Source organism: Neovison vison, chromosome 2 (assembly GCF_020171115.1).
Source record: "Neovison vison isolate M4711 chromosome 2, ASM_NN_V1, whole genome shotgun sequence".
NCBI lineage: Eukaryota > Metazoa > Chordata > Mammalia > Carnivora > Mustelidae > Neogale > Neogale vison.
The window spans coordinates 224,220,144-224,280,948 of NC_058092.1; the positions used below are offsets into that span (position 1 = coordinate 224,220,144).

At 38.7% G+C, this 60,805-nt stretch overlaps 1 protein-coding gene across 1 annotated transcript; it reads right to left on the reverse strand.

Annotated features, from left to right (window-relative positions):
* Positions 1–7,303: 7,303 nt before the first annotated feature.
* CCDC186 (coiled-coil domain containing 186) lies at positions 7,304–60,524 on the reverse strand. Its single transcript, XM_044240576.1, has 16 exons — positions 60,338–60,524; positions 48,283–48,969; positions 44,227–44,353; positions 39,868–39,996; positions 34,088–34,300; positions 32,928–33,047; positions 24,340–24,444; positions 23,782–23,880; positions 23,527–23,613; positions 22,321–22,463; positions 19,099–19,354; positions 18,023–18,212; positions 16,789–16,869; positions 14,914–15,124; positions 12,137–12,356; positions 7,304–11,532 (listed from the first exon to the last, which is right to left on the reverse strand). The coding sequence occupies exons 2-16, from the start codon at positions 48,933–48,935 to the stop codon at positions 11,449–11,451; spliced, it is 2,718 nt and encodes a 905-aa protein (XP_044096511.1). The 5' UTR covers positions 48,936–48,969; positions 60,338–60,524; the 3' UTR covers positions 7,304–11,448.
* Positions 60,525–60,805: the final 281 nt, after the last annotated feature.

Sequence of the window (60,805 nt, forward strand, 5' to 3'; positions counted from 1 at the left end):
TTAGTGTCGTCTTGTGCGTTATCTTATTCACATTCTAACCTCCTTTTTTCCACTCCCCACTCCAGTGCCACTGAGGCTGCGGAAAACACAGAGCAGGACAGCTCCCAGCTCCCTGGCACGCCATCTCCGTAGCTGAAAGCCACCCAAGCCGGCACTCTGCTTGACATCCGGGGACAACCGGTTTCCAACTAAGAAAAAAACAATTCCTCTCTTTGGGGTAAAAATATTTTGAAATAATTCCTCAACTTGTTTTGAAACTACCCTTAGCCTGAATGTATTGCTTCATGCTCGTGTTTTAATCTTCACTAAAAATGTCCACCGTTGGTGTGCCCGGTATCTAGAGCAGTGCCGGGTGCACTTGACAAATATTTGTTGACTGAATTGAAGTGCAGTGGGCACGATTACATAAGGTTGGAAATATGAGGTTGTTTGAAAAGAGATGAAAAATGACATCAAGGATCCCCTGATACGAAGAGGGTTCGCTAAACTCGAGCCACAGAGTTTACTCACTCATTCACTCACACGTGTATTCATTTAATAAACACATACGGTACTTACTTTAATCCTGCTCTTGCTGTGCTCTGCCAATAAATAAATAAAATCTTTTTTAAAAAAACTATGAGGGGCTCCTGGGTGGCTCAGTAGGTTAAGCCTCTGCCTTCGGCTCAGGTCATGATCTCAGAGTCCTAGGATCGAGTCCTGCATCGGGCTCTCTGCTCAGCAGGGAGCCTGCTTCCCCCTCCCCTCTGCCTGCCTCTGTGCCTACTTGTGATCTCTGTCAAATAAATAAATAAAATCTTTAAAAACAAACAGAAAAAAAAAAACCCCTATGAAATAATCAGTTACACATGTCTTCCCACATACCCATAGAGATCTATACAACTCTTGTTTTTCAAACTTCATTTCAATTCCTAAGATCTGATTATTCTGCCCTAAAGAGAGGAAGTATAGGCTACATTAGTTACTATGTATAAATCACCTATAAAAGTGCTTGGCAGGGGTGCCTGGGTGGCTCAGTGGGTTAAGCCTCTGCCTTCAGCTCGGGTCATGATCTCAGGTCCTAGAATCAAGCCCTGCCTTGGGCTTTCTGCTCAGCAGGAAGCCTGCTACCCCCCCACCCCCGCCTGCTTGTGATCTCTCTCTCTCTCTCTCAAATAAATAAATAAAATCTTAAAAAAAAAAAAAAAAAAAAGAATGGCTCCGTCGGTTGAGCATTCGACTCTTGACCCAAGCTCCAAAAAAAAAAAGGTGCTTGACAAATATTAAGCACAGTGAGCTATAAGCTTGATTGTGATCTTTCTTTTTTTTTTTTTTATATACGTGTATTGAAACATCAAGTTGTACACCTTAAATATATACAATTTTTATATGTTGACATCTCCAGTTGTTTAAAAAATAAAACTGATATATGAGCATAAAAATAAAAAGGATCTGGGTTTTGAAGACAGGCCAACCTGGGATTAAATCCCCCCAGGCGGGACGCCTGAGTGGCTCAGTTGGTTAAGCAGCTGCCTTCGGCTCAGGTCATGATCCCAGCGTCCTGGGATCGAGTCCCACATCGGGCTCCTTGCTCGGCAGGGAGCCTGCTTCTCCCTCTGCCTCTGCCTGCCTCTCTGTCTGCCTGTGCTCGCTCTCTCTCCCTCTCTCTCTGACAAATAAATAAATAAAATCTTAAAAAAAAAAAAATCCCCCCAGGCTTCACCCCCAGTGAGTCCTGGGTGGATCTCTGAATCTAGAGGGATTGCTGCTTTTTGTTGGAGCCCCAGAGACCAGTCTAACCCCTCTTTACCGGGCAATTCTTTAGCTCTCTGCCAGACACAGTGCTCTTATCTCCCTGGAATCCTCCCTTTTCCAAATTAGAAAGACCTTATTCTTCTTAATCATTTCTTAAGAACATGGTTTGCAGAGTCTTCCTCCGTTGGGTAGCCCACTCTGATTAGCCCACACATTTCAGCGTCCCCTTTAAAAAAATAATGTCTTTACTTGGGGTGCCTGGGTGGCTCAGACGGTTAAGCGTCTGCCTTCAGCTCAGGTCATGATTCCAGGGTCCTGGGATCCAGCCCCCTGTGTCAGGCTCCCTGCTCAGCATGGAGTCTCCCTTTCCCTCTGCCCCTCCCCCCAACTCGTACTCGCTCTGCCTCAAATAAATAAAATCTTTTTAAAAAACTAAGCCTGTGCAAAATAAATGTTTGCTAGAGTGTAGAGCAAGTGGGACTCTTATGCATAGCTAGTGGGTGTACAAATGGTACAACCACATTGGGAAAGTTGGATAGTTTCTACTAAAAATAGCCATGTGTGTATCTTGTGACTCAATTATTCTAGTGCCTGGCATATGTGCACTAAATATACATCCATTTGCTTTGCCACAGACATATACAAGCTTATCATTGCAGCTTTGTTCCTAGGAGCCCCAGACTGGAAACTTCCCCAAAGCTCATCAATATTAGACTGGATACATTGTGACGAACCCACACAATGAAATACTATACAGCAAAGGGAATAAATGACCTAGACCAACACCCAACAACTCTGATGATCCTTTAAACAGGATGTTGACTCAATACCTCCTACAGCAGTGCCTTTGTGTTAAGTCCCGGAAAGTGAGGTAAAGGAAATCGATGCTATTAGAAGTTAGGACTGCCATTCTTCCAGGATGGCTAATCACTGAGGTATGAGGAGGGGTTTGGGGTGAATCAGTCCTGATCCAATTAGGGCAAAGCAAACACTGGGTGTTGATTACACAGCTGTGTTTGGTTTCTAGCAATTTGTCAAGTTGTGTACTTAGGCTACAAGCACGTTTCTGAAAGTATCATTACTAAAGCACAAGAAAAGAGATTCCTGTTGTTGTTAATATGATGACTAGTCAATATATTAATATGGATGGGACCCCAACCGGTGGCCTTCCACCGAAGCAACTTTTTTGGCAAACTCAGTTCTCAGTTTATTGTGTGTGGCATTCAAGGCCATTCACAGACCTTCCTAAGGTCCCTTCCATTCCATTCTTACCATTGCTTGATAAATGCTTAGCATGATAAAGGTTGGCAATGCAAAATAGACTCCATCTTTCTGTGCCAAGCACATGGTCCAGATCGAGTTCTAGCGTAACAGAACCACGAGCTATTCCTTCTACACGTTTTCTGTTACCATCTCTGAGACACCTAGTACCCCCGAGCAGAAAGGCTTGGTGCCTTCTTCCATCCAGATCTCTAGCTTTCCTTCCAGATGCTGCGACCTATCCATGAAGGCCCTTCTCGAACGATGCCGTCCTTTCCAGCACGAAGCCGGTCCCCTTGCACCAGCCTCTGTGCGGTCTCAGATGCCGGTCTCTTGCCACCTCCTTCCAAGTATGGTATTTACACTCCCATGGGGCTTTGCCCATACAGACTGGTACTGGATGTATTGTTAGAGGACAGGAGAAGAAGTGCTATCTTTGCTCTGTTAAACATTAAGCTTCTGAGTATCAAAGGTCAACCTCTCGCCTTTGGGCTTTTTCAGGAGATTGTAAGTTGTACTTCGCTCTTACCTTCAGGCCGGGTCCAGTCAGGAGAGAGAAGCAGCACAGTAGTTTCAGCCAGAGTTTAAGACAAAGAATTATTACCCGTGATGAAAGCAATTAAAGAAAATTCTAGGCGGTACACTGGGACTGAGGGAGAGTAACTGAAGAAGCACAACCCTGGGAGGGATTGAGACCTTGCTGGGGAAGCTGTGTTCAGCCCACTGGCTAGCAGAGATGTTCAGTGGTTTGGCCCTCCAGGAGCTGGTCTGCAGTCCTGCGCCAGCCGTATTTACGGTAATCTCCGCAGCTCGGGCAGGGATGCCGCCAGCCAGCGGTCAGTGGTGGGCACAGGCACTGTCCACGCTGTGGGACTCTCTGGACAAGGGACTGTGTGCAGCCATGTGGGGTGGAGAAGGCCACGGAAAGGCTATCACCAAGTGCTGCAAGACTGCGGAGGGATGGCTGGGGCCATCTTCACTGGGCGTTTTCCCAAGTCTGAAACCCAGCCCCTGCCCGAAACTTCCAGAAGACTCTTTCTCCTGTAACGTGCCTCCATCGTCCTTTCCTGAGGAAGCTTGTCACCATGCTCAGTCAAAAGGACAAAAGGGTAAAGGGATTCTCTCAGGTCAGGTATTGAATGCATTGGGATCCGAGAGGCAATAAATAATAATAAAAAATAATCCACACACCTTCCACCTCAGACTTCCTGAATGCATTTGGTTCCAAGGATGTACTGGAGCAGGAGGGGTGTGTGGATTCAATTCCCTGGGGTTGAGGCACCATCAGGGCAGAGTGCCTGGAACAGCAAGGAAGAGGCTAACAGGTGACCTCGGGTAAATCACATTCCACCGTCGGGCCTTTTCCCTGATTTTTGTAGGAGGGGCCGCATGGGGTGGGTGGTTTGCCACCCAGGCTACAGCGCGCTGAGAAAAACAAAGTGTGTTTCAAAGAGCTATACTCATTTATTTTAAAAGTTTGAACTTTTCAACCACTTTTCTTTTTAACTGATAAAACGTCTTATCTTTTATGATATTATGCTGATAAGTGCTCATGATTTTTGATCCTCACTTAGCAAAATAAAAACCACCACGGTCAGAATTTTGTTTTGGAAATTTTACTAGTCCATGGAACCTGAGAGTCTGGTCAGTCTGGGACTGGATGTTCTGTCTTGAAACCCTCTTTTGTCTCTAGAACCTGTGCTTCGGAAAGGCCTGCCCGTTTTTCCTGCTCACTGCCTACATGTAAAGAAGGCAGAAGAAAGTGGAAAGGGGTTCCCTTTATCAGTAGCAAATCTGGGCCCATCCCAGATTATTAGCACAGTCCCTGCACAACAAGGACTGATGAATACACGAAGCATTTCCTATTTTACAGATATTTCGTAAACTGTAAGGCAACCGTGACAACATTTTTAAATGAGGCATAACTCAGAAGCCAACTGCAGAGATATAATTGCATCATACAAAACACGCAGTTAATCCAAAGACAGGCAGAACATCTAGGAAAGGATGAAAGGAAAAGACTTTGCCTGTGTCTTGCTGAGCGTCACGGCCTAGTCTTAGTGTCCCCAAACGGCCGGAGTTCTATCAAAACACAGGTCACTTGCTTTGGGAGTATTTGAGCTAGCTAGCCTGCTTTGAAAGCACCACAAAACCTCAACAAGAGTGACTTCTGGGGGCGCCTGGATGGCTCAGTCGGTTCAGCGTCTGCCTCCGGCTCGGGTCATGATCCCAGGGGACCTGGGATCCAGTTGAAGGTCAGACTCCATGGCCAGCGGGGGGGTCTGCTAAAGTTTTTCTCTCTCCCCCTGCTTCTCCCTCTCTCTTACAAAAATAAAATGATGATATAAAATCCATTTTTTGGCTTTTGCACTTGACATCTTGGGCTTTGGGCACACGAGGTCCCAGTATTGGCTGGGAGGTCGAACACTGTGAAACTGGATCTCCTGGTTTCTCAGGAGGCGCCGGGAGCTGCAGCACAGGCAATGTCCTCCCAGCACAGAGCCCGGCCGCGGGGCTTCTGCCTCAGCAGTGTTTGAAAGTTGGTGCCTTGGAGCTTAGAAGACACTGAACCTCATAAATGTAAAAGTAAAGAAAGAAGGTAAACATTTCTGGCAAGTACTCAAAGCCCCTTTTACCCATAAATTTTGAACAAAGTATTCCTTATTTAAAGTCGGGTATTTATTTATTTATATTTTGAGAGAGCAAGCCCGTGTGAGCCGGGAGGTACGTGCAGAGGGAGAGAGAATCCCAAGCAGGCTCCATGCCCAGTGCACAGCCCGCCATGGGGCTTGATCTCACAACCCTAAGATCATGACCCGAGCCAAAAATCAAGTCAGATGCTTTCCCAGCTGAGCCATCCAGGCGCCCCTAAAATAAGATTTCTAAGACAAAGTGAGTTCTGAATCCCAATCAGGATACTGGAAACAGGCTCTCTGGCCTGCTTGCCCCGCAGGGTCTCCCTCCAACCTGGTCCCAAACTCACTCAGTAACAATACACAAAATCCAGCAGCACCCTCCACTGGCACAGGCTCCTGGGGACCTGGTTTGGGGGGAGATGGCATCTGAGGGGGCTCTGGTGGAAGAACAGACACGGAGAGTGTTTCTCCCATGGCGAGGGTGGAACAGCTCAAACCTGCAGCAGGGGCAGCCGGTGTGATGGGCACTTGCAGGTGTCTCACCTAGTTAGAGCTTATAAAAAGAGCCCAAGAAATAACAGGTCGTGTGGCAAGTTTAACTGGTATTTCCTGGGACAAGCAAACTGAGAGGATGCTAAAAACATAGACACACACACTACTTCTGCCCTCGGGCCTTTATTAAAGACAAAGACCATACAGTGAAATGCTGTGGAAAACCACTCCTGTATTTAAGATCTTCCCTAAGTTAATGCAACTAGCAGTCAACTATCAGTAACTTAAGTTTTTTATTTCAGTGGATCCCAAATGGACAACTGAACTACTTCTGCAAATGTGTTAATGGCAGAGAGTTCTCGCTGGAGTATAGCATCCTATCCCTCTTCCGGAAGTGCAGCTAGGGGCTGATAGTCTATCTGGCAAACAGCATAGCCTTTGGGCAATCAAAAAAGAAAAGGCGGCTGAAAATTCCTCAGAAATAGCATACTTCTTAAATCCATGCTTAAAAACAAAAAACAAAAAACAAGAATCAAGTCTCTTACGTAGAGTGTAGGAATGAACGTAGAGCGTAGGAATGACCGTTGCATCTCTACAGAGGCAGGAACATCAAGCTTGGTCACATTTTTCTCAAAGAGAATCATTAAAAACCACATTGGCCCTCATCAGCCACAGGCATCCTCTTAAGCTCCTGGTCCTAACGAAGTATGTACTCCTTCTACATTCATTGGAGCAGAGTTTTTAAGAAAAAAAAAAAAAAAAAAAACAGACATGGATGTAAATTCAGTGGAATGGTCTTTCTAATCTCATGCCTGAGGGTCCTACTGACCAGTTAAGAACAACAAACCAAAACAAAAAAATTTAAAAAAAAAAAAATCACCACAGCCATTATCTCTTTCCCTCACTCACTCTCTTCCTGCATGTACTCCTTTCCTTGCAGACAAACCCGTAGGCTACCGGGAAGCAGACTCTTGAGGACCTCACAGAAGCTTCCCCTATTCTATTATTTCTACCCTTATTCCAAGGTTCCTATTTTAGGAGAGTCTTCCCAGTAGTGAAGTCATGAAGGTCCGTGGCATAATTTAAGTGTCCCCGAACTGTGAGAGAAACGGAAAACAACACAGCGTGATGTGAAATATCTACACACGTTAACTTCATGAAATTAATGCCATTCCGATACCTTTTTATTGAACATATTAGATCTTTATTATTATGGCTAGATAATTTGGGCAAGTGAGTACATAGGTTTGTGGAACACGTGAATATATAACTGGCTTATCAAGTTCAATGGGAAATTTTCACATGGGCATGTGAAAACAGGCATGTGAAGATCTGCCTTTTGTAAAAGGCCAAATTTTGTTACCAATAATTAAAAAACAAATTTGAAATAGAATGTGGCATTCAATTTAATCTGCTTACTATTGTTCAATGACTTCTAACAATAATTGGTATAATAAAGATAACTGTGGAAAGCAAAAATTCCTACTGTGGTTTAAAAAAGAAAATTCAAGCAATCTGAGGCAGCCTTGCCAACAGTCTGGAGAATCAGTCTATTTAGCAAGTGGTGTATGTAAATAAATAATCAAAGATGCTACTAAAATACAACTTGGTAAACAGGCATTACCTATTTAATAAGTACAATATATACATAGAATTCTCTTGAAAAGCTTCATTTTATACAGAAACATATTTACAAAATGAACAGTGTAATCAAATTAAAGATTATCTGTACAACACACATGCACACACGTGTGTGTGTCTGTGTGTATCTGTGTGTATCTGGACTTTTGGAAGATAAACAAGTTTCATCATTGTAGTCAAAATGGACAGCCATATGCATTTTAAAAAAGGATTCCATCCCAGAAAATACATCTTTATTATACAATTATATTTTTCATTTATCTTCCTGAAAATTCTTCATGTTTGGATACTTTTTCAATTATTTTCTCTTGTTCAGAGCCTTGAAAAATTTCAGGTTTCTAGTGCCACCAACTGGTGTTAAAAATTAACAATCTTAGTGTCAAAAAAAGATTGTTTTGTTTTAAAAAAAGGATATTGAAAAACAGCCTACTAGAGTCAACATTCATAAGGCAAATTTACCATACTGAGTAGCAACATGATAGATAAAAAACCTTTTCACCACAGTAGCATATACAACATTTACAATATTAATGGTTTTTAATGTTTTGGTTTCTTTCTACCAGTAAGTCTTGGTCTAACTCTGTATGAAAAAACTCTTTAGAAAATAATATACTGGTAAAACAAAGTTTAGAAATATACACCAAAACATGATTAATCTCTGTGAGCATCAAGTAGGCATTAACAGTTTACTAAAATGGCAAAAATCAAATACCTTTTGACAGTCTTTGGATTTTTTTTCTTTTTTCTTAAAGAATAATTAAACATCAAACTCTGACAGTTAGGGAATGTGTAGACCATCGTGAAAACAGTGATCTGCTCTCAGCATACCCCAGAGCAAGGATTCATTTCCCAGAATTCATGCCACAGTGAGATTTCTGGGCCATCACCTGCACAAGTGGATTGGCCTTCTTCCCCCAGCAGCCGGCTTTGAGCTACAGAGGCTCCAAGCGCTGCTTCTACTGCCTCCCCACCACTGTCACTAGACCACAGCGCCAGGAGGACAGCAACTGCTCTGATTTGCTCACCAAGAAAATCACAGTACCCGGATGCTGCCCTGCAATAGCAGGTTTTCAAAATACACGTGTTTCTGAAGTGAATAAATTACATGGTGGTAGCCTGAGAGAACTTAATTCAAGACAAATCACTTTAAATGGTGATGATGACAGAAAGTTAATAAGGAAAGCAAAACAGCGAAGTTCAAATCCATTTCTTTGCTCAAACCCACTATTTTCATTCCTTAACACTTAGCAGGCTAAAGTTTGAAGTGTATGGGGAAAAAGGGAGTCACAGTAAGAATTCACTTCAAAATTAAAACCTAGGAAAGCATATAGAGATGTAGACATACACAAAATAATTTCCTGCTCAAAGAAACCAAAATAACGCTAACCAAAACAACCTCTGATATGTACAACTAACAATGAACATATAAAATAAATTTTTCCCCAGATCTCAGGTTTATCCAGACCATTTTCCTCTTCCAGACACCCATTCTTCTCTCCATATATTCAATATATTAAGAGTACAAGATCTCTAAATCCTTACATTAGGAGCTTTTTGTGAACTGGTATAAAGATCTGATACATGCACTTCTTTGCACATTACTTTGTTCAATTCTAATCCATACACAAAAAGATATGGTAGAAACTGAAGAACAAAAGGAAAATAAAAGCATTTTCTTCAAAAATTTCCACAGCTTGAAAAATAACAGCAAGTCAGAGTATTTTTTGTAATAGCTTTCCTCTAAAGTAGTGCCGCCATTTGACTTCTCCAAATGAACGGTGGTGGCACAAATGTTAATATTGGAATGTTTCACTTTTGTATGTAATAAAATGGATTTCTTTTTAAAAAGTGTACAGACATAAGACACTATAGATCTGATCCCTATTTGGTCTCCATTCACACATTTTTGTTTCTTGGAGGAAAAAAACAAATATTGTAGTGTATGAACCTCTATGACAGAAGTTAGGAAATTTAGTTATGTTGGCTACTCTAAGTAGTCTTTATGAATATCAGTGGTAGGTCTAGAAAAATGGGAAGGTAATTCAAATTTTATTGCACTTACCCTCTTACTTTATTTTGATAAACTGTTGGTAAAAAGAACAAGACACCTTATGGTAAGACTAACACTTCTTACAGTTATTTTAAAAAGATGTTCTTGGACTTAGACCTTCATTCTGAAAAGATTTTGGTTTTGAATGGCAAGACATAACTCGATATACAGAAAAGATAAGATGCTGCATTGAATCCTTAGTAAAAATTTTGTAAATGATCATTTTAAACAATGATTTAAAAAAATGTTAAAACACATTAAAGGGATATTGCCACCATGAACCCAACTTTTAGAGCCATACAATTCCTTAAAGGTTTTTAAACCATCATCCTAAAGCTTACTTCTCTTGAGAGAAAAAAGGATGCAAAAACCTAAAACAAAAGTGACAATTGAGGCAACATCTGCATATTAGCCAAGGTATCCTATTACAGAAATGATCTGAATATAATGAAATGTGAAAAACCACACTCAGAAATGATGGTAAATGACAAATTACAAGAGGAAGGAACAAAATCCAATGATGTAGAAATACTGATACTATGACTGGCAACATTTAAGTGCACATCTTAAATAATTATTGTAAAAATCCACCAGGATACACAAATTTGGCTCTAAAATTCCTTTGGTTACAGGGCTATAATTATTTTATATTTTAAACAAAATAATTTAAACAAAATGTACTGAAACATATCACTTTGGGAACTGTAAGATCCCTCCACTGGAATATATAATTGTATCAATGGTAAAGAATGGTATTCAAATGAAATGATTAACAGAGCCATATGCTGGATTCTCTCAGGAACTGGGTCTTCATAAATATCTTAAACATTTATCTTTATACTTGATGTCACTAAAACTAAAGTATTTCAGTTTCAAAAGACTTCATCATTCATCTTTCTATTCTAATGACTAATCTCTTTCACATTTTAAAATACAACTGAAGTCCACAAATCTAAGTGAGCATGTTATTTAAAATCATATTTTGTGTAACTGAAAAATAAAAAAAAAAACCTCAACATTAACTCAAGCAGTTTGAATCGGAAAAAAAATGTACCTAGCACGGATAAAGAAACCTGACAGAGGCATACAATGTCTGATCACTGCTAGCTACCAAGAGCTGGCTCTCCTATTAGCTTCCATGAAAATTAAGAGATTTAAGGACTCCCTGGCATCCCTAAAATACAACCAAATGTTATCCTGGCATGTAAAACAAAATTTTAATCACTTCAAGTTTTCTTCATGTTGGAGAAACAGCATTATTGCTGAATAATTAACGTGTGTCCTTTCATGCATAATTTTAAAAAGCTGACATCATATATTTTCAAAGGAAGAAATATGGAGAAGGGGTTTTCAAAAGCCCTTGTAGTTCAGCACTTCGTAGGACTATCAGCGATTTCAGCTGTTCTGATTCAGGGACAGGCTGTCCCTATACAAACACAAATTCCATCAAAGCTTATTCTCTTACAGTATACACAGCAATGCATTCGTATTGTAAAAGGATACTTTTTTTATACAGATGAAGCAAAACAATTTTTTACTGGCTGACACACAAAGCAGGGAAAAGTTTCCAACAATACTGGGCAGTGGCACCTGTTCCTTATGTGGCTTGTCTGTTTAGTGACCAAGAGCTGTGTGTTAGGTTTTCTTCATCCTCTGTTCTAGTTCACGTTGGTGTTTAATAAGACGTTCTATTTCTGTTCCAAGTGTTTGCAGATTTTCCTTTACCAATTAAAAAAAGGGGGAAAGGAAAGAGAACTATTAAGTATCGTAAGTCTATGGATTCAGTTTGAACTGTTTTTGCTTAAATTTTGACACTGAAGGGGTGAGGATTAGTCTTCAACGTTCTGTGGCATAAACCGGGTGGACGGCAGTTTTCAGTAATAAGACCTGCCCATTCTGGAATCTCTTTACCGAAGCTACGGCAAATTTTAGTGCACAGATTTGTTACTAGATTTACAACTTTATTTCTAACCGTCAAGGCCCAAACATAGCACAAATAGAATAGTCGGGCTGGGTAAAAGCTGCAAGAAGTCAAGCTGGAAAATACATTAGAAAATGAATGTCTTAATATTAAAACAGAGTCTCAGCAATCGATTATATCAAAGGCCACCCACTGCAAAATAAATAACTGTCCAATAGCTAAGCTGCTTTTTTGCTTTTTCCTTTCCTTACTAGCTAAAGAAAAACACAAAAATCTTATCTCCAGGTAAAAAGGCTACCTCGCATTCAGAACCAGTCCATTTACGGGCTGGCTCACACTAGGAAAGGCACCATTATACCATGCTTACCTACTGGCTGGTAAGTGAATGAGAAACATACATACCTTCAGAGTAATATTTTTTAGTAACATATCCTCCAGAACAGCCTGTAATTTTCTGTTGATCTCCAAAGAGAGGTCCAGGGTTAATCCACTATCCGCTGGATGGGATGTATATAAGGATGCCATAATTCCACCCCGTCTACTTAAATGGACTTTGTTAAAATCAGATGCCTCTGAAGAAAGTGTGCCTGATTCTTCCCGTAAAATGTAGCTCTGAATTATTCTGCAAAATAAAATGACACTGTCAGTTATATACTTGCAGAATTAAAAACATTAAAATTTAAGAGTCAACTAATCATAAGCATGATGATGATTAGCATAAAACAATCACCTATTAGGTTAATAACAGTAATATGTTAGAAAATAATTTTTCTTATTCACATGGTATCTTTTTTTTTTTTTTAAGATTTTATTTGAGAGAGTGCATGCCCATAAGCAGAGGAGAGGGGCAGAGGAAAAGGAAGAAGCAGACTCGCTGGTGTGCAGGGAGCCCCACTCAGGGCTCTATCTCAGGACTCTGGGATCATGACCTGAGGTGAAGGCAGGCACTTAACTGATTGAGCCACCTAGGTGCTCCCAGATGATGTCTTAATTTCATTTTTGTTCAACATAGTATTTACATTAAAGATATACAAACACTGATTTTCTAGTTCTTACCTTATTACTTTAATCAAAATATTTTTTAGGGCGCCTGGGTGGCTCAGTGGGTTAAGCCTCTGCCTTCGGCTCAGGTCATGATCTCAGGGTCCTGGGATCGAGTCCCGCATCGGGCTCTCTGCTCAGCAGGGAGCCTGCTTCCCTCTCTCTCTCTGCCTGCCTCTCTGCCTACTTGTGATCTCTCTCTCTGTCAAATAAATAAATAAAATATATAAAAAAATATTTTTTAAAAAGGTTTTTAAAGATTTTATTTATTTGACAGAGCACAAGCCAGAGGGAGCTGCAGGCAGAGGGAGAGGGAGAAGCAGGCTCCCCACAGAGCATGGAGCCTGAAGCGGGGCAGATCCCAAGACCACCATCCCCCAGCCAAGAGCAGACACCCAACCGACTGAGTCACCCAGGCGCTCCTAATCAAAATATTTTTGAGTAATTTTTCTTTATTTATTATTTATTTATTCCATTTGTTAATATTTTCTACTTTCTTGTTACTAAACTTAGAACTTCATTCATTTTCCTAGAAGATTTATTTATTTTAGAGACAGAGCACATGCACACGCATGTGTGTGCGAGCAGATGTAGGAGAGGGTGAGGCGGCACAGGGCTCGATCTCAGGACACTGAGATCATGACCTGAGCTGAAATCACCAGTCAGACAAGTGACTGAGCCACCCAGGCATCCCCTCTTTTTGTTTTAAAAGTCATGGGCCAACTTTTCTTTAAGCCTAAAATTATTTCAAAATAAAAATTATGGGTAAAAAGTTGCAATATATAAAAAATACCTCTTAAAAGAATACGGTATTTGTAAAAGGAATTTTGCACAGCAATTTTGTTTTGCTTGTTTTTTTCTTTTTACCGGGTGAAGAAAGAAGTCCCAAGGCCCAGAGAGCCCAGCTCTCAGAAGGGAAGAACAAGCTATTGGAGGGATGAGGAAGAAAGGTTACAGGCCACAGGGTCAGGATGGAGAACCCGCAGGTGAGGTGAACAAAAAAACCATGTAAGAGGCCAGTTAGCAGGGGGACAAAACAGAAAACAAAACTGCATGAAAATGCATCTCATAAATATAACTGAGAAGAAGTAAGGTTTCATGCATGGCACCAGGACAAAGAAGAGTGGAGCAAATTAAACCTGCACGGGACACCCCACACAGCAGATTCCAGGCTGTGCTGACCAGGCATCCCGCCCACTCCACAGGAGGCCAGCACCATCCCCGCTCAGGGGCCAGGATGCCCCAGGTCCGGAAGGTCACCGTTCAAAAGGCCAGTTATTAGCTTGAGGCCACTGGTGCCCAACTACTGGGAGCTTGAGAATCCAGTTTTTGATTTTAGGTCACACTGACCTGGTCCCAGCTGGGTCCAAATCCCCAGCTCTTGGTCTGTCACCTACTGGATTAATGGCGACTCTGAACATTTAATGACTTGACCTGAACACCACCAGTTAATTTATTTGTCCCTGAGTTTTAAGAAATCAATGAAATTTTGTTAAGTCACAGGCACAGAATCTTGTACTTGCCAAGTGCCCAATAAATTACCCACTATGTCCTACCCAAAAGGAAAGATAATCCACAACCCCATATCTCTCTTAGAGCCACAGTCATGAAAATCAGAAGCTAAACCTGTGCTCTTATTAAAGCCAAAGTTATCTTAGTATCCTAAAAAAAAAAAAAATAAAAGATTGGAGCGCCTGGGTGGCTTAGTTGGTTAACCGTCTGGCTTCGGCTCAGGTCATGATCTCAGGGTTCTGGGATCGACTCCCACATCAGGCTCCCTGCATCAGGCTCCCTGCTCAGCAGGGAGCCTGCCTTTCCCTCTCCCATGTCCCCTGCTTATGTTCCTTCGCGCGTGCGCGCTCTCGCTCTGTCAAATAAATAAATCTTTAAAAAAAAAATAAAAACACAAAACTAAGATCTATTGAACTACAGATCACCTTAAAGGCCTGTGTTTTCTTTCATCTCTGTATTCCCAAAACCTAGAACATAGTAAGTGAACAATAATAGACTAGGAACTGAATGACTAAATTTAGAATTATTTTTTGAAAGACTGGCTCTTGATATGATTAATTTTGAAAATAGCAAATTTATATAAGTAATGGTATTTCAAACACAGATTGTGTTACAATAATACATACTTAGTTTTTTTCCTAATTTCTTCCACCAACTGTTTGATATGATCCTCCATAAATTCTATCTTTTCATTTTTCCGGGCATGTGCTTTTTGCAGCCTAACGATCCTCTCAATCAACATGGCCTTGTCCACTTCTGGGAAGTTATCCACAGCTACTGATGACCCAGTATTTTCTGGAGATCGATCTTCTGCACTGCTTCGAGCATTGAGGGACCCTGAAGAAAAAAAAAAATCAGTTTAGATATTGTACTCAGTCTAGAGCCATCTGCTAATGTCACATACTATTTCTTCTAGTATAACCTGCAAATACGCGATCTAACAGAGTCGGGCACAGAACACAAGTCATACCTGGCCTGAGTTCTTATTTCTGAATAAATGAATGACAGAAGTACCAAAAGGGCCTATTAGGTCTCTCAGGAACAGGATGAGGAAGCAGCAAAAGAAAGAAGAAACTCAAGCAAAAGTAAAAACAAGAAGTCTGAAGTGAAACTGAGAGCCAAAGACGGACAGAGAAGACAGAACACAGCCAGCGGGTTAAGTTCTGAAACTAGTCTCCCTAGGCTCGAACCCCACTCCTCTACTTTCTAGCTATCAGACAAGTTATTTAACTCTCTGTGCCTTGGTCACTTCATCTTAAAATGGGAATATTATTATTTACCTCCTAGGATCCTTATATGTGAAGTGCTTAGAACAGTGCATATAAGCACTCAGTAAATGTTTGCTACTATTACTTTCATCAACATCAGTTGAGAAGAATTTCTGATCCTCTTACAAACATTAAGTCTTTTTTAAACTCCATTTTGTAGATTTAAGACAGTGATATACCCTATCCAAAGTCACACACTAATAAATGACAGACTTGGGTTCTACATACTTAGGTGGAGCTTCAACCCATGTTCTTTCTACTATGCGATTTTCCCACTACTCTAACAGTTGATGTTTCTCCCCACTGTGCAACTCCTGGGAGAAAGTGTAGCGTCATGGCACGTGAGGACTCCAGAGTCTGAGAGCTCTGTCACTGTGGATTTGGGGCAAGTCATGGAACCACTCTGAACCTTTGTTTCCTCATCACTAAAATGCAAACTGTAACACTTCACAGGACTATTCTGTAGAGTAAATAATATGTTTAAAGTGCTTGGCATGATTCCTGGCATTCCAAAATGACAAATACACTAATATTTTGCTAATTACCATTTCCACAATGATATGAATCATAATTTTATGGACTCCATTCATTTTCACTTCAGAGCACAGATGTATCTACCATGGGAAAAGCCAAAAGATGTAAACATACATGTATATGTAAAAAATCTTGATCTAATTGATCATCTCATTAATTTTCAGGCGTTAAAAAGTAATACAAAAGGGGTGCTTGGGTGGCTCAGTCATTAAGCGTTGGCTCAGGTCACGATCCCAGGGTCCTGGGATGGAGACCCACATTGGGCTTCCTGCTCACTGGGGAGCCTGCTTCTCCCTCTCCCACTCCCTCTGCTTGTATTCCCTTCCTCACTGTGTCTCCATCAAATAAATAAAATCTTAAAAAAAAAATACAAAAGTAAAAAAAGAGAGAGACCATATTATAACAAATCTCTCTATATGGATGGATACACATTTAAATTTAAAAATGGAAAAGGAAATTGTCACAAAGAATTTTAAAGAAGCAGGGAGTAAGATAAGAGGAGGTAGGGACACAGATCATCTAGAACCCCTTGACAAATATGAAATCCCAGATAATGATGAGAACTTATTTAACTAGAAATAATACTTTTTAGAACTCAAAATGGAAAAAAAAAAGCGTATCAATACTTCCTAACACAAAAAATGCTGCTACTTTTTACAATCAGTCACTAGATAACAACTGAAACCAGAAGTTTTTTACCTGATGAACTAGAACGACTCCCCATACTGCTGACTTCTTTATCATAGCTTCCATTTTCCACCTGATCTAATTTCCTTCGTGCTACAGAAAAAAGAAACAAATTATTGTGATAATTATGACCATTTGCCCCACCATTTCTGATTTCAATTGCTAAAATCATTCAGGCAAAAATGGCTTAAACACAAGAGAAATTTGTGGAATACATACTTTAGACAGGAGGTTGTAGCTGTCACTAATATAAAATGATATTTAGAAATGTACAGGTCACATACAACATACACAGAAACACCAGGATGACATCACTTAGGCACAGCAATCTAACGTTCAGAGTCCTGATGGATTTAAATGATCTCTATGATACCAGCAATTTCCCTTCAATTATAGCTATAAAAACAAACTGAACCCTTATGGCAAACATCTGAATATATTCATATTAAGTAAATACTAAATCTCTTAATATTATATTTCACCCTATTTTAACACAAAGTAGTGAGAATAATAGAGATTAGGAAGTTAGAATACGTATCTTAGGTATCTTTGTATCAAGCACACAGCACAGTTTAAATTTTTAAATGAAAGAAATCTGGGTTCCAGTCCCAGCTGTTAATCCTTGTGTTCGGGTCATTCATAATCTGTCTGGGTCTCAGTTTCCTCTGAGATGAAGTAGGTTAGGGCTCAACGATCTCCAAGGTAGAGGTCGATAAGGTGGTGCAGGTACCCGAGGTGCTGCACAAAACAACTCGATGCATGTATGGGGAGAAAGTATTGAACTTCCACTTCCACTTGCATTTCATCTGATCTTTGAAAAGATTCTGTTTTTTAAAATTTTTATTTATTTTTATTACATTTATTTTAATCAGATTCTATTTTTCATGGTTTTTTAAGGTAGAGAGATACATTTAAGATTTATAAATAAATATATATAAATCTGAGAACAAATGCTTAAATACTTTTTACAGATTAAAGTATGGGATCAAAAAAGTTTAGACACTACTGCCCTCAAGTATATTCCCATTTTGGGATTTTGTGAATAAATGTCCTTTAAAGAAGATTATGTTATAAACTATTCATGGAACTCTAAGAGGTTTAACGATTTGGTTTATAAACATTAATACATTAAGAACATACAGCACTAATCAGTGTGGTAGAACCTGGTGTAAAATATATTTTTTCTATAAATCCTTAATGACTAAATGGTACAACATTATGGTCTAAGTATTCGAGAATATTATACCTTGCTGGAGTTGTTTGGTAAGATCTTTGACACTGGAGGCATGTTTACGTCTTTGGGTTACTAATTCATCTTTTAGTTCTTCGACCTGGGTACTCAATGCTTTAACCTCTGTTTGTCTACAGGTGAGTTCTGCTTGCAGAGTCTGGACCTCCTCTTTTCGCAGTTCTTCCTCTTTTGACAATCTACTTTCCTAAATATCAAATAAGATCAAACAAAAAACACCAAATTTTAAAACCTGTTTGTTTCCATTACCACTCCTAGTTCAGAACCTGAAAATAGGATGGTAGATTCTTTCAGAATTGCTCCTTACCAGGTTTTGTTTCCCACACTCCTCAAATTCCTTATATAGGAACGGAGGGGGCATATTAACACATCTGCCATTTTATACATGCAAAACAGTCTATGTCAGAGGTCTCTATTTTGGACTAACATCTCAAATTATTTTCATGAGTAACTTGAAGATACTCTGATAACTGAGAAATATTAAACTATAAAACTATAAACTATAGTTTATAAACTATAAAAATATAAAAATTTGAAATTTAAAAAATATATAGTAATTCCAGGGGTGCCTATGTGGCTCAATTAGTTGAATGTCCAACTCTTGATTTGGCTCAGGTCACGATCTCGGGGTCAGGAGATCGGGCTCTGTGTCAGGCTCTGTACTCAGTGGAGTCTGCTTGAGATTCTTTCCCTCTGCCCCTCCCCTCTCACATGCACACTCTCTAAAATAAATGAATAAATCTTTTTTTATACACACACACATATGTAGTAATTCCAGTTACTAAAGACAAAAACCATGGTTTTCTTATATTCAAAAGTGAAACACTTTTTCAAGCATTTTAAGGGGGTATTTTGTTATAAATTCTATAAATAGGAGGGAAAAAGGACACTCTAAACCAGTTGGAAGGAAAAACTGACACTTCTCATAGCATTTGAAATTACCAGAAAATCAGACCAATTAAAAAAAAAAAAAAAGAGTTCAACTTAACTACCAGTTTGTTAATGCTAACAGGAAAATTTAATTTGTGCTTCTTGTAGGTTGCTTTAGAAGTTAAATGTAAATGTATACTTACCAAATTAGTATTTGTCTGTTTCATTTGTTCACATTGACTTTGTAACTGACTTTCACTATAGGAAAGCTTATCGAATTGTGACTGCAAAGAATTGGATTCAGATTGGAGTTGTGCATTCTTACTAGTGAGCTTTTCTGTAAATAGTAGCAACTCAGATTCTCTTTTCCTACTGCCTTCGATGTCTTTTTGTAGGTCATTAATCAAAGAATTAAGACTTTCCACTTCTTCCTTCAAATTTTCAATTTCTTGTTTACCTCTAAAAAACAAAGTTTATACTTAAGAAAAAATAAACTACTAAAAGACATTACATTAATGGTTTGGGATTTCCATCTAGTAAAATACTTTATAAAGGTACTTTTATTCATCCAAATTATTTACTTGGCTCTGCAGGACTACCTCATAACACACGCTAGGAACTAAGAGCTGCGAGACAAGTAGGACTGACACGGGCCCTGCTTTCAAAGAGCTTCCAGGCCAGTAAGGAAATTACATAGGTGACCAAACGTTTTTGAAGATGAAAGCACAGAGTGGGTTGCCTAACCTGTTGCCAATAAGTGATGTTTAAACTAATAAAGTAGGGGCTAGCAAACTTCTCCTGTAAAAGGCCCAGACAGTAAACAATTTAAGTTTCTACAGCATATCGTCTTTGCGGCAAGCGTTCAAACCCTGCTGCTGCAGAGTGAAAGCAGCCACAGATAATTCATAAAGGAATGAGAGTAGCTGTGTTCCAAAAAGAAATTATTTACAAAAAAAGGCAGTGGGCTGGATTTGGCTCATGGGCCACAGTTTGCTACTTCCTGATCTGAAGGAAAAGTAGGAGTGAGTGGAACAACAAAATATGTTCCAGGTAGAAGAAACAGGATGTGCTAGATTTAGGAGAGAACGAGAATGACTTCCTTGTTGGCACTAACAAATACATGTACCACGCTGATGAAAATTAGGATGGCACTATATTCCCAGCACTTAACACAGCACATGCTCACAGAAGACAACCAATCCACATTTGGAAACAACTATTGCTAAAACCCAAGGGTGCAAAAAGAGAAGGCACAGAGGGAGAAGCAAGGTCACTGATGCTCTTTCAAAATCATGCTGTGGCATCTGAACTTACTGGACAGTCCTTGAGGCAATGGGAAAGCACTGAAAGGTTTTAAGATTTCTTTTTAAAAAGATTATGCCGGGGCGCCTGGGTGGCTCAGTGGATTAAAGCCTCTGTCTTCGGCTCAGGTCATGATCCCAGGGTCCTGGGATCAAGCCCCACATCAGGCTCTCTGCTCAGCAGGGAGCCTGCTCCCCCCCGCCCGCCTCTGCCTGCCTCTCTGCCTACTTGTGATCTCTGTCAAATAAATAAATAAAATCTTTAGAAAAAAGATTATGCTAACTGCAGTGTAGGAAATGGATTACAAGGGAAGCAAAAAACAAAACAAAACAAAATAAAACAAAAACCTCAACAAAACCTAGAAGCTGTGGTAGTTTTCCAGATGAAAGGATAATGGCAGCAGCGGTGGGGGTGTGAAAAATAAATGAACTTGAAAGATACTGAAGAGTTAGCACCAATACTACTCTGTGACTGGTTAGATGTATGAGGGGATGGAGAGGAGAACCAAGGAGGATGCGCAGGTTCCTGGGCTGGAAAACCATGTGGATGCTGCACTCATCACTCACCTTGGGAACCTCAGAGGAGTGTATTTACGGGTGGGACTGATGAATCAGTTTGGGACATGTTAAAGTCTGAAGTGCTTTTGACACTTGTATGTCTGGGGCTGAGCCAAAAGGGCTGAAGATAATGACTTGAAGATCCTGTAGCACACTACAGAAATAGTTAGGACCACTCAGGGTATGACAAAATAGTAACAAAATAGGTATACGACAAAGAGAAGGTTGCCAAGGAGACTGAGAAAAGGAGTGGCCAGAAAGTGGGGAGGAACACCAGGAAAGCATGATATGAAGCCAAAGGAACAGACAATATTAAGAAAGATAATGGGCTTAATGGTTTTAATACTGAATATTCAAGCAAGGCTTATTAGTCTGAGAAGCATCTGCTAGATTTAAGGAGGCATTAGCAGTTTTTAATGGGATCTTGGGTAGAAGCTAGGCTGAAGTGAAAGGGGAAAGAGAAACAAAGGAAGTGAAAGCATGGAGGAGGGGTATAGATTCTACAACAATGTTTGGCTCTGAAGGACAGAAAAAAGTGGGGGAACATCACAGCAGTTTTGACATTTCTAATAACAAAAGGTAGAAAAACAAAAAGTAGAGAGAAGTAAGAGATCAAGGATAAAGAAGAAATAATCCAGGAAGACCCCGAGAAGGCAAAAGAGCTTGGGGTCCACAGAAGTAGAGAGAGCAGTTCCGTTCACAGGGAACGGGAACATTTATTCCGTAACAACAGAAGAGAAAGAAGAACGGTTGCAGATGCAAGTTCATAAACAGACGGAAGGAGGTTGTATGAACAATTACCTGCAGCTCCCATTTCTCCTGTGAAATAAAAAAGAGGTAACCTCCTGCCAAGAGTAAATACTGAGGAGAGGGAGACCAGAAGTGTGAACAATGAAGGAATGTCTGGAATAGATGCTTCAAAGGTGGGGGAGAGGCTATGACTAGAAAATACGGTAGGATTAGAGGTCATTTAACATTTCCAGTTGAGGTTGCTAACCATGGATTTATCGCAGCACCAACCTGAATATGGTGAGGATTTTTAGGAATATTGAGCAGCAGCCTTTGGTACGATATGAAAAAGAAGGTATTTGGATTCAGGCTCAATCCAGGCTCTGCCAGGTGATGTCATGAGTAGAGTTTAGCTAAATGGCTCTACAAGAAGCCAAGGAATAATGTCAGCTCCTGACCTAGCACTACGATGCACACAAAGATACACATATACATATGTATCTACCTTTTAGAAATAAGTACTGTAAGTAGCATAATTTGAACATTAAAGAATGGATTAAGAAACTAAAATCCATTGTTTTATAAATCGCTACTTCCAATACTTAGTGAATATAAACTTTGATTTTTAGAAGCCATAATAGGAACTTCAAAGATAACCCAAAAAGTTCAAATGAAAACAGGAATTTTAAATTTTTTTTAAGGAATTTTAAATTTTTTAGCTAGTAAAATTATAAAATTATTCTTGTTTAATGTAATAATTACATTTAATAACAGAATCTTGAGATAGAATTAAAAAGCCTATTGATTTGCATAAAACACAAGTTGCTTGGTTTATACCTTTGATGCTGCTCCTGTATCTGATCCACAATTTTCACTTTGTCCAATAAGTTCTGAATTTCAGCTTTTTGGCGATTAATAATTTCCTTATATTTGGATAACTCATCTTCTGTTCTTAACCGTTCATCTTCTAGACATTTCACCTATCAATATCATAACCAAAGTAGACTATCAACAGTATTTTCTTGTTCCTTAATTACTTCATTAGTGACTATATATTAATAATCCAAGCTAGGGGCTCCCGGGTGGCTCAGTAAGTTAAGCATCAGACTCTTGATTTTGGCTCTGGTCCTGATCTCAGGATTGTGAAACTGAGCCTCACATCGGGATCCGTAGTGTGTGAGCAGCTTGCTTAAGATTCTTTCCTTTTCTTTCCCTCTACCCTCCCCCACCACTCACATGCTTGTGCACTCGTTCTTGCTCTTGCTTAACAAAACAAAACAAAACAAAACAAAAAACAACTAAGCTAAATTCTGGAACAGGATTAATTAATGTGAAGAAAATGTAATGGGACGTTAACAGACTTGATTAAGAGTTTCCGATTTCTTGTGATTTAGTCACAGGAGTTTCAGCATGTCACATTATTTTTGCTGAATCTCTATATCCTCACCTGAAAACAAGATATACCTTCCCCATCTACCTCAAAGAACTGGCACAGAGAACAAATGGAAAGGCACATGAAGGACACTCTGAAAATTATTAAATGATGGTAAATTCAAGGTGGAAACTTAAAAGCCTATTTCTAAAGAAATGCATGATATACAATGATATTTCACATTCATATTAAAAGGAATGCTATTTTTACAATGACCACTATACTAGATTGTTAGAAATTAAAACTGTACAAGACTATACAGGAGAAATATAAAGTCTATTATTTTCTGTCACATAACATTTCTAAAGTCCAACTACCTCACCAATTAATTTGCCGGAAGACTGCCTTGCAGTAGGGGCCCAGGATAAGTGACAGAAAACAGAAAATGTGCTATAAAACAGGAATGTCTGGCAAATACTTCAAAGGGACCAAAGTGGAGACATTTTCATTTCAACAAAGAGTCCATTTTACTGTTAGGAAATTGGTATTCTACTCCTCTGAGTTCTTTCTTTCAGAATGAAAGTGTTTCCCCAACACTTAAAAAATCAGAAGGAATCTAAAATTAAAGATAATTACCCTTCCTCTGAAATCAAGACTAGAGATTTCCTTACCTTTGTTCTCAGTGTTCGTAGTTCATCCATACCCTCCTTAAACGTCCTCTTCAGATCTTCCAGTTCTTTTATTTTGGCGTGATGCATCTTTTAAAAGGTTTAAAAGAAACCACAAGTCATTATGTACTAAACAAGACCTAAAATTTATTGCCTGTTCCTTCAAAAAGGCCTTCAAAGTGGGTGACATCACTCATTCTTTCTCTCCCTCTGTATTTATTGCCCAATTCAGGGTATATAAAGAACAAAGCCACTCACCTCTAGCTGGTCGGATTTTTCTTGCATTTGTTTTTCAAGTTCTCCTTTTGTGACTCTAAGCTTGGCATCAAGCTCATTGGATTTAATTTCTTCTGACTCCTAATGGTAAGGAAATGAAAATGTGGGGCTGGATTTTTAAAGTTTTACACTTTGGAAAGTGAAGGCGTTCGCAGTTAAGTTTACAAATTGTGAAATGTATACCTTAGGTATTTAAAAATTATTAGTACTAAAAAGATTTTAAATATGTCAATTCTTCATGAACAAGAATAGCACCTAAGATATATAACATAATACAGAATGGGTTTTAGGTTACACATTTCCTTGTATTCTTCATTCTGCTGATATATTCTAGTGTTTTTATTTGGTTAAAAAATTCTCTAATAAGATCTCCAGTTAAGCTGCAAGTACTTTACCACAGGAAATAACTTGCCATTTATTTAACTGCCCTACCAAATCCATTCCACACTTCAAACATTACAGATACAAAACATTAATGAAGCAAGAGTACTGACATTTGGTGCAATTTTGTTACTAACCTATTTGAAAAGTTAAGCATACCTGATATGTTTTTATCATATCCTGACAATTTTTTCTTATCTGATCAGCTTCTTCCTTTGCTTGAGTTAGCTTTGTTGTTGTTTCTTTGAGTTTATCTTTGGTTTCCTGCATTGATAAAAAGATAGTGTGAGATAAGAAAAGATACATTTTCATCTCTACCCCAGTCCCTTACACAAAGTTCCTAAACCCCTTGTCATTTCCTAAATTGTGAGAACACTAAGACCATCTCTTATTGCAGTACTGGTTTTTACCTCTGTTCCTGACACAGGGTTCTTGAAAACCTTGTGATTTCCTGGGTGACAAGAGTGTCTTTTGTTCTAATGAGGCACCTGTGGATAGGCTCCCACATGCAGGCTGGTCACCAGAAAGACCAACTCATGATTAGCAGTCTGGAATCCAGCTCCCAAAGGAGTTGATGATTGATCAATGATCATTCCTTTATAATAAACCCTCCATAAAATCCCAAAGTATGGGGTTCAGAGAGCTTCCAGGCTGTCAAGTACAATGTTGAGAGCGTGATGTACCCCAATTCCACAGGGACAGAAGCGCCTACACTTGGGACCCTCCCAGACCTTGCTCTATACATAGCTCTTCATTTGGTTGTTCATCTGTATCCTTTATAATACCCTTTAATAACGTGATAAATATAAATGCTTCCGAGTTCTTTAAGCAAGTCTTCAGACCCAAAGACGGGGGGTTGCTAGAATTTCTGTTCTCCAGCCGGCTACAGATGCCCGGCCTTGTGGCTGGCATCTGAAGTATGTGCGTGGCAGGGGCCTGGGGGGACCTTCTTGTACGAATGAGCCTTAATCTGTGGGATCCAATGCTATCTCCAGGTGGATGTGTCAGAGTCAAGTGAAACTGTAGGATAGCCAGGTGGTATTGCAGAGAATTCCTTGTGGTGGGGGAAAACCTCCACACGACTGGTGACCAGAAGTGTCAGAAGTGAAGTGTTCTGTGTAAAAGTAAACGAGATTCACAGGGAAGAAGCACACAGTAGGGAGAACTGGGTTCTTCCCTACACTGGAGAGGAAAAACAGTCTGTCCTTCATAGACAGTGACAAGGTTGGGCCCAGTAATGTGCTGATGGTAAGAACAACGACCAGAGTAGTCCTGGCACTGCCATTGAAGGGTTGGATAGTATTCTAGAAATAACAATGCTTCTGACAAAAAACTGAAGTGGATTGTGCAGTTAACAGCCATTAAGTTAAATTTGATAGTTTTCAGTAAATCACTAGAAGTAATTAAGCTGGTAAGACAAGAGGAACAAACTGTTAATAGCTCTTCCATAAAGCCATGTGTGAGTGGTAACGGCTCACACATAAAATATAATTCTTTGCTTTACGGCCATGGTATCTATTCGAAGATGTATTTTGGCGGGGGTTGATTAGAGAGGGAACACAAGCAGGGGGAGTGGGAGAGGCAGGCTTCTTGCTGACCATTCCGGGCTCAATCCCAGGATCCTGGGATCATGACCTGAGCCAAAGGTAGATGCTTAACAACGAAGCCACCCAGGCACCCTATTCAAAACTGTCTTCTAGATCCATGCTGCAATTTGGTTTCTGTTCCTCAACACTCCCCTAAAATATCAAATCTGAAGATTTTCTAGGGATTACTTTCTCATTAAGTTCAATTACTCTCTCTCATTTTCTATTCTTTTTTTTTTAAAGATTTTATTTATTTATTTGACAGAGAGAGATCACAAGTAGGCAGAGAGGCAGGCAGAGAGAGAGAGGAGGAAGCAGGCTCCCTGCTGAGCAGAGAGCCCGATGCGGGACTCGATCCCAGGACCCTGAGATCATGACCTGAGCCGAAGGCAGTGGCTTAACCCACTGAGCCACCCAGGCGCCCCTCTCATTTTCTATTCTTGACTTACTTCCTGCAGTTCTGACCACACCTGACTCTCTGGATATCCTTCCTCTGTTTCTATTACAAGACCACATACTACTGTTTTTCCCCTTTCCATTGTTGTCTTTTCTGCCTCAACTGGCTTTCTGATTCCTGTGGCAATTTTCCAAATAAAGCCCTGCTCTGCAGCTCTTTTTCCACAGTTCTTCAGATCACCCCCCAGTCCCAGGTCCTGGGCCCTCATGGGGATTTGAAATGAGGGTTTAGGTACCACCTCCTAGTAGCTGCCCTTCAGAAAAGGGTAGAAGCTGATATACTGCCTTCCACAGACAGAGTCCAGGGCAGTCCTGGATCAGAATAATTGATACTCTGTTCTGCAGCTTACATGTTTCCCCCACTGAGGACACAGCTTCTGGACAGCACCTAGCTTAGCACTTGCCACATATTCGTTGTTCATGTGGTATTTGCTGACTCTATGAAAGAATCACTAATATAAGCCTTTGGTCTAGGGAGGCTGGTCTTCCTAAATATCAATACTCATCTCCCATTTTTCCTTTTTTCTTAATGTTCCTCCACTTGGAATGTTTCTCTTCATATTTTGAACCAGCTAAATTGCATCCATATTCACACACTACTTCTTTTATGTCATTTTTTGGTTAAGTCTATCATACAATTAAGTACTTCCAGTTGCTGATCCTTTAATCAGAACTTGTGGTTTTTTTTTCTTAAGATTGTATTTATGTGTGAGAGAGAAAGTGCATGCAAACGAGCAGGGGGAGTGGGAGAGGGAGAAGCAGATGCCCTGCTGAGCAGGGATCCCAACGTGGGGCTCAATTGTAGGACCCTGAGATTATGACCTGAGCTGAAGGCAGCTGCTTAACGACTGAGCCACCCAGGTGCCCCAAATTTATATGGGTTTTTTCCCCCCACTTCTGTATCATCAATAATTAAAACAGCTTGACTCACAGTAGGTACTCACTTCATTCACTCAAAAAATAGCAACTGAGAGATTCCTATAATGCTGAAAAATTAATAAGTAAATGATTGAATAAAAGAAAAGTTTTGGTTAAGGAACTATGTTTCATTTATTTACTAAGCACCTGCCATATAAGGCACTGTTCTAAGCTTTGAGGAAGTATTTTAATATTTTAAATATTTTAATAAATACTGTAAGACAGATAAAATCTCTACTCTCATAAAGCTGGTATTCTAATGATCACAGATAATACATAAAACACGTAAGTAAAAATATGTTACATTAGATAATGACAAGTGCTAAGGAGTAAAAACAAAGTAAGGGCACAAGAGGGTTTGAGGGAAGGTACGCAAATTTAGAGAGCCAGGGAAAGTGTCACTGAGAGGTGAGAGATGTGTAAAGACCTGAAAGAAATGAGCAAGAAAGGGCACCTGGGTGGCTCAGTAGGTTAAGCCTCAGCCTTCGGCTCAGGTTATGATCTCAGGGTCCTGGGATTAAGCCCTGCATCAGGCTCTCTGCTCAGCACGGAGCCTGCTTCTCCATCTCTCTCTGCCTGCCTCTCTGCCTACTTGTGATCTGTCAAATAAATAAAAATTTTTAAAAATCTTAAAGAAAAAAAAAGAAATGAGCAAGAAGATTTGCTAAGGGACTAGATATGGTGACTGAGAACTGAAGGATAAACCTAAGGTTTCTGGCCCAGGCAACTAAAAGGATGAACTACCATTTACTGAGATGTGGGAGTGATGGAGGGCAGGCACATTACCCACTCTGTTTTACACATGCTCCGTTCAAGATGCCTGTGAGTCACCCAGACACCAGATGTCAAGTAGTCACCTGAATATAAGAATCTGGAATTCTGTGTAGAAGTTATAAATCTAGGAATCACTAGCTTAGTTTTCTATACTATGTTTTCCTATGTTTAAAGTTACATGTTTTTCAAGTTCACTAATCTTGTCTTCTGCAGCATCTAATCTTCAGTTAATTCTAATATACTTTTCATCTCAGTGTATCAATCGGGCCTTTTTAAAATCTTCAATGTTTCTCTGTAACAAAGTCATAACTTTATCTATCTTCTTGAATATCTGGAGTATATTTTTTATAATACCTGTTTTAACATCTTTATCGACTTCTTTCATCTATGTCATTTCTGGCTTTGTTTCTATCAGTTTATCTCTCTTTACTTCTCATTATAGGCTATATTTTCCTGTCTCGTTCCATGCTGGTAATTTTTTATTGGATATCAGACATTGTGAATTTTATGTTCGTAGGTCCTGGAGATTTCTACACGCACCTGAGTATTTGGGGCTTTCTTTGAGCTACTCTTTGGGCTATTCTGCAAATAACATCATTATTTGAAACAATTTGATTTGAGGCTTTCTTTCAAAGCTTTGTAAGATGGGTCCATAACAGACTGTAGTCTCAGGCTAATTAGTACTCATTGCTGAAACAACACCCTTCTGAGGGTCACTGGATGCCCCATATGTTAAGAGGGCTTTCTCTTGGCTGGGGAAACAAGAACAGTTCCTACCAGCCCTCTGTGACCCCCTACGGGACTGTTGTCCCTACTCCTTTCTGATCGTTTTTTCTCCACCTCTAACTTTCTCACACATATATACTGATCAGTAAGTAGTGAGCTAAATAAAGGACTGAAGGGAACATACTGCAGCTCTCCAAATCTTCCCCTTCTGTGGTACTCTTCTGCCTGACTTTCTATACTTCCGACTCTGTCTCCTCACTTCCTGGAGATTGCTGGGATCTGTCTGGGTTCCTCTTCTTTTGCTGCAACCTGGGAACTCTCCAGGCATTACATCTTGCTTGCTTTCCTTCATTCAGAGATCACTGCCTTGTCCTGCCTTTGTTGTCCCAAGCCTAAGAATCTTCATTTATTTTCTTCTTTTTTTTTTTTTTTAGGTTTTTTAAGGTGGGAGGGTAAACCTAGACCCTGTTATTCCATAATGCAAACACGATAGTCATGGGAGAGTTATAGAACTGAACATAGAATACAGTTTTACTAAGTGAAATAATAGCATAGTTAAAGGGAGCCCTAGCTTCTAATAAGTGGGATTTATGAGTTAACCATTTAAGAATGAGGCTATTGTTGACGTGATAACTTTCAGAGAACAGCATAAATAATAAGTAGAAGTGTCTTGTTGAGGGAATATATCATAAAACATACCAACCCCTAGTTACCCATTTGGTCTACAGCATATTACAGTCTCTTACATCCTACCGGTCTGGATACTGTCTTAATACCCCAGACTCTATTCCTCAAGCTTTCTCGGAAGCAAAAATGACTGGCAAGCACCCAGCACAGTCAAACCACGGTTTACTACCACATCTCTTTCTGGCCGTTATCTATGATCCAGTGAGATTATGTTATCCTGGGACCAAGTAGGTAAATAGGTAGCAACCACTAGGTGAGCAAGTAGATAAGGCACACTGGGGTAAGTTCTTTACCACACTCAAAATGAAAGTTGTTTTTTTTTTCAATATTTTATTTATTTATTTGACAGAGAGAGAGAGATCACAAGTAGGCAGATAGGCAGACAGAAAGAGAGAGGGGGAAGCAGGCTCCCCGCTGACCAGAGAGCCCAATGCGGGGCTCAATCCCAGGACCCTGGGACCATGACCTGAACTGAAGGCAGAGGCTTTAACCCACTGAGCCATCCAGGTGCCCTGAAAGGCTTTTGTTTTTATGGGCTAGGTGTTAAAAAACACATTTTAGTTTAACTTCCAAGGGAATTTAGGAAGGGGAATAAATGAAATTGTTTCTATTGTTTGACCCAACTGATGATTCTACTGATGACAGAGCTATCCAATCTACTTAGTCTAAGACTTAAATTCTGGTAATCAGACCTGAAGGCCTGATCAGAAGTTAATGATCACAATAAATCCAGTAGCCTCCAGAATCTCAGTATAAACACCTAGGACTGGGTGTGCAGGGACTAGAAACTAGAGGATACCTGGAGAAAAACTTAAGAAGAAGAGTCCTGGCTCTTGTCCACATTTTAACAGGTAGCCAACACTGCTTAGTCATTAAATCTTGTATTCTTTGATCCAGAGACTCCTTCTCACATCTATTAGGTAAATACATAAAACAGAGAGCCAGGATCTCATTCCAGATACTCTCTGAAAGCGATTACTCTGTCCTCTATGACCTTTAGAGTGTCCATACTACTTAATACAGTGCTGTTCACAGGAGAAAACCCAATAAAACACTTGCTGGTTAATAAATGCCTTTAAAAAGAACTGGTAAAGGCATGCCTGGGTGGTTCAGTTGGTTAAGCAGCTAACTCTTGATTTCAGCTCAGGTCATGGACTCAGGGTCCTGGGATCACGATCTAATTTGGGCTCCGCACTTGACAGGGAGTCTGCTTGAGGATTCTCTCTGCCCCTCCCCACTGAATGCACACTTTCTCTAAAATAAATCAATCTTTTTAAAAAATGTAAATGTGCAAACAAAAAAAGAACTGGTAAATTTCTAATTTTCACATACTAGGGCAATATGCTTGCTATTTTCATTTTCTAGCAATCTATACAATGTAACCTTAGTATGTCAGTCTTTTTTTTTTTTTTTTTTTTTTAGTATGTCAGTCTTAAGACATTTGTCTTAACCTACTTACAGAGTATCTGGTTTCATCTGACCTGAAAGTCCTATTAAATATCTATTATCACCCATTTATTAATACATATGGTCACAGAAGACCAAATTTTAGTCTTTCACTCTCCAATGCTAGCATTCTAATAAGTTTCAGGATCCTGTCTCTTAGGGCTATAGATGATGAGGAGAAAAGTGCCACAGATATTAGATATGACCCAGTATTATGTTCAGATCTTGAAGCAAATCAGGTAGTTTAGAAATTATTATCATACTGCAGAACTGGGAGTTTTAGTTCTTCATTCTGTAACTGAAAGTAAAGGAAAAAAAAATTTTTTTAAGATTTTATTTATTTATTTGACAGAGAGAAATCACAAGTAGACGGAGAGGCTGGCAGAGAGAGAGAGAGAGGGAAGCAGGCTCCCCGCTGAGCAGAGAGCCCGATGCGGGACTCGATCCCAGGACCCTGATATCATGACCTGAGCCAAAGGCAGCGGCTCAACCCACTGAGCCACCCAGGCGCCCCAGAAAGTAAAGGAAAATTTTAAATGATTTATAGTCCTATGTAAACTGCAAGGATTTTTGCCTTTACTCCCTTCTGACAATTCCTTCTCTACATGTGTGATTCCCCAATATTTGGTAGAGATCAGCAGTCAGTCCAGAACTTGAGGAGAGCTGCTATATCTGAATTCTTTGATTACTGTCAACACAGACATCTCTCCCTACAGTTTTCTGTGATAATATCTCTGATAATACTATATGCAAAAATGTCCAAATGTTATTAACAATTCTACTGACTTAGAAGTATTTAATGAAGGGCATCTGGGTGGCACAGTGAGTTGAGCCTCTGCCTTTGAGGGTTTTTTTTTTTTTTTAAAGATTTTATTTATTTATTTGACAGAGATCACAAGTAGGCAGAGAGGCAGGCAGAGAGAGAGAGAGGAGGAAGCAGGCTCCCTGCTGAGCAGAGAGCCCGATGTGGGACTCGATCCCAGGACCCTGAGATCATGACCTGAGCTGAAGGCAGTGGCTTAACCCACTGAGCCATCCAGGCGCCCGAGCCTCTGCCTTTGGCTCGGGTCATGATCTCAGGGTCCTGGGATCAAGACCCATATCGGGCTCCCTGCTCAGCGGAGAGCCTGCTTCTCCCCCTCTCTCTGCCTGCTGTTCTGCTTACTTGTGATCTCTCTCTCTCTGTCAAATAAATAAATAAAAATCTTTAAAAAAAAGAAAAAAAGATTAGGTTGGAGGAAACATTAAAAAAAAGTATTTACTGAGATAATCTATGATTACGATTTGAAACAATACCATTAGCCCTATTTTTGAAAACTTGGGAGATGTTATAACATTGCTCTTCTATTTAAATATTTCATAGTTGTTCTTTTCCTTCACATTCTATCATCTTCAGATTTTTATTAATTCTTATACAGGTTCAGTTAGTGCTTAAAATGGCATCAGGTACCAGCCTTTATGATCATTTTTCATTACATTCCTTTTTTTTTTTAAATGATATTCATTAGGCATAATACCAATAGAATTATATTTATAATAAACAGATATAGAAACACTCTTTTAGCATCACTGATATTTTTTAAATTTCCAGAGTTTGCTTTCTATTTCGACAACCTACAGACTCTCCTCTTTCCCCCAAATTTCTGACAATGTGTAATATAAAATATAGATACCAAGAATTGCTTAAAGAACAAAGTCAATTTTGGAACTGTAAATAATGAATGATAAAATTTAATTTTTTTTTTACAATTTATGACAAAATATAACATTCTAATTTAAGATGTAAATCACACAAGGAAATATCTTTCACAATCACCAAATATTTAAGCCCAATCTATCCCATAGAAGTCACTAAATTAAGCTTTATGCCTTATTAACTTTACTGCATTTGCTTTTTAAAAGATTTATTCATTTTAGAGAGAAAGTGCATGTCCACGCACGCAGGGGTCAGGCAGAGGAAGAGGGAGAGAGAGTCCCACGCAGACTTCGAGCTGAGCATGGAGCCTGATATGCGGTTCTACCTCCTGACCCTGAGGATCACAGCCTGAGCTGAAATCAAGAGTTGGTCACTTAACTGACTGAGCCACCCAGGTGCCCCTGCATTTGCTCTTAAAACTGGTTCTGATAATTTTTCCACTGCATTACAATACTTACCTTGTGTGAATCCATTTCTGCTTTTAATTTGTTTTGTGCCCATTTTACTTTAATGACATGAGAGTTGATATCTTCCTTTAATTTGTCAATTTCTCTGGTGAGTCTAGTAGTTTCACTTTCCTAAAACAATATCACTAGGTCATGTTTTTTCATTTAAACTATCAATCAATTACTTGTTTATCTTTTATACCTCCTCAAAATAATCAGTTTAATAACACTATATTTGAGGGGTTAGCATACTATGACCACCATAAACCTAATTCAAAGTTCAAATGATAAGAGAGTAGCAAAATCCTAAATCCAATCAATAGACATAAGATGATTAACATTTATTTCAAACAACCAGGTATGTTGCAAGAACAAGTACACCTTTATGATTCTTCTCACTGGCATTAAGGTGAAATACAAATTAAATTTTTCTAGAATTCCTGAGAACAATGACAACATTCCTGGACTAAAAGTTAATTAATAAAAAAAATAACATTATCAAGAAATGATATGATAATTGACTAAAAATAAGACCACGCCATGAGGCTGCTAGTTAAGAGCAAGGACTCTGGAATGCTCAGTAATTACATTTCTTTGGGAAGCATTTAAAGAGAACATGTTTTTCTTAAAAAAAAAAAAAAAAATTCTATTCTATGATAAATAAGTGTTACATTAAGATTCCAGTCAAATTATACGGTTCTCACTGAAAAACTATTCATATCTTGATCCTACTATGTATGTATTTTACCAAAATAAAATGTCCTTTTGGAGAAGAAACTCATTTCTTCAATAGATAGATATTAAAGGAAAGTTTTTAAAAAAATTTATTAAGAAAAAGTTATTTAATAAACAACATGTATCAATATCTCATTTTTCCCAGCAAAAACTTTTCGAAACATGTAACAAGATACTAAATTAGATGCTAAATAATATAAATTATAATATAAATATATATTAAAAATATAAAAATATATCAAATATATCAAACACAAGATATAAATATGTAACATAATATAATAAGATCCTAAAGCATTCATGTTCTCAGAAGGTAAGTTAACAAAAACAACTTTATGTGTAATAGTGACTTTAACCACATAGATATGATTATTTGATTAGATAAGGAAAAGCAAAAAGAATAAATTTCAACTCAAGTACACCACCACAATTTATACCTTTGTCTCATACAGCTGGTGCAACCGTCCTTTCTCCTGAGAAAGCTGCTTAATTTTGTTAGTGTTTTTCTCAGATTCTTTATTCGCATCTCTGAGTTTTCTTTCAAGTATCTCTTTTTCCTTTCGAAGATCTAAAGATTCCTTCTCCCCTCTTACGTACTTCATTACCATCGCTTCTTTTTCCTGGCGTGCCTCTTCACATTTTTTGTTGGCCTTTGAAAAATATCCACCATTAATAAAAATTTTTTAGAAATCAAAATAAATAACATTTTTTGTAATATTACTAATGTATTTTCTGTTTTTTGCACAACATTCCTAGGATGTGTGTCATGAAATTTTTTAATGAAAGGAAAAATTAAAAATCATAGGAAAATGATACAGTGAACAAATTAGTATCACTAATACTTGTTTTTACTTTTTTTTTTTTTTTACTTTGGCTGACATAGTTGATACTTTCTGTTTACTCCTCCAGATCCACTTTTCTACTCTTCCTATCCCACACTGTGCTTTGGGAAGATGGCTACCATGGACTGTATCAATAAGGTTCCTTGCCCCTGTAACTTCCAGCCAGCCAAAAAGAAGGCACCAGTACAGACCAAGAGTGAGATCTGGCTCCTCCATAATCACAACAGGTTGGCTGAAGGCCACTGATCAAGTCAGGTGCCTTCACCATACAATTAGCCACTAAGAGTAGCACTACCTGTTCCCTCTCCTTATTCCTTTAGCTCAAAGAGTAACAATGGCTTCTCAAGCACCACAGGACCCTGCATTTTTCCCTTTGGGCCCCTTATACCTTATCTATACCTTTTGTAAAGAGTCCTTTAATTAAATTTTCAAATCAGCAGTTTCTGTTTTGTCAGGACCCTGACTATATGGCTGACAATTCCAAAAATCTAAAAAATCTTAGCTCCTTTGCAAAAAATAAGTAACTGTATGCTAATTAACCATTTGATTTCATGTATATGAAAAACTTTCTAAAGTATTTCACTTAATGGGGTGCCTGGGAGGCTCACTGGTTAAGTGTAGGTTCATGATCTCAGGGTCCTGGGACTGAGCCCACATAGGCGGGCTCCCTGCTCAGCAGGGGGTCTGCTTCTTCCTCTCTGTCTCTTCTGCCCTCATGTGCTCTCGCTCAAATAAATAAAATCTCTACAAAAGAAAAAATAAAAAGTATTTCACTTAATAAAAAAAAAAACCTAATTGGACTGAATGTGACATCTATATACTCTTAAAATTCTGTTTTCTAAATGTGACATCTATACACTTAAAATTCTGTTTTAATATAAGCTGATACTCCATATTCTGAAGTTCTATGCAATGAAACTTTTACAGATAACCCTTCATTTAACTACATTTAAATTCACAATTTGCAAATATGATGGAGCACATATCTACATTATAAAAGATAAAACCTTAAACTTTAGGGATTTTCAATGGTATCTAGTAGTAAATGCCAACTGACGCTATAACTGAATTGAAGATGGTAAAATGTTAAGAGAATGTAGGAAAAGCTCCCATGCTCTGATGAAAATTGACAAAAATGTCTCATGAAGTTCCTATAAAGCTGATGAGCATATCCAGTCAACACAGAATACTATACATAGAAGTACCTTTTTAAATTGTACAATTGGGATTTTTCCCCCCACTGAAATAGCTTACTAATTTTCAAGAGAAATTAAGGGAAACACTGGAATAGGAACGTCAGAGATCCCTGAGGATTTCACAATGTAATTGTGAGCAAGGACTGAGAAAACTGTACTGGAACTGGTTAAAAGAATTAGCTATGTTTTTTTAGATAATTGAATAGCTATCTTTAGAAAAGGTAATTAATTGTAATGTCAAATTAAAAAGAAGTCTGGATTCATAGGCTGATGCTCGGAAACATACTGGCTTTTGGAATTAAGGTAAGTTGTGGTTTCTGTCCCAGAAGAGCTCACTCCCCAGTGTGAACAACATATAAACAAAACATCTACACATTACATGCACAACATATATACATAAAATGTACAAAGAAATGTGAAAATGCCTAAAGATATAAAATAGCATGACTTTCTAGAGGATACCAAGACATTCTGTAGGATTTAAATTTGGCCTGTTAGTTGGACTGGGGAGGAAGTAGTTTGAAATAGACTAGTACAGATTAAATCTTCAAAGGAAGAAGGGCTCCTCTTATTGTGCTAATGAGTTGAGATTTTATCCAATAGGCAACAGGAAGCCAAAAGATTTATAAAATGGAAACTTTTATTAAATGTATGTTTTAGTAAGATAACTGGGGGCAAGATGGAGGTATCACTGAAATTGAGAGGCAGAAAAACCAGAAAAGGGACAGATAAAGGAAAATATCACGAGGTTCTTGACTATAGCAGGGATGTCCTGTTACTCAGTCATCCATGGATCAGCTGCAAAGGAATAACCTGGAGTGCTAAAAAAGTTCATGTTTCTAGGTTTCAACCCAAACAATGGCAGCACCTGCCTCCCAGAACTGCTGGAGTATTGACGATACAGTAACTACTACTTAAGCTTCCACAGAAAGTCAGCCCATTTACCATACAGATAAAGGAAGAAGAGCCAGTAAATCTTTGGATTTGACCAGCTTAAGTCATATACCATTGACTTGGAACAACATAAAGAAAGCATGAATAAGATAAACAATAGGATTCAACAGCCGGTTAAAATTAAAATAATGAAATATGGCAGATAAACTATCCCCATCAAAACACCAAAAGTTTTAGATGAAATATAAGAAACATCCTTTTATTTTTTTTTAAAGATTCATTTATTTGAGAGACAGGGAGACAATGCACACACATGCGGGGGAGGGGCAGATTGAGAGGGAGAGAAGCAGACTCCCCACTGAGCCTGGAACCCACTGGAGGCTCCAACCCACAATCTCACATCCCTGAGACCACAACGTGTGATGAAACCAAGAGTAGGACACTCAACTGACTGAGCCACCCCAGGCGCCCCACAAACATCCTTTTAATAAACAGTTGAGCTCTCAAGAAAGTATGAGAAACTCCTCAGGGCCAAAGAAGCTATGAGGAAGCAGGAATCCAGAATGGAATGCTACGTGCCTGAACTCTTCATTGCCCTGCAGACATTTCTCAATACCAGGCCATGGGGAGATAAAGGGAACATGCCATAAATTCCCTGAGAATTTATAAATTTATACTCTTATAAGTCTGAGGTTCAAATTCATTCTACCTATCTAGTCTGAGAAATGGAAAAACGTCAAGCTGGAAAATTAAACTGGGGAATGTACTCTGTGTGTGTGTGTGTGTGTGTATAAATATGCACACTCATACTTGGAATCTATTTCTAAGTAAAATTTACAAGCTTTGGTGACTCTATGTGAAGGATAAACTAGTGTTCATTTTGCTATTCTTTTACCTTTTTATGGGCTTGAAAACTCAAAAAGTTGAGAGGAAAAGGTAGGGGTAAAAAGGAAGGAAGGAGATGTAGAAATATTTAAATGAAATCATCTCGAAAATCTACATAATAATACCCACCTCTTAGCATCATTGTGAAGATGAAATAAATTGCAAAGTGTTTTTTAAACAAGGCCTGACACATAGCTAAATCTCAAAATATTAGCCTCTATTAGTAACTTCACCTAAATTCTTCATCATTATAGAAGCAACAGTTACATAGTGGTGAATGCAACATGTTGCCATTTGTTAAAAAGGAGTGGGAATGAAGGAGTAAATCCGGGAATACATACATGCTTGTCTATGCAACAAACATTTGGGGAAGAACACACAGGAAAGTGGCAGCAATGGATAACTCTGGGAAGGGGGAAAATGGAAAAAAAGGTTTGGAAGAAGACTCGTTTTTTAACTCTTTGAGTTGCTACGGTGTATATCCATATCCAACTACTATTCTGTTTTTATTCTAAAACACACTTCAAAGAATATACTGTTTAAAAAGCTTACCAATTGGTTCTAGTTAGCGGCTATTTTTGAGTTTACTGACATCGTAAGGTCTCATCTTCAGTTAGTACAAAAAGTTTGAGAACTAATAGCATAGGTTTGAAATCATCATATTGAAAAGAATCGCTGAAATAAAGGTTGAGGTTCATCTGTTTCCTAAAGTCCTTCCAGAAAGCTACTTATGGGGCACCAGGGTGGCTCAGTTGGTTAAACATCTGCCTTCAGGTCAGGTCATAATCCCAGGGTCCTGGGATTGAGCCCCACATTAGGCTCCCTGCTCATGGGAGAGCCTGCTTCTCCTTCTCCCTCTGCTGCTCTGCCTTCTTGTGCTCTCTACCAAATAAATAAATAAAATCTTTAAAAAAAAAAAAAAAGGAAAGAAAGCTACCTGTGATAGTAGCTTCAGGGTAGAAAGGACAGGATCCATCTCACTAACAGTGTTAGCAGTCAGTTAATACTTTCTGATTCAATTCACCATAAAGACAAGGAGTTGTCAGGCATGGTGCTAGGAAATGAAGATGACTAAGATTACACACTTAAGGAGGTGTTCAGGGGAAGCTCTGTGGTTGAGCATCTGCCTTTGGCTCAAGGCATGACCTCAGGATCCTGAGATTGGGGCCGTGGCCTCTGGCTCTCTGCTCAGCTGGGAGTCTGCTTCTTCCCTCTGTACTGCCCCTGCCCCCTCCAGCTCCTGCTTCCACATGAGGCACTGTCTTAAAATCTTAGGGGGGAAAAAAAAGGAGGCTCTCAGGTAATAATAGTAACAGAAACAGCGTTTAAATGATCTCTTCTGATGCAGCCATCAAAAGAAATAAAATCTTGCCATTTGCGATGACGTGGATGCAACTAGAGGGTATCATGCTTAGTGAAATAAGTAAATCGGAGAAAGACAACGATCATATGATCTCCCTGATATGGGGACGCAGAGATGCAACATGGGGGGTTGGAAGAGAATAAATGCAACAAGATGGGATCGGGAGGGAGACAAACCATAAGAGACTCTTAATCTCACAAAACAAACTGAGGGAGAGGGTGGTGGGGTTATGGACATTGGGGACGGTATGTGCTATGGTGAGTGCTGTGAAGTGTGTAAACCTGGCAATTCACAGACCTGTACCTGGGGCCTAATAATACATTATATGTTAATTTAAAAAAATAATAATAATAAATGATCTCTTCTGAAATCCATATATACCAACTCAAAAAGATGATCAAGGTGTATTAAGTAGGGGAAAAAAAACCCGAAAAGATGCAAAGTAAGATTCCAAACAAGTAGGAGGAGAGTAAGTATATGAATACATACACAAAAGCTTGTGGGACTTATACATGTATATGTACTAAAATACATAAACAAAATACCAATAATTGGCCTCGGAACAAGGAATGGAATAGCAAGGATTTGGGTGTAGGAAGAGAGAAGTACAGAATGAAGGAGGATTTTCACTTTTTGTTCTGTATACTTCCTTATTTTTTTATCTTTTGAAGATTTTATTTTGACACAGAAAAAAGAGAGAGAGAGAGAGAGAGAGAGAATGTGCACAAGCAGGGGGAGCAGCAGAGAGGAGGAAGCAGGCTCTCTGCTGAACAGGGAGCCTGATGCGGGGCTGGATCCCAGGACCCTGGGATCATGATCTGAGCTGAAGGCAGATGCTTAACTGACTGAACCACCCAGGCACCCCTGAATGCTTCCTTAATTTATTAAAAATATTTCTGTAATTAGCACATATTTATGTATCGCTTTAGCATTTTTATATACTGATACCCAAAACAGTCTAACAGATTAGTTTATATTAAACAAGAAAAAAAATCACCAGAATATAAAGTTAATAATGATAATAATTTGAAAAATACCTGTTCCATCCGATGGGCCATCTCTTTATGCAACTGCTGAACTGCATTTTTAGCTGCGATGTCTTGAGCTACTAGTTTATCTTTGGAAATTTTAACTTCTTTACTAAGTTCTTCTATTCTTGATTCTAACTGTAAAGAAAATTATTTCCAGATTATTTTTATAGCTATACCAAACAGACCACCAATACTTCAAATAAATATAAACAAAGAAAGGGAACACAGAGAACATATACCTCAAACAGAAATCAAAAGTAAATGGTAGTAATGCTTCTGAATCTCATCAGAACTAAGGCAGTATAAAGCTGATGCAGATTCTGATAAGATGGACATGGTAAGCTCTAGAACAATCACTACGGATATAACTCAAAAAATATAGTGAAAATATGAAAGAAATTAAAATGTTACATATTTACTTAATACAAAAGAAAGCAGTAAGGGAGGGACAGAGAAGCAAAACAAATATGAGACATAGAAAAAAAGGCAAACATAAATGTACTGTCAGTAACAACATTAGACTGTATTAAATAACTGTATCAAAGGCAGAGATTGTCAGACTGGAGTAAAAAAACAAGATCCAACAATACACTATCTATTTGTAAGACATGCCTTAGCTTCAAAGATACAGATCAAAGAAAAAGGATGGAAAAAGATACAGCAAGCAAGTAACAACCATAGGAAAATAGGAGTAGCTATACTAATATACAAAATAAACCACAAAAAAATGTTACCAGACAGAAAGAGGAATATTTCTTAATGATTAAATGGTTAATTTGTAATAATTCTAAGTATATATGTACCTAATAATACAGCACTAAAATACATGAACCAAAAAGTAACAGAAATGAAGGAGGTGATTCATAGTTGGGAATCTTTCAATAATGGACAGAACTAGCAAGAAGATTGACAAGCAAATAGAGGAGACTTGAGGCAAAACTATGAAACAACTGATCTAACACGTGCAACATTCCACCCAACAAGTGGAGAATACACATACTCATCAAGTACACATGGAATATTCTCTAGGACCAAACATATGCTAGGTCATAAAATAAACCTCAATAAACTCAAAAGACTGAAATCTTATGGACTCTGGGGAGGGTATGTGCTATGGTGAGTGACGTGAACTGTGTAAGACTGATGATTAATAGACCTGTACCCCTGGGGCAAATAATACATTATATGTTAATTTAAAAAAAAGACAAACTTTATAAAGTATGTTCTTTAACCACAATGAAATGAAACTAGAATCAGAAGCAGCAAGAAATATGAGAAATTCACAAATATGTAAAAATCAAACAACACTTCAATAAATGGGAGAAATCATAAGGAAAATTAGAAAATATGAAGAAATTAGAAATAGAAAGATACAACATACCGAAACTTAGGGGATGTATCTAAAGCAGTGCTTAGAGGGAAATTTATAGCTATAAACACCTATATTAAAAAAGAAGAAAGCTCTCAAATCAGTAACTCAAACTTTCATCTTAAGGCACTGGAAAAAGAAAAGTAAACTAAACCTAAAGCCAGCAAGAGAAAAAAAAATAATAAATACTAGAATGAAAATTAAATAGAAAATAGAAAAATGGAAAATTCAACAAAATGGTTCTTTGAAAAGACTGACAAAATTGACAATAAAGGGGGTGGGGAAAGACTCAAATTTCTAGAATGAAAATAGAAGAGGGACATACTGACCTTACAGAAATAAAAACAGTATAACTGAATACTATGGCCAATTTAACCTGGATAAAATAAAAGGACAATTCCTAGAAGGACAAAACTACCGAAATGGCTCAAGAAGAGGCAGAATATCTGAGTAGACCTGTAAGTCTACTTACAGATAAGTAAAGAGATTTAATTAGTGGGGTGCCTGGATGGCTCAGTGGGTTGGGCCTCTGACTTCCGTGCAGGTCATGATCCCAGGGTCCTGGGATCAATCCCCACATCGGGCTCTCTGCTCAGCAGGGAGCCTGCTTCCTTTCCTCTCTCTGCTTACTTGTTATCTCTGTCTGTCAAATAAATAAATAAAATCTTAAAAAAAAAGAGAGAGATTTAATTAGTAAAAAACAACAACAACAAAAAAAAACCTACCAAGAAACAGTCAAGCCCAGGAGACGCCACAGATTAATTCTACCACACATTTAAAGAATACCAATTCTTTTTTTAAGACTTTATTTTTAAGTACTCTCTATACCTAACACAGGGCTCAAACTCATGACCCCAAGATCAACAGTCACACACTCCTCAGACTGAGGCAGCCAGGCGCCCTGAATTACTACCAAACTGATTTTTCACAAACTCTTCCCCAAGAAAGAAGAAACACTCCCCAACTCATTCTATAAGGTCAATATTACCCTGACACCAAAACCAAGAAATCACAAGAAAAAGAGCTATAAGACCCGTATCTCTTATGAATACAGACAAATTTTCAATCAATGGAAATTACAGTACCAGCAAAACAATCCTGTAATATGTAAACAATCCTGTAATATATAAACAATCCTGTAATATATAAAAAGAAATATACACCATGACCCAAAGCTATTTATCCTAGCAATGCAAGGCTGGCTTAACATCCAGAAATCATTTAATGTAATGTACCATATCAACAGAACAAAAACACATAATCATTACAATAAATTCAGAAAATGCATTTAATAAAATTCGACTCCTTCATGATAAAAACAGAGTAGGAATAAAAAGGTACTTCTTCACAACTGACAGCATCTGTGAAAAACCCACAACTAGCATTGTTACTTAATCATAACAGGCTGAATGCTTTCCCCCGAAGATTAAGAACGAGGGAAGGATATCCATTCTTGCCACTTTTACTCAACACCATACTGGAAGGTCAAGACCAGGCAATTAGGCAAGAAATGAAATAAAAGGCACTTGGATTGGAAAGGAATACGTAAAACTCCCTATTTGCAGATGTCATGATCTTGTATACGTAAAATCCTAAGGACTGATAACTAATGGATATGGGGTTTCTTTGCAGGGGCAGAAGTGATAAAATGGTCTAAGATGGTAGTAAAGGTTGTACAACTAAAAACCACTAAACAGTAAACTTTGAAATGGGTGAATTGCATGGTATTTAAATTACATCTCAATAAAGCAACTGGGGAAAAAAAAAACCTAAATGTTAGCTTACAGAATATGTATACTAATCTTCCTTGTGACAGAATTACCTAGAATGACACTGTCCAATAAGATAAAAGCTGTATGTGTAATTTATATTTTCTACTAGACACATTTTAAAAGAAGCAAAACATGGAATGAATACTAAACTTAATATATCCAAAATATTATTTTTGACCCATAATCAACTTGAAAAATTGATAATTTTACTTTTTTTATACTAAGTCTTCAAAATAAGCGCGTATTTCATACTTACAGTGTTTCTTAATTTGGACTAGCCACCTTTCAAGGGCTCAAAGGCTATCTAGTAGTTGCCATACTGAAAGGTAGAGATCTAGAGATAAAATTAAGAAAAAAAAATCCTGCTATACTGGCTAGCAGAAGAAAGAAGAATCCAATTTTCTCCTTTGAACAGGCACAACCACTAACAAGCTTAAGAAAAGAACAGCTCTGGTTCTCTCCCATATACTTGCTCTGAAGTTTCTGGTCATCAGCAGAGACCCGCCTACCAAAATGTGGTTTCCATCCATTATTAAGCTTCCCTCACATTTTAAAATTCTAAGTTTGGTTTATTGTGGTATAGCTCTAAAGCACATAAAAATCAGGATTAAGTAAAATTTACAAATACAATCACCTTCCAACCATGTAATGGTGTGTTAAGTATACCAAGACATAAGCAACTAAAACTTGATTTAATTTTTATTATCAATTGTATACTGGGTTTTTTTCTCATTACCTAGTTTTTGGTGAAGGATGAAACAAAAGCAAGACTTTTAAAGCTAAAATGCTTCTAATCCTGTCCACAGAAGGAAAAAAATGCAACTCAGAAAAATAAAGAGTTCACAATAATACTGAGAATGGAATCACCTTAAACTATAAACTTATAAATATTCTAATGCTAGATATAACCTTTAAGGTACATATTGCATCTTCTTCCTTTAAGGGGTAGGAAGTCTGACTGCCAAATTAAATCTTTTTTCTCAGACTTCTATTATATATAGGAGAATACACCACATGTATCCTATAAAAATACACATTTTCATAACAGAATAAAAATCAGGCTATGATTCCCATTTCATAAAAAAAGAATGCTTTACACACCAAACAATCCTCTGCAATTAAAATACAATTTAGGTTACAGAACTTCAATTTATACACAAATTTTCAAGAATGTATTTATTTTAGAAATTGAAGTGTAGTGTTTAAAGATTTTTGTCTTTTTACCTGTTTAATTGTGCTCATATGCTGCTTCTCTGTTTCTGTTCTTTTTTTTAGTTCTTCTCTTAAATTGTCTTTTTCTGAACAAATGTCTAAGATGAGTTCCTGATGCTTCTTATTTTCTTTAATTAACCTAAATATAAAAAGAGCAGTATAAGTAATACATAATTAAAAATGGAGATGTGAAATATGTTTGCAGATTATAGATACTTGTGATTAATATATTAACATTCCTAAGCAATCCTTTTGTAATCATCTATTATACTTTACAAAACATTATCTGGCAGTCAGGCTATTAACTTCCTCCTAGGAATCTGTGTATTTCAAATCAAGTGAATTGTAATCAGATAAAGAAAACCACACTCTCTTAAATTTACCACTTTGGGTATCTCAGCTATGCACTTCATCCCTTCAGGATCTGAACTCCTCCAGATCAGTAGTTCTCAGTCTGAGGCAAAGCCCTTCCAGGCATTTGCCTGGGAACATTTTTGGTTGCCACAACAGGGCTGGGAGGTTGCTACTGGATTCTTTTGGGTGGAGGTTGGGGATGTTAAACATTTTACAGTGCACAGTACAGACAGTCCCACCAGCACCAAAGAATGATCTGCCCCAATGCCAATAGTGCTAAAGGTGAAAAACCTTGCTTTAGATTTTTTTTTCCTTGCTTTAGACTTTAAGAATATTCCGTCTACGGCCAAACCACCCTGAACGCGCCCAATCTCGTCTGATCTCAGAAGCTAAGCAGGGTCAGGCCTGGTTAGTACTTGGATGGGAGATTTTAAGAATATTCCATTAACATTCTAATAATAAAGAAACCAAAATACATAATAAAACATAAAAAATATAAAAGTTTGAGCAGAAATTTCATTTTATGTCCCCTAGAAAAATATAAATAAGACACCTAAAGAGGTTAACAGCTAATACTTTGGAATTATTAATAGCAATAGCTATTAGTTAACACTTATTGCACAATTATATTTACTGTTTATCTTTTTCTTTAAGATTTTATTTATTTATTTGACAGACAGAGATCACAAGTAGGCAGCGAGGCAGGCAGAGAGAGAGGGGGAAGCAGGCTCCCTGCTGAGCAGAGAACCCCACGCGGGGCTTGATCCCAGGACCCTGGGATTATGACCTGGGCCAAAGGCAGAGGCATAACCCACTGAGCCACCCAGACGCCCCAACTAAGTTTATCTTTTTAAAAAAATATCTTATTTATTAATTGGTGATAGAGACACAGAGAGAGTGAGAGAGAGCATGAGAGGAGAGGTCAGAGGGAGAAGCAGACGCGACTCAATCTGGGAATCTGGGATCATCACCTGAGCCAAAGGCAGTTGCTTAACCAAAAGAGCAACCCAGGCACCCCTACTAAATTTAAGTGCATTATTTAATATTCAGGTTTATGAAATAAGTCTATGAAATTAACTGTTTTATGAATTTTAAAAAAAAAAAAAAGGCAAAACAAAAACCCTGAAGTCCGCCACTTGTTCCAGGTCACAGAGTAAGTGCTTCAACTGAGATTTGGACCTAAGTCTAGCTCCATAGCCTACATCTTTCTCCTACTTTGAGGATCATTCATTCACTGGACAAATGCTTACTGGGTACGTACTATGTTCCTATACTCTTCTGAGTGAAGTAAGTCAGCAAACCATCCCTCCCCCCATGGTGCTTACATTCAAAGGGAGAAAATGAAAACAAACACAGTAAAATATCAGACAGTGATCACATCCTATTAAAAAAAAAAAAAAACTAAAGGAGGGCAAGAGGACAGAGAGTGACTTGAGCAGTGATTTGATTTTATTTTTCAAGATCTTATTTATTTATTTGTCAGAGAGAGTGAGCACAGGCAGACAGAGTGGCAGGCAGAGGGAGAAGCAGGCTCCCTGCTGAGCAAGGAGCCCGATGTGGGACTCGATCCCAGGACGCTGGGATCATGACCTGAGCTGAAGGCAGCCGCTTAACCAACTGAGCCACCCAGGCGTCCCTGATTTTATTTTTTTAAAGATTTACTAAATTTATTTGAGACACAGAGCAATTGCAAACATGGTCTAGGGTGAAAGGGTGGGGGGAGTAGAGGGGTGGGTGCCACCCACCAGATTCTCTCCAGCCTCCAGCAGACTCCCCACTGGGCACAGAGTCTGGCAATGAGGTAGATCTCACCACCCTGAGATCACCAGTGGAGCAAAAGCCAAGAGTCAGATGCTCCCCCAAATGAGCCACGCAGGTGCCCTTTGGGCAGTGCATTTAGATAAGGTAGTCAGGGTGGGCCTGAGGAGCAAAGGACCACAGCGAGGAAGCAAATCACCAAAATGTTTGGGAAGGAGAAAAGTGTAACATGCAAGTTTATTCAAGCTCTTTGGCACAGTGGTTTAACTTAGATTATTTGATTTGGTGTACACTCAAGTTGTTGAAGAAAACTACCTGCAGCACAAGGATCCTGGCTGTAGTTCACAAGTAATCAAACTGTTACATCCAATGCACAACCAATCGCTCTTAATTAAGAATTCCGGTTAGGACCCTGGACAACACACTGATGTTAGAAAATAGAGCAATGGATGTGTACACAAAGACATTTGGAAATAGATGCATTCAGGAAAATTTAAGCCAATGGTATGGAGTTTCAGATTTGCAAGATGAAAAAGCTACACAGATTGGTTGCACAAAAATATGAATTAACCTAACATTACTGAACTGTACACTTAAAAATAGTTAAGATGGTAAAATTTATGTCACAATTTTGTCACAATCAAAAACAAAAACAAAAACTAGAAAAAAAGAGGGGTTCTGAATGCTTGAGAGCTTACAGTTCACTGAATAAACCAAAGATGGTTTGGGGAAGACTGATCAACTAAGTTAAGAAAGTCTAGAAGAGAAAACACTAGAAGCAAGGAGATGATTAAAAGCCAGTTACATGGGGTACTTAGGTGGCTCAGTTGGTTAAGCATCTGTCTTTGGCTCAAGTCATGATCCCAGGGTCCTGGGGTCAAGCCCTACAGGTTCCCTGTTCTTCAGGAAGCCTGCTTCTCCCTCTGCCTCTGCCAGCCACTTGCCCTGCTTGTGAACATGCTCTCCCTCTCTATCAAATAAATAAATAAAATATTCAAAAAAAAAAAAAAAAGCCAGTTACATATCTAGCAATAGCTGGATTGTGGTATATTTTTTTCTGTCACCCTCCTGTACTATATAGACTTCCTCCTCCACTTTCTCTGTATATGTACCTCCCATTCTAAATCTCTTAAGTATTATTCAAAAAAAAAGAGAGAATCAGTCCGTATTTTAATAAAGGGTAGCATGTTTTATTTTCCTTTCTTAAAGGTTATAAAAGACTACCTAGGGGCGTCTAGGGGGCTCAGTTAAACATCTGCCTTTGCCTCTGGTCATGATCCCGGAGTCTGAGATCTGCTCCACTCCCTGCTTAGTGGGAAACCTGTTTCTCCCTCCCCTCCCTGCTTATGCGCTCTCTATCAAATAAATAAATAAAATCTTTAAAAAAGAAAAAAAAAAAAACTAAACATTTGTTACACTTAGATATAAAAATACAAACGAAAATACAGGATGATATAATACTATCAAGAAAGGATAAAATAAAACTAAACTATCATTAAAACAGAAATTAACCCCAAAATCCAAGGGAAGTCTAAAAATATATTAATTACTGATAACCAACCAACTCTTCTCTAAATTTTCATTCTTAAAAAACCAATGAATTTACAATGGGAATTTTAAGAAATTCTGAATTGCATGACTTCTCATTTTCTTTTGAATTTCCCATAGTTTTGACATTATGCTCTATATTCTTTTGAAACTGAGAAACTGGAATTGTCTTTATAAATATTTCTAGATCTGTAACGAACTCACATTAGTATTTATTTCTTTAGGCACATATTGAGTAACTAGACAAACCTGATATTTGCTCAATTATTTAAATGCATTATTTGCTGATCAACTACAACATGCATGTCTGTCGTGGAATTTAAAATGGCCAAGATGATACCTTCCTTTAAAGAATTCAATCTTTAATCCCAGTAGGGGGAGAAAATCCCCCCAAAATTAAAAACTTACTTCTTTATGGTGTGCTCTTGTTGTAAATACTTCTCTTGCACACACTTTTCAAACATAACTAATGCGTGTTCTCCCTTATTCATTCCATTTGGTACTCGGTGTTCTTCTGCAAACTTCGTAGATAAGAGCTCAGATTCTATTTCTTCCAACAAATCCTCTGATGCTGAAACATTCTTTATTTTTGAAATAAGTTTTTTGGTGCAGTCTGTATCATAGAGACTTTCTGAATAAGTCTTTTGATTCGCTGCTTCTGTAAATGTAGGTGACCTTAATTCCGCCAGTATTTGTGTTACTGTCTGTTCTGTTTCATTTGTTTTTAAAATTTGCTTTGTAAAATCTCCACCAGGAAAATTACCTAATTGTTCAGAATTTTCTGGGCATATTTTAGCACAAGAATCCTCATCTCCACCATGATCCTGAGTACAATTTTCCTGCGCTTCAATTTGATTATGTTCATTAGGCTGACAAGAACTTTTATCAAAGTTTAATGATGACAGTTTAGACTCATTTTCTAAGCTGCTGCTTTCATCAACAGAAAACGAGTTGCAGGAGTCTTCCTTTAATTCATATGTTTTCCCAAGATTTTCATCAGAAGAAATGGAGGCTATGTGCTCTGTCTCTGACATGCTGATTGACACCACTTCTCTCTGCATTTCTTCAAATCTGCTCCTGATCTTCGTTTTACATCTAAAACAAAGTCAAAACATCAAAATTTTAAAAAATAAAGTTTTTTAAACCAAGACATTATATGTATTTGCACAAACTCCATGATGTAGAATAATTAAGGCCATGAATTTTACCACTAGTAACTCTTTTAAAAGACTTTCTTTTGTGGGGGGTGTGGGAGAGACCCAAAAACCGAAGAGGACAGCCAATCCAAGTGTGCCACAATCAGCAGGGTGCAAAAGTCCTACTCTTCCCTCCTTTAATTCATTCATACAACTTCACTTCAACTACAATTTGGCATTCCTTAATCACCCCCACAAGATGTTGGGTATGAAATATCTACAGTTTAAATTGTTAGCCTTCAACTGAATTGTTTAGAATAACTTCAGCTCCATGAGGGGAAAAAGACAATTTCAAGAATCTATAAGAAAATACTGGGGAAATAAGACGGCAGTGGAACCACTAGAAGAGTAAGATTATAAAACAATACACATTAATGATGATAAAAATTTACTAAGAAGGTAAACTAAGGGGCGCCTGGGTGGCTCAGTTGGTTGAGCGACTGCCTCCGGTTCAGGTCATGATCCTGGAGTCCCGGGATCAAGTCCCACATCAGGCTCCCTGCTCAGCGGGGAGTCTGCTTCTCCTGCTGACCTCTCTCTTCTCATGCTCTCTCTCTCTCTCTCAAATAAATAAATAAAATCTTTAAAAAAAAAAAATAAAAAAAGAAGGTAAACTAAATAACAAAACATAACTATCTATAGCCCAGGCACCTAAAGCTGAGCTAAAAGAAGTCTGGATCCCTGACAGGAATTTGTTTTCCATCCAGGCAAAAATCCAGGAAGTACCATGGTATCTCCAAACATTCTCATCAAGAATAAACAATGTTGGGGCGCCTGGTTGGCTCAGTGGGTTAAGCCTCTGCCTTCAGCTCGGGTCATGATCTCAGGGTCCTGGGATCGAGCCCCACATCGGGCTCTCTGCTCAGCGGGAAGCCTGCTTCCTCCTCTCTCTCTCTGCCTGCCTCTCTGCCTACTTGTGATCTCTGTCTGTCAAATAAATAAATAAATAAATCTTTTTAAAAAAAAAAAAGAATAAACAATGTTCAGTGCAACTCAAATGGAGCCAATTTGCACTGCCCGGGACATACCGGAAACATTGACAAACTAATTCAACAACCAGAACACATTTTTAGACTGTTTATGATGGCTACCTATAGTTGTGTGTATTTATATATATATATATATATACTATAATAGTATACATATATTATATACACTATACTTACTATATATATAGTATAGTAGTATATAGTATATACTATGTAGTAGTAAGCATGTTCTGAAAATTGGTCAACTTCAAAAATTATCCTAAGAAATAAAATATTACAGCAATCTTGATGAAAAATTGTCAACTTCTTTCATCATATCAACAAGCCACATATAAGGTCGATGAGTTACCAGTGTCTTATAAGGTTGGATTAAAAAAGGGGCAGATCAAGGGCACCTGGGTGGCTCAGCTGATTAAGCGGCTACCTTCAGCTCAGGTCATGATCCCAATGTCCTGGGATCGAGTCCCACATTGGGCTCCCCGCTCTGCGGAAAGCCTGCTTCTCCCTCTCCCTGCCATTCTGCCTACTTGTGCTATCTCTCTGTCAAATAAATAAATAAAATCTTTTTAAAAGGGGGGTGGCAGATCAGAGTTTTGACAAACTAGAAAAGAAAGAATTTCAGATGGAAGGTGTACTTCTGGAAAACAAAACAAATATAAAATTTTTTAATAACAGAAACATACATGTTTTCATTGGTATGTGATGAAGTCCTAGTCGAGGGGTGGTGAAAAAGGGTAAGAGAAGACTGTCAGGTCCTCAGAATGATATGTAAAAGTGAATTTTACGACAATAAATCATGACAGATTTGTATACTTTATTATACCATAGTTTCTAGCACATAGTAGATTCTCAAGTATTGAATTAAAGTACATAAGTGATAGGATAAAACTAGTATTTGGGGAACATTATTCTAGGAATGCAGAAAATGGGGAGGAGTTATTCTAAGAAAGGTAGTATATAGACTTCCTCCTCCTCTCTCTTCCTTTGGGGCATCAACTAGTATAGTCATTAGCCTTAATAATACAAATTACTTATCTGTATAACATATTTCTAAACAACAAAACAGAAATTACCATTATCTTGCCGCATATGTAATCCTATATACAAGACAAAGCCCACACTAGTATTAAAGGCTTGGCTTAGACAATACAAATTAATGCAGTAAGTTAATAATAGGCCTCATAAGCATGCTGTATTCCAAAATCTAGGACGAAGTAAAATAATTTTCAAATAGGGGTATTACCCTATATATAGTTCCTTGTAAAGTAAGTCACTTTAAGATATAACTTGTCAATGTGTTGCTGAATTTGAAATCTTTAGAAATCTAAAAATGAATGGTTTTAAACATCATAACCAATGTTGTAGCATCTGACCAAAACAGAGACCAAAGAATCTATTTAAATTAGAATATATAAAGGGATTATGACTCTCCAGCATTAAGAAGAAACTTTATCATTAGATAACGTAGGTCATGCTTTGTCAAGACTTATCCTTTTATCCAGCTTTCATATTTTCCACAATTCAGTCGTCAACTTTATTTTCCCTTCTAGAATTCAATCACTTTGATAATTTGAACCAACAACTCCTAGCTGATATCCACATTAGTTACTTTCAGTCTGATATTCTTGAGTTACAGATAACAAATTACCTGTTTGCTTTCACTCTATGTCCATATTAAAATCTTCACCTGAATACAGACATTTCAAATGGATGTTCCATGAAAACCTCAAACTCAAAATGGCATAAATCCCAAATCAAAATTATAGCTCCCATAATTGAGCAATTCCAGTTAATCCTTTCTATTTCTGTCAACAATATCATTTTTCTTTTTCTTTTTCTTTTAAGATTTTATTTACTTGACAGAGAGAGAACACAAGTAGGCAGAGTGGTTAACAGGAAGCAGCAGGCTCCCCAGTGAGCAGAGTGCCCAATGTGGGGCTGATTCCAGGACTCTAGTATCATGACCGGAGCCCAAGGAAGACGCTCAACTGACTGAGCCACCCAGGCACCACAATGGTATCATTTTTCCTAGTCATGACTCCTTTCTGTCCTTTGCCCTCATAGTCTTTTACCAATTTCATGTCTCCAATTATACAACTCTTTTCTACTGCCATTGTCCCCTACTTACAACCCAATCCACGTGTAATCACTTCATACTTGTAACACTTGAAATGTTGGTTTCTCAATCTTACTCCATGATATGGGCATGTGACTTGAGACAGAACCAGCCCAAGTGCCACCCAATCCAGAGAAAGGTTTGAAGTGTGTACTACAATGGCTCTGCCAATAGGGAACAGGAGCTTCCCTATGAAGTGGGCTGCCCCTCGATGGCAGAAGGGCCTAGGAAACTACAACACTGCTCCTAAAAAAGCCACACAATACCACCACAAAGACCACCACCAAATGCAAACAGACGAATGAGAATGAGGCCAGGGCTATCTCTTCCCTCTTTAGAGGTTCCTATAATAAGAATTCTACTTCCCCTGGCTGGTCTTCTTCCCCCAACTCCAAAAGGCTAGCTAGAGAAAAAAAGAAAGGACATATTTTGAGCTAAGTTACCTCTTCTTTAATCGAAGCAGCTGGGAACTAACACCTTCAATCTTTCTTTAGGTAGAACAAGGAGTTTGTGATTAATGTTTTTGGTTGCTTGGGTTTTTTTTTTAATGACTGAAATCTTTCTTAATTTCTGGAATAAATTTTCTCTCGTAATCAAAAGTGGCAGAAAGATAAGACATCAAATTAATATATTATTAGGGGACTATATTCCAGAAGGAAGTGGAAAGGATGAGAGACCTAATACAAAAAAACTAAAACCATTTTGTTTACACCTCAGAGATGCAATTGCTGGGTAAATCAATCATACTACTTTCCCAATCTTCTCTCTCAACACATTCCTAAAAACCTAGGACTTCAATATAATCTACCAGTCCCTGACCAGTCTACTCAAGAATCCTCCAATTTTCACATTAACATTTCCATGGCTTTGCTCCCATCTAGAATGTCCTTCTCTTCTGTCTATCCAGAGTCTAATTATATTTAAAGGTCCAATTTTAACACCTCATCTTCCTTTAAATTTTCTCTCATTTAAGTACAAAAATACCCCCAGTAAATGAAAACACACTGCATTTACACTCATTAAGCACACAGTCACAGCCTTCCTTGGAACACTTTTGAACAGTCTTCAGTTTTTTAAATGATCTCTGTATCAGCAAGGAGGAACATGACTCTGAACTGACTCTGAACAAGACTCTTAACTAATCTCCAGCAATAATGATAATAAATCAACAAATATATTCTCCACTACATTTGCATTCATTCTTGCAAATGTTAAATGCTGTTCAGTTCTCAGTGAGGTGGGGTCCACTGGGTTTATACAATGATTGGAGACTTGTAATGTGAAGAATAAAAGTTTGTCTCAGGGCACCTGGGTGGCTCAGTGGGTTAAGCCTCTGCCTTCGGCTCAGGTCATGATCTCAGGGTCCTGGGATCGAGCCCCGCATTGGGCTCTCTGCTCAGCAGGGAGCCTGCTTCCTCCTCTCTCTCTCTGCCTGCCTCTCAGCCTACACGTAGTCTGTCAAATGAATAAAATCTTTAAAAAAAAAAAAAGAATAAAAGTTTGTCTCATTCCACTGAATATTCACTTAGATTAAAAAAACAAAAACAAATAAACCTGTGTTTATGATTACCTCAGCTTAGACTGTCTTATATATTATCCTTCCGTAAATTAAAGATAGCTAAATTTAACTTCAAAAGACAAGTACTTTCTATACTGTTGATCATAAATATGTCCCTGACCTCTGAAAAAGTCTTCACATAAAGACATCTGGTAACCACTGAGCTTGCAAACTGAGCTTTCTGATGCTCAAATGAATACTAATTGGACACAAAAGGAAAAGTAGAGGGGTTAAGGAAAATTGATGTGTATATATGACATATATATATGCAACAAAGCCATCACCAAAGATTAAGTAGCTCAATTGTAAAAGATTGGTGGGGGGAGGGGCACCACAATGAGCGTGATTATATCCACAATTAACCAGGTAATTGTGGGGGGAGGGAACAGCTGAGTCCTTTTGTGGGACTCCAGTTGTCCATACAGATGTGGGCCAGTCTGGCTGTTGTCCAAGTTTTTTCTTTGGGGGACAGAGGTAATTGTCATCAAGATTCCTGAGGATCCAATAACCTCAGGGTAGTTTAAAGGGAAAGGATATAAAACTAGACATTTATTTATAAGACTGTTTTAAATAAGAAGTGCTTGTATAAATCAAATCCTCACTCATGTATAAAGATATAGTGATTATACAGATTACAATATCTATTCCTTTTTTGAGGTTAAAAAAAATAACACAGGTTATCTGACATTTTAGCATCTCTTACTCATTAGGAGAAAATACTGTATTTAAAACCTAACAGTCACAAAATTCCTCTCAGTTTAAGCACTTTTTTCCAGAGTTGTTTCTGACACAGTACTACAGGACCAACTCACACTTCATACTGTTTCAGTGAAGTGAGAATTGGTTTCGCTCTTACTGGAGCTCATCAGCTGTAGGCAACTGGTCAAGAAACATTTTTTACTCGCCTTAAAGCCAACCATTATCCAACTGTTTCATTTCTTAATGCAAGAACTCACGTTTCTACAAAATTATTTCCATATTAAGAGCCTTACAAATAAAAACACTGTCTTTAACAGCTCTTAGTACAGTTACTTGTTTTCTCAGTAATTAGCAGTATAAATAAAAAGCTTAAGCTTAATCGATAAACTGCAAATACAAATGAATCTAATCCAGATATCTGACAACAGCTTACCAAACAAACATGCCTCATACAAAAGTACCAAGCCACAAATACATTTCCGAACTATTAATTCATTCACCAAACATGTACTGAGCATGTGCAGGCACTATTCTATGTGTTGGGAACACGGCAGTGAGAAAACATGCATCCGCTAGGGAGTTTACATTTGGGTATAGTGGACCAATATATTTAAAAGCTCTATGTTTAAAAAAAAAAAAAAAAAAAAAAGCCTCTCTCTTAAAATCTTTTACTCTTTGTGTTTACAGCATTTTAATATGAACATCTGTCAAAGTTCCCTCAGAAGCTATGTAAGATACACATAAATGTTTTAAATCCAACAGAAAAATCTGGCTCAGTGCAGCATAAATATTATTTACAACAACAAATTTTTAAATTACAAACTATACCATATGACTCTCAAACACCACCTGTGTATTTCTCAAAATCATGTCCACTAAGATAAACAAGTTGAGTCTGTGAGAGCACTCCTGTTCTTCACTATAATGGTTCCCTGTCCTTTGTAGGCCAATTACACTAAACACTTTTTCACATATTCCCCACATACTTTAAAAGCAGCATGAACAAAAGAATAACTTATCTGGCCAATCCTAACAAGGCTGTGACATGGCAATTAAAATCAGAAGCAATAAATTACATCAAAAATGCATCCACAGTCCAACATAATCTGACCACAAACCCCAATAAGTAATTTTTGATGGATGTCACCTTTAAAATACAAACACATTCCTGGATAACGTTTTTAAATGGAATAAACTAACAGAACAAAAAGGAACCTGTGTAAAAAACATGAAAACCTTGTTTCACATGATGAAAATACCAGACACTGAAGTTCACAGAAGGTGAATTCATGCAAATCAGATTAAAACCTAAAAAAAAAAAAAAAAAAAAAAAAAAAAAAAGACTAAAAACTAAGCTAGCTATTTCAAAGAACTCTAAGTTCTTTCAAAAGGGAGAAATATTCTTTGTGGTACTTACATTCTAAGTTTGTACGTAAAATTTAACTTTAATGGGTTTTCTTTACGTAAAACGGATCAGTCAATTTTTGCCTTTATCCCACCAGTTTAAAGAGTATGAAGCCAAAGTCAATTATCCCCTTGGGGGTTTGTTTAGCTTTGCACCTAAGCCTCAGGGCAGAGTAAATTTCACAGTTATGTGCATTACATTACAAGAAAAGATGTCAGAAAGATAAACTCAGGGGGTGCCTGGGTGGTGCAGTTGGTTGAGCGGCTGACACTCGGTTTCAGCTCAGGTTGTAATCTCGAGTCCTGAGATCAAGCCCTGAATAGGGCTCTGCGCTCAGTAATGGAGTCTGCTGGAGATTCTCTCTCCCCATCCCTCACATTCCTATGCTTGCTTGCTTGCTCACACTCGCTCTCCCTCCTAAATAAATAATCAACCAACCAACTGATCTAAAAAAAAAAAAAAAGACTCAGAGCAACAGATGCAGCAGGAGTGTCCCCCAAATAGTATCAAATTCTATGACAGGATAACAGGAGAAAGAGAAATTATGATCCATTGGGATTCCAGGAAAAAGAGGTAAATGGCCATTCCATCTATCACACTATCAAGTCATCTGCCATATTATGTTTACTTTTAGACAATGCAATTTTTAAAAAAGATTTCATTTATTTGATAGATCACAAGTAGGAAAAGAGGCAGGCAGAGGCGGGGGCGGGGCGACAGGCTCCCTGATGAGCAGAGAGCCCCATGAGGGGCTCTATTCCAGAACCCTGAGATAGTGACCTGAGCCGAAGGCAGGGGCTCAACCCACTGAGCCAGCCAGGCGCCCCTCTTAGACAATGTAATTTTATAACTCTTGTTTTATTTTGTTTTTGCTTTTGTTTTTAAGATTTTATTTATTTATTTCACAGACAGAGATCACAAGTAGGCAGAAAGGCAGGCAAAGAGAAAGGAGGAAGCAGGCTCCCCACAGAGCAGAGAGCCTGATGTGGGGCTCCATCTCAGGACCCTGGGATCATGACCTGAGCCGAAGGTAGAGGCTTTAACCCACTGAACCACCCAGGCGCCCCAACTCTAACAAGTTTTAAAGCAAAAAGTTATTAATAAGAAATTTTATTTTGAACGTACCTGTAGAGCACTCACTATATAAACTTTAATGAGTCTCAGGAAATATAAAAAGTATTTTTGGCTATTATTTTCCCAAATCTGAAAATTTTTTAAAAAAAGACTGACCTACAGTTCCCTTTTCAAAAAGGGAGACTAATATAAAAAATTAACGGTAAGTTTTAGGGGTGCCTGGGTGGCTCCGTGGGTTAAAGCCTCTGCCTTCGGCTCAGGTCATGGTCCCAGGGTCCTGGGATGGAGCCCCACATCGGGCTCTCTGCTCAGCAGGAAGCCTGCTTCCTCCTCTCTCTCTGCCTGCCTCTCTGCCTACTTGTGATCTTTGTCTGTCAAATAAATAAATAAAAATCTTAAAAAAAAAATTAACGGTAAGTTTTAAAGACTTTTTCTTGTTTATTTATTTAACAGAGAGAGGGAGAGATCAAAAGTAGGCAGTGAGGCAGGCAGAGAGAGAGGGGGAAGCAGGCTCCCCGCCAAGCAGAGAGCCTGATGTGGGGCTTGATTCCAGGACCCTGAGATCATGACCCAAGCCAAAGGCAAAGGCTTAACCCCCTGAGCCACCCAGGCACCCCTATAAAAGTAAGTTTTAAGTCTTCCTTTTATCAAGGGGTTCTGGTTAATGTTTAAATTTTGAAACCAACTTTGGCCTGCATTCAGTTAATATTCATATGATACAGTTTACCAAAAACATTATTCATTAGTACTGACTACATAATCATCCCCAAAGCAGACTATCAGTTCATGTGTCTTAATGACAGACAAATATACTCACAATCTAATCAATCCTTTCTTTGGTGGGTTTAATTTTGACTTTTGTGTGTATTGCCCCTTCATGCCAATATTTCTCCTTGTTTACTTGGTCCAAGTAGATTTGTATAATCTAAGTAGCTAAATAATACCTCTCAAGAAGTCTGAAAACCTGGAGCATCTGGATGGCACAGTGGGTTAAAGCCTTTGCCTTCTGCTCAGGTCATGATCCCAGGGTCCTGGGATCGAGTGCCGCATCGGGCTCCATCCCAGGGTCCTGGGATCGAGTCCCGCATCGCGCTCTCTGCTCAGCAGGGAGCCTGCTTCCTCTCTCTCTCTCTCTCTCTGCCTGCCTCTCTGCCTACTTGTAATCTCTGTCAAATAAATAAATAAAATCTTAAAAAAAAAAAGTCTGAAAAACTAATAGAGTGTTATTTGTAAATTTAAATGATCTATACTCCCACTGTTGCCCTGAAATACTAAATATAACATTTACAATACCCCAAGCCCAGTGAATGTTTATGGGAAGTTCAAGAATCAGCTTTGTTTCAAGATTTTATTTGAGAGAGAGAGAGAGAGCATGAGCACAAGCTGGCGGGAAGGGCAGAGGGAGAAGAGGGGGAAGCAGACTTCTGGCTGAGTAGGGAGCCCCAGGCTGCCTCAATCTCAGAACCCTGAGGATCATGTCCTGAGCATAAATCAGACACTTAGCTTTGTTTAAAGCCAAAAATATGGGATTAAAAAAACAAAAAGCAAAACCCTGAATTTTATTGGAAAAAAAACAGAATTTGAGGTCACAGATTCTTACTTTAATATGAAATTGTTAGATAAATTTGGAAAATACAGATTTCTAGTCATTCTTCAAAGAGAAAGACAATTTTTATAAATTTCTAAATGAGGCTGCTTCAAACTATTGAGTATTCTGCACTGTTTTACCTTCACTTGGTGATGTCAGCATGTAGCTGCAAACAGCCGTTTTTAAACTGAATATACTAAGCAACTGACATCAGCTACGCTGTCATTGACAGCCCTAAAGGACAACTCTTGCATTTACGGGTGAAGGAACTAAAAGGTCAGAGTAGTTACTGTTATACCACTACTTTAATGTTAGCAACGAGACTCTGGAATACGAAAGACACTCTCTGAAACCTTCACTGTTTAAAGAAATCTCTAGGTTTATATGCTGGCATTCTGAATTTGACAAGGATTCAAAATAATAACATCAACATAAACACAATCCATGCATTTCCAGGAAAAAACATAAACACAAGCCAGGCATTTCCAAGTAGATGGAGTATTTATATATGTTTGCCTACTACAAAGCAAAGTTTTAATTCTTTTTAAGATTTGTGAATTATTCAACACCTTTACTAATTTTAAATCAAATGAAAAGACGAAAAATGAAAAAAGGAACGAGGCCAACCATCACTCTTCTATTTTTGTAATGATGAATAAAAGCTGAAAATTATCTGTACAGAGAAGAGACTTTATTCACAAGGAGACAGTTCAGTTTCGCCCTCAATGTCTCTTGAACCTTATCTTCCACACAAGATTAACTCCCCGAATATGAAGGTGTAGTTTGTAGTTAGGAAGGCTACACCCACAATTAGCGTATCTGAGCAATCTTTTTTTTTTTTTTAAAGACTACCGGCACAACTTTTGAAATACTGTTCCACTGATTTACTGCACACTTTTCCTTAAAAACAAAACAAAACAAAACAAAAAAACTTCCAGCCTATCATTTAGGAAGAAGTAAAACCACCAGGCATAAGGAACATCACAAACACACACGGAGAAATCTGCCAAATGCCTGCACATCATTATTTTTACTACACTAATCCCCACAGGTAACAAAACTATCAAGTGAAACAGATTCTAATCCAGACGCTCCGACTCCAAATCCAGACCTCTTGAAACAAAACCAAGATGGGACTATTAGCTACAGTGGTTCAACTGCTAACAGCTAAGCATCAATTACACCTGCGCTATCCCCTCGCTTGCTGCTGGAGGACATGCACAAGAGGCTTTCCCATGTTACAAGACTGATAGACACAAATTTGAAATATCCTTGCCCGCCAAGGTTTATCAATGCCCGATGTCCTTGGAAGAAAGGCAACATAAAAACCAGTAACAGTATCTCATAACCAAAATCCCAAACAAACGCCTTCAAGTTACTTAAAATCACAGTAACGGAAGAGTTCGTAAGACGGCAAAAAGTCAGCACAACCGTAAACATAAAACACACACACAGTCAACTTGAAAACGGAAAGAGACATGGGCGATTGAGTCTGAGAAACAGCCGAGCAGGTGGGGTTTAACCGCAGCTCGCGCTGGGAGACCAGGCCATCGGCCCAAATTAGGCAGCTCTCCAAGCACCGCTCCCGAGGCGCGGCCCCCGACCCCAGCCGACCTCTCCGCCGCCGCCTCTCCAGCCGGCCCGGGACCCAGAGAACAAGGGAGGGAGAGAGAGGGGGTCCTAACTCCGTCCCCCCAGCGCTCGCCAGCCTCCCCTGCCCGGGAGGAAAGCCAGGCGGAGAGCCGACCCGGGACCCGCAGCACCGCGGGGGAGGTGGGCAGTCCCTCAGCGCCGCCACAGCGACTGCAGTCGGCTCCGGGCGCCCGTCGAGCACTCACCCCACTTCTCCGAGCCTCAGGCCGCACCCCTAACGAGGCCGCTGAAGCTCAGGCTCAGGGCCTAATTTCTCCATAGCTGGGTCCGGCAGACCAGGTCGGGGGTGGGGGGGGCGGGTGTGGAAACAGCGACCAGGGACAGGGCCGACACCGCGCTCCCTCCTCCTTGGCTTCCCCAATCCCCCGCGGAGCTGACACATCAACAAAGATGGCGGCGACGCCGTAGCCGGCCCCACTACAGCTGAGGGGGCGGGGCTCCCTGGAGGAGCCAGTCAGCGAGGGGCAGGCGGTGTGACGCGACGCACTTCGGGGCGGCTGTAACCTGTCTGCAGTGGGCGGGGCCGGGCCGCACCGCCTCCTGCCCCCACAGCGCCCAGCCCCTCGCTCAGACTCGCTGGGCACCCACGCCCGGACTGACTCGGCTAGCCAGCCATCCTGCTGGTCCTGTCCAGCCTCTCACGCCATTCCCAC

What these genes read in the sequence shown, in the direction of transcription:
- CCDC186 (XM_044240576.1), bottom strand. Translation starts at nt 48,935, where the DNA reads ATGCAGAGAGAAGTGGTGTCAATCAGCATGTCAGAGACAGAGCACATA. An exon ending in ATATGAGCACAATTAAACAG is followed by an intron (nt 39,997 to 44,226) that starts GTAAAAAGACAA and finishes TTTTCTTTACAG; the next exon opens with TTAGAATCAAGAATAGAAGA. An exon ending in ACCAGCTGTATGAGACAAAG is followed by an intron (nt 33,048 to 34,087) that starts GTATAAATTGTG and finishes ATATTGTTTTAG; the next exon opens with GAAAGTGAAACTACTAGACT.